Source organism: Henckelia pumila, chromosome 4 (genome assembly GCF_033568475.1).
Source record: "Henckelia pumila isolate YLH828 chromosome 4, ASM3356847v2, whole genome shotgun sequence".
Lineage (NCBI taxonomy): Eukaryota > Viridiplantae > Streptophyta > Magnoliopsida > Lamiales > Gesneriaceae > Henckelia > Henckelia pumila.
In genome coordinates this window covers 200,211,179-200,283,267 of record NC_133123.1, presented here as the reverse complement: position 1 = coordinate 200,283,267, position 72,089 = coordinate 200,211,179, and the positions used below count along the sequence as shown (strand labels likewise).

General features: G+C 33.3%; 2 protein-coding genes and 2 long non-coding RNA genes across 5 annotated transcripts; 2 read left to right on the top strand and 2 right to left on the bottom strand.

Moving 5' to 3' along the window:
* Positions 1 to 12,253: 12,253 nt before the first annotated feature.
* On the top strand, positions 12,254 to 14,911 carry LOC140867115 (uncharacterized). 2 transcript variants are annotated; one of them, XR_012145047.1, is made up of 4 exons: positions 12,254 to 12,441; positions 12,964 to 13,095; positions 13,736 to 13,885; positions 14,270 to 14,911. It is a non-coding gene; the product is annotated as an uncharacterized lncRNA (long non-coding RNA). The 2 variants fall into 2 exon arrangements; XR_012145046.1 differs by having other exon boundaries at positions 12,254 to 13,095.
* A 1,810-nt stretch (positions 14,912 to 16,721) lies between these two features.
* Positions 16,722 to 18,886, bottom strand: LOC140867521 (uncharacterized). Its single transcript, XR_012145167.1, has 3 exons — positions 18,513 to 18,886; positions 17,861 to 17,935; positions 16,722 to 16,947 (listed from the first exon to the last, which is right to left on the bottom strand). It is a non-coding gene; the product is annotated as an uncharacterized lncRNA (long non-coding RNA).
* Positions 18,887 to 39,574: 20,688 nt separating this feature from the next.
* Positions 39,575 to 41,426, top strand: LOC140862597 (uncharacterized). The gene is made up of 3 exons (XM_073265630.1): positions 39,575 to 40,264; positions 40,373 to 41,119; positions 41,304 to 41,426. The coding sequence occupies exons 1-3, from the start codon at positions 39,575 to 39,577 to the stop codon at positions 41,424 to 41,426; spliced, it is 1,560 nt and encodes a 519-aa protein (XP_073121731.1).
* A 16,556-nt stretch (positions 41,427 to 57,982) lies between these two features.
* LOC140862596 (uncharacterized) lies at positions 57,983 to 58,611 on the bottom strand. The gene is made up of 2 exons (XM_073265629.1): positions 58,392 to 58,611; positions 57,983 to 58,320 (listed from the first exon to the last, which is right to left on the bottom strand). The coding sequence occupies exons 1-2, from the start codon at positions 58,609 to 58,611 to the stop codon at positions 57,983 to 57,985; spliced, it is 558 nt and encodes a 185-aa protein (XP_073121730.1).
* Positions 58,612 to 72,089: the final 13,478 nt, after the last annotated feature.

The window sequence follows — 72,089 nt, the reverse complement described above, 5'->3', positions numbered from 1 at the left end:
TCTTGAAAAACCATTTGAAAGCAAGAAAGTAGACAGTTTATCATACCAAGCTCTAGGAGCTTGTTTCAATCCATACAAAGTTTTGTTTAATCTATACACATGATCAGGCAGTAAAGCATCAACAAAGCCATCAGGTTGTTCAATATAAACTTCTTCTTTCAATTCACCATTCAGGAAAGCACTCTTAACATCCATTTGAAATAACTTAAAATTTCTAGAGCAAGCAAAAGCAAGTAGCATGCGAATGGATTCTAGTCTAGCAACAGGCGCATATGTCTCATCATAATCAATGTCTTCTTCTTGACTATAACCTTTCGCTACAAGCCTAGCTTTATTTCTGGTGATAGTACCATGCTCATCAAGTTTATTCCTATAAACCCATTTAGTGTCAATAATAGATCTATCATGCGGCCTAGGAACAAGATTCCAAACATCATTACGTTTAAACTCATTCAATTCATCTTGCATAGCAATAATCCAAGAATCATCTAATAAAGCATCATCAATGCACTTAGGTTCAACATGTGAAACAAAAGCAAGATGATTGCAAATATTATTAAGATAAGAACGAGTGGTTACTCCCTTCGACATCCAATGATAAGATCTATAGGATGATCTTTGTGAAGAGTCCAATCCTTCGGAAGTGGTGTTTCCTCAACAGAAACATCTATTTCATTTAAGCTTGAGGAAGTCATCTCTTCTTTGAGAATTTCTACATCATCGTTAGTAGTATGAGAAACTATAGATTCATCAAAGATAACATGCATAGATTCTTCAACAAGTAAAGTGCGTTTATTAAATACTCAAAAATCCTTACTTGTGGTAGAATATCCGAGAAAAATACCTTTGTCGGATTTGGCATCAAATTTTCCAAGGTTGTCCTTACCGTTATTATGTATGTAGCATTTGGAACCGAAAGCTCGAAAGTAAGAAATGTTAGGCTTTCTCCCTCTCCATAATTCATATGGAGTTTTCTTGAGAATTGGCCTTATTGATACACGATTGATGATGTAACAAGCAGTGTTCATTGCTTCAGCCCAAAAATATTTTGGTAGAGAATGCTCACATATCATGGTCCTCGGAATCTCCACAAGTGTCCTATTTTTCCTCTCAACGACCCTGTTTTGTTGAGGAGTCCTAGAACAAGAAAAATTGTGACCGATGCCTTTCTCTTCACAAAAATTTGTAAAACTCTCATTTTGAAATTCAGTTCCGTGGTCACTACGGATCTGCTTTATTGAAAGATTTTTCTCATTCTCAACTCGTTTGACAAAAGTTTTAAAATAATCAAAGGCATCATTTTTGTGGGCTAAAAACAATGTCCATGTGTAACGTGAAAAATCATCCACAATGACAAATGCATAAAGCTTCCCTCCTAGGCTAGCGTTCCTCGAGGGACCACATAGATCTAGGTGAAGAAGTTCAAGGGGCATGGAAGTAGATACAAAATTTTTGCTTTTAAAAGATTTTCTTGTATGTTTGCCAAGTTGACACGCATCACAAATAGAATCTAATTTTAAATTTAGTTTTGGCATACCAACAACTAAATCAAGTTTAAAAAGTTTTTCTATGGTACTAGGACCAACATGACCTAGTTTTCTATGCCAAAGAATGTTATCATCAACATTCAAGGATACAAGGCTTTTAATATTTGATAAAGATAAATTGTTTAAAAAAACCTTGTATACATTTTCACTTCTATATCCTTTGAAATTTATGGATTTGTCAGTCGTGAATGATATAGTTCAGTGTTGGGGAGTGAACTTGACTTCATAACCTCTATCGCACAATTGACTTATGCTTAGTAAGTTATGCTTAAGCCCTTTCACTAGGAGTACATCATCAATCAAGCAGAATTCAGATATACCTATTGAGCCGATTCCTTCGATAACTCCTTTGCTGTTGTCTCCAAATGTGATAGTTCCTTTCTCCATTGGTTTGATGGATTGGAGTAGCTCTTTGTTTCCCGTCATATGCCTAGAACATCCACTGTCTAGATACCATATGCTAGGGAGAACAGTTTTCCTATTTCCCTGCAAAAATTGGTTTTGGTACCCTTTAGTTCTTTTGGGTCCACAATGTTAGAAAAGAGAGATACAAAATAGACTTCTAAGAGTTCAGTCTCTCATAGCAACATCATCTCCACTTTCTAAGAGTGCTCCCAGTAGTAGGTAGGGCTATGGCCTCTTTAAAAACCTATTTTCTTGGACAGAGCAATGTTCATCAGGAAGACCAGTCGCAAGTCAAGGCAGTTTAAACCGGTCTATGATGAACTCCCTTAGATCATGATCTCATAATGCCAACTGATGAGTTGTTAAGTATTCTTAGGCCTCCATTTCATATAACTCTTTTGATCATATTGAAATCTCAAGGACTACATTTATATCTAGCATGACCAATTTTACAACAATAAGAGCATGTAGGGGGTGATCTCATTTTTGCTTTAGCAATTAGACTAGTAAAGTCTATTGATTTCTTACCGTACCCTATTCCACCCTTATCAAAACTACATTTTTGCATGCTAAGTAAATTATTCAAATTATTACTACTGACATTGAACTTATCAAAAGATTTTTCTAAGTGAGCTATGTCATCCTTTAATCTTAGGTTTTCATGCTCCTTAGTCTCTAATTCATGTTTGAGATTTCTATTTTCTTTTCTAAGAGATTTAGCCGTATCAAACATGTTTTTATATGCATGTAGTAGTTCGTCATAGGAAGGTACCTCGTCATCGTCGTCGGAGACGATGTCATCAGTTTTAGCCATGAGGCAGATGTTTGCTTCCTCCTCGTCATCGTTGCTATCACTCCAAGTGGCTATGAGTGCTTTCTTCTTTCCCTTGTCAACTTTCTTCTTGAGAGGACACTCATTTGCATAGTGGTCTTGTTGTTGACAGTTGTAGCAGGTAACTTCTTTGTCCGTCTTCTTTTTGAAGTTGTTTCTTCGCATAAATCTTTTGAATTTTCTTGCAAAGAGTTTCATATCATCATCTTCATCTTCTTTGGATTGGCTAGATAGAGCAATCCCCTTTGCCTTGATATCTTCTTTCTTTATTTCCTTCCTTGTTGACAGTTCCAACTCATGGGTTTTTAGAGTCCCATGAAGTTGATCAAGGTCATAGGAAGCTGTGTCGCCTTTGTTGGATTCTATGATAGCCATCCTCTTGGCATCCCACTCCTTGGGTAAGGCGCGTAGAGCTCTCCTCCACACTTGTTTGGTTGGATATTGTTCCCCGAGTTGGGCTAGCTCATTGATAATTTGAGTAAGCCTTCGGAACATAGTATCTACATCTTCATTTGATTCCATCTCGAATGTTTCGTATTTGAGTTGGAGTAGATCGATCTTCGTTTCTTTGACTTGATTAGTCCCTTCATGGCATATCTCCAACTTGTCCCATATCTCTTTAGCGGATGAGCACATTGAGATCCGGTTATACTCGTTCATATCTAAGGAACAATGAAGAATATTCATGGTTTTAGCATTTTGAGATATAAGTTTCATATCCTCCTTAGAAAAGTCGTTCATTCCTTTAGGAATTTTGACACCCTCAACCTGTTTAGTAGGTATGTAGGGACCTTTCACAGTAACCTTCCAAAGGTCATAGTCTACGGATTGGATATATAGGGACATTCAATTTTTCCAATATCCGTAGTTTATGCCATTGAAAAGAGGAGGACGATTTGTTGATTGCCCTTGAGCATAGTCGCTCGCTAGATTTGCCATAAGAACCTTTTTGAAAATATTTTGTAAAAAGGTGGCTTTGATACCACTTATTAGAACCTAATTGGGGGGGGGGGGGGGGATTTAGGTTCTATTGGCAACTTTAACAATTTAAAGCAATTATGCAAATACGCAAGCGGAAGACTTAAAGCAATTAATAATAAGTGCGGTAAATAAATGCGTAATGTAAATAAAGCAGTAAAAGGGATAAGAGATGTTTATGGAAGTTCGACGATAAATCGTCTACGTCTCCCCTTCTTGGTTAAGATCGATTAACCAAGGATCCACTAGCACTTCGAACGACTTGGCTTTGATGGCTTCAAGGATAGCCGTACAACTCAACACGATCACCGCGCCGATACAACTCAACACTTGGCTTTAAGGGCTCCAAGGATAGCCTCAACAATCACACAACACTTGGCTTCACACTCAAGTGTTTACACCAACGATTTTCACAACCCCGGATACAACTCGATATATGAATATATTTTGAAAGCTCAAAGGGGCTACAAATTTCTCAACAAATAGCTCAAATAAAGCTTAAGAGGATTGAGAGACTTGAAGATGTTGGGATGCTTGAAATGGTCTCGGAATGCCTCTATTTATAGCTGAAAATTCGGCATCGATCGGAACTTCCGTTCCCAGCATCGGAGCTTCCGAAATTTGAATTCTGAGTCACGCGGTTTGTACAGGATCGGAACTTCCGATCCCACTTCGGAGCTTCCGATCGGCGCATTAAATATGTTTTCGGGCAAAAGTCTTCCGGACAAGATTATCAGGCCGCGTTGCAGATCGAAACTTCCGATCTATGATCGGTTCTTCCGATATCGTCACTTCGTAGCTTCCGTTCTGCTTCCGAACAATATAAAATTCCTTGAAAAAAGATCGGAGCTTCCGAACCTTGATCGGAACGTCCGATCGTTCCTTAGCTTCCGAAGGTCCTTCTGATCCTGATCAGAGCTTCAGAACTCCAATCGGAGCTTTCGAACTCGTAGCAGTATAAGTCTTTGAAATTTGTTTCTGATCTTGAATAAACTTGTACACAATTGAGCCTTGAAAATTTTAACTCTGTAATAAGCTCATTGTAAACATTAGTAACATTTTAACCTAGTTTTGTTAATCATCAAAACATAGACAAAAGGGCCTTGTTAATGCATTAAAAACATTAATCTCACAATCGAGATTTATATGCATTTAAGGCGTAACACCTTCGGATTCACCACTGTATGTGATGGTAAGCTGTTCAAATTTAGTGCCTCCAATCTGTTGACTGTGGTTGCCAACTGCCCAATTTGAGTGTTCAACTGTTGGATACTTGCCCGAGTTTCCTGTTGAAACATTACAGTATTAGTAGCAAGATCCTTAACAATGTTCTCAAGAAACTCACCAGGCGTTGGAACTTTAAGATGATGCTGCTGTTGAGGATACAGTGGCCTATATGCTTGATTTTGCGGTGGTACTTGAGGCCCAGGTTGATTCGCTAGTGGGTTTCCGTATCTCAGATTTGGGGTGTCCTTCCAACCAGGATTGTAAGTGTTGGAGTATGGATCATACTTCCGCTGTGGAGGTCCAGGAAATCCAGCAGTGGCATTCATATGTTCGACCGACTCCTCTTGAAGTGTGGGACACATGTCAGTAGCATGTCCCATCGCATTGCAAATTCCACAACCTTTCACAGTTTGCCCATTCCCTACATCCATTCGACGCACAAGACACGTCAGATCAATCAGTTATTGTTCAAGGGAAGAAACATTTACCTCATTGCTCCGTCTGGGCGCATGATCACTCCTGTTGGTGCCAAATTGCTGAGAATTGGCAGCCATATTCTCTATCAAGTTCCTTGCTTGGATTGGAGTTTTATCCACACAAACTCCTCCACTATCCGCATCTAAAATACTCATGCCATGAGGCAACAAACCTTCATAGAAATACTGGATTAAGAGATTTTCACTTATCTGATGTTGCGGACAGCTAGCACAAAGCTTTTTGAACCGCTCTCAATACTCGTGAAGTGCCTCTCTTGTATACTGCTTGATGCCATAGATATCCTTCCTTATGTTTGCTGCTCTCGAAGCTGGGAAGTACTTCTCTAGAAATATCCTCTTCATCTCTATCCAGCTGGTGATGGATACAGAGGGTAGGCAGTATAGCTAATCCTTAGCAGCATTCTTTAAAGAAAAAGGAAAGGCTCTCAGCTGAATTTGCTCCTCTGTCACTCCATGGGGTTTCATTCTTGTACACACTACATGGAATTTCATTAAATGCTTGTGCAGATCCTCACCTGCGAGACCATGAAATGAAGGTAATAAATGTATTAGCCCAGATTTCAATTCAAAAGTAGCATTAGCTTCTAAAGTAGGGAAAGTAATGCATAAGGGCTGCTGGTTCAGATCGGGGGTGCCCAGTTGTCTCAAACTCAGATTGGCGTTGTCAGCCATTGCTCCTCTAAAATCCTCAAATACGCGCTCGTCTTCTTCTTGTCTCCTACGAGCTTCTCTCCTCTTCCTATGCAACGTTCTTTCTATCTCCGGGTCGTATGGAAATTTTTCTTCTGAAGAGTCACCTAAAAGCATGAACAAACCCGAGAAGCACTGGAAAAAAAATAAAATAAAATAAAAAATAAAAGTAAAACCAAGAACACAAATAAATTAAACACCGTCCCCGGCAACGGCGCCAAAATTTGGCAGCTCTTAGTCGTGTCGCGCCCAAATTACCCGACTCTAATCAGATAAACAAATTATGTAGCAGTGAGAGTAGGGATCGTTCCCATGAGAAAAGTGAAATTTAAATAGTGTTCTTAAAAATACTGAAAATAATAAAAGGGGATTTTTGGATTTTACTATCTACTAAGAAAGAATAAAAATAAGAAAAATCAATAAATTAACGAGACTTGGTATTGGTCGACTACACCCTTAAAATTATTCATTCGATCATCGATTCCTTAAAAATAATTAATTCACATTGAATAATAATCATTAGAATTAATTTCGGTTTCACCTTAATTTTAGTTAATTAGAAACCAGTGTTCTAGATTAACCCTTACCCCATAAATTAATCCGATACCAGCGATTAGATTTAAATCCACGGTAGCATTCAAACGAGTAAAACTGATGAATCTAGACAACACATGCACCAGCGGATGTATTTAGCCTAGTCAATTTTTGTTCCTACAATTTAATAAATTCAACAGCATAAAATATTAATCATAATTGCTTCACAAATTAGATGATTCAAACAATTACGGATTTGAATTTTAATTTAGCAGTAGATTGTATAGCGAAATCCTAAGGTGATCAATCCTAAGATCTCACATACAAGCATAAAATCGATCCAAAACAACTCTTGATACTCAATTGGTATTAAACAATGAAAATCCAAAATCTCACAAATAAAATAACTCAAGGGTTCGTCATCCTCAACCAAGTACTAAAACTTAGCCACAACGATTCATGAATTTTGTATAAAAATTCATGAAAGAAAATTAAATCTAAGAAAATATAAAAAACACCTAGCCGCTAGATGAGTTCTCTAGCCTCCTCTCGTCCAAAAATTATTCAGAATCCTCTCCGACTCTAAAATTCGAGATATATATATATTTTAATTAAGTCTAGAGTCCTAAATAAAAGAGTTTCTAAAATTAAAAATTCTTTCCAGAACCGACATCCGCGCTCAATCCTACGAATTTCTTGGATCGAGCGCATGAAAAGTTGAGAACACGCTGTTTTGAAAATTCCTCGGCCGCGCTCGATCCTATGAATTGCCCGGATCGAGCGCGCCTTTCTACTCGAGCCCACTACCTTGAATCTTCAGATGTCGCGCTCGATCCTATGAATTGCTCGGATCGAGCGCATGAAACTTTTCAAACCTTCTGCCTTACTTCTTCTTGAGTCGCGCTCGATCCTGTGAGTACGTCCGATCGAGCGCATGAAGCAAAAATACGATTTTTTCTTAAAACTTTATAATTCCTACACATTAAACTTGGGAGTATATTATGTAGCTAAATGCATGGCATAAAACGAAACTAAATTAAAACATTAACAAAAACACATGAATGCATGTAAAACACTAACAAAATAACATTAAAATATGCAAATAAAATAACACTATCATTGTTGTAGAAACCAGATGAAATCAAAAATTCTAGATCATTTTATCTCGTTGATATTTTCTGAAGTTGTGTGCGCGCTTTGCTAAAAGTTTTTGAATATATTTAAGTTGAAAACCAAAAATATTTATTTAATTTTCTAGATAAATTTTAGACTATTTTAATTACAAGTACTGAATAATTTTCACATGATTCCTCGTGAGATCAACACTCTACTCACTAATTATTAAAACTTGATATCGTGAACTCGCGGGCACAAAAATACGCAACAGCCTTTGATGAACCCATTCTCACCGTTGAGGAACAAGACTTCTTGGCAACACATGATGAATCTCCACCTACATCTTCAAATGTCTCCATGGAAATCGCAACTCCATCTGAGGTACAAGCAACCGTATTTCATCAGGAAGAATCCCATCAACCTGGCCTCCTCGATTGTAACCACGGATACTACAATTAAAGATCCTCTGTCAGAAATTCCTTTAACATCTGTGACCGAAGTTCTCCAATCCTTATCGAAGTTTGAAGTTGTACAACACACTTTAAAATCTCATGTTGAGTCCTCTACTATTGTGTCTTCTACGAAAATTATTTTTAAAGAAGCTCTACCTACATTTGAAGCGAGAGAACACAATCAAAAGATCAGCAACTTTCCTCCAAGGACTTCTAAAATCTTGGAAGAAATTCATGAAATCTTTCTTGTCTTACCAGAGAATGAAGGGACCACTTTGACTCAGGATTTCATCCAGTACACCTCATCTCGTGTCAGTTCTGCTACTTGCGAAACCATTCCGACTGACCAAAGTAAATCTCTCTTAACTGTCTCCGAAAATATCCTAAAGATAGTTTAGAATACGTCATTGACAATCTGCGACTTACCATTCACACGTTAGGCAATCGAATTCAAGGCCAAGATTCTGAAATCGCTGATGCACGATCCACTCTCAACTCACGTGTAAATGGTTTCTCGTCTGATCTTCAAAATTGCATCACTGAGTTAAAGTAATACAAGGAGAAAAACCTAAAAGCTATGGAGGTTGTCACTGAAAAAGTATCTAAACATGTGCAACACACAAATGATCATACCAAAATTCGTCTCTCTATGCTTCAAGCTGATTTAACTGCTAATATTGACTATCATGTGAACTCTTTTAAAGCCTCATGCGGAGCTCAACTTGGAGAGATCATTGCAGAGCTCAACTTGGAGAGATCATTTCTCATCTAAAATATGGTGATGCCAAAAAAGGGGAAGAATTGAGAAAATCAGCTGATTTAGAATGATAGAAACGTGAACGCGAAGCATTGTAGCACAAGCAAAGAGAATTTGATGTCAAGCAAAGCAGAGGTGGTAGTAGCTGAGGCAGTAGTTGGAACAAAAGGTAAATATTATTTTTCTTAATTTAATAGGTGTAATATGATTTGCATTGCGTTTTGATTTTTCCTGGTAACAGCTATGTATCAATGTAATTCATTTTCGCAATGCATTCATTACTCTATCTTTATAATTCATTTTTGAGGCATAGGATTTGTCATCACCAAAAATGAAGAAATTGTTGAATCTTAACTTTTGGTGATGACAAAACAATACATCATTGTTATAGGTTTGCCGCCAATTCATTGTAAAATAGGTACATGTCAACCGATCGTAGAGAAATCAATCGCTTTATGATAAGATATCAACTGCTCAGGATGTCAACCGACCACCTAAAGATATCTACCGACTTGAATACATCTACCGACTGAAGATATCAACTAATTTAAGTATATCTACCGATTTTTCATGTCTTAGCATTACAGCCAGCACACAAATGTCAACCGCTCTAAAGCCTACCAATGTTAGATATGGCAAGTATTGATGTCAACCAAGTACAAAAATACATCAACCACTTCAGAGATGTCTACCGATCTTCTAAGCCACGAATATTGAATAACGGATCTTTGATAAGATAACAACTGCTCGGGATGTCAACTGAACACTTAAGGATATCTACCAACTTGAAGACATCTACCGACTTGAAGATATCAACTAATTTAAGTATATCTACCGATTTTTCATGCCTTAGCATTATAGCTAGCACTCATATGTCAACCGCTCTAAATCCTACCAATGTCAGATATGGCAAGTATTGATGTTAATCGAGTAAAAAATACATCAACCACTTCAGAGATGTCTACCATTCTTCTAAGCCACAAATATTGACTAACGGATCTTTGACAAGACAACTTAAATGCAAAATGACAAGCATTTAAGGAGCCGTCTGATAAAAGATTACAAGCCGTATATAACATTTATATACATTGAATGTACAAAATAACACCAGTACATATATTCAAATTCTAACAGACTATACTCTACCTAAATAGGAAACTGCTCCACTAAAGTATGTGCCCGATAAGACATCACTAAAATGTTGACAAAACAACTAGGGCAAAATGCAGATATCGATGAAAAAAGACGTTGGAGGTTGAGCTATATATATAGATAACAACAATAAGTGGATCAACACATTATCAAAAAGTTATCAATCTTGATCACTCGAAACGTACTCAACACTCCTCAAACCTACGCAAAACAGAAGCATATCTGATCTTCAAAAGAACTTTCAATGGTTACTCAAATTCAGTGCTGATTAAAAAGCACCAACTGCATTCTAAGGATTTGAGAATCTAAGCTTCCAAAGCTTAGTCACATACAACATCTTCCGAAGAAGTTTGATAAGAACTTATGATCTTATCGGTGCAAATCTAAGAGTTCTATTTTAGACAGTGATAAGACCTAACTTGAAGAGGGTGTATTACAAGATGTCGTAATATCTAAAGTTTTCTAGTGTATCTTTCTAGTGAGAAAGAAGGGGTGACATAGCAGATTAAGCTCCGAATATCCATAAACAAATCCTAGAATATTTATTTTACTGCCTTGCTTTATATTTTTTATTTTGTCACCTAGCTTAGTAATATTTGTTTTCGCACTATCATTTAGTAGCTCTTATTCATCTAGGAAATTGAGAAAAATCGGTTAAGTAGTTTAACATCTACTTAACTACATATATTTAAAGTATAATTTTTTAAGAGTGTATTCACCTTTCCTCTACACACACCGAATCTGCAACAAAAATGTTTTAGATAAATTTTAAAAATAATTACTTATTTTTTTTCTATTTGGAATTTAAATTAAAAAGGATTTGTGTATAAATAAATAATAATATATATTTTCTATATTATAATACATAAACCCCATAAAATCTATATTTTATCATTTTAATGTATTTTCAAATTTATCCATTATCATTCTTATAAAATATTTAATAATGAAGGTCCAAAAACTTAAATTTCATTCAAAAACTTCCAACATTTTGTTCCACTATCCTCATTATCCTAACTGTTATCACGTTATCTTAAAATTTTAACAAAAATTATAATTAAATTCAAGTTTATAAAATAATATTTAATTTTAAATAATATATATTTTATACATATGCAACGCATGGCGGAATGTTATTTTTTTGTATTTATTTTTTAAAAAAAATTATTAAAAAAATTGGGCCCAAATTTTGAAGAGGAATTAAGCATCGTCTTCTTCCCTTCTGCATATCCTCCCCTTCCAAATCTTCAAATCCGCCGCGGCCGCCAACCACTCCAATCCCGCCACCCACCATGATCGACCACCCGATCGCCCAACCACACCCGTCCGACACCCCACCACACTCGATCACCCATCTCATACCCAACCAACCCCGTGTGACTACCCCACCTCATGCCCGATCACCCATCTCATGCCCAACCATCGCCATCTAACGACCATTACCTCCACAAATCACTAAAATTCAACAACAAAAATGCAAAACTAAGACATATACGACTGCCCAGCCTACGACAATATGAGGATTGGAGGGAAGAAGATGAGATCTCGGGTAAGGGATGACCGATCGTGGTGGCAGAGGGTGGGGTGGTGGCGGCCGGTGATATTTTTTAGAGAAGGGAATGGGGAAAGGGTGAGAGGCGTGAAGGTGTAGGATCATTTTAACATATCTTTACAGGCACTACCACCAATATAGATCTAAAGGTGATCATTTATCAATACATGCGGGGTTCACTAAAAAATAATGGACTCCATATTTATTGATAAATATCAACTGTTATATGTATGTCAAGATAGTGTCTGTATAAGTAGGATCTCATTTATCGAAGTCGTGAGTGATGGGTGTGAAGTGATGGGTGTGTGGTCATGTGGGAGATGGGCAGGAAAGCAAAGATAATTTCAAAAAGAATAATAATAATAAACCAAAAAAATATAGACAAATACTTGTATGCAACCCTTGCACGGATAATATTCATGTGACGGATCCTAATTTGGTTCGAAACTAACCCGCTACGCCTACCCTAATTTTGATTTTTTTTCCCCATTGTACACCAGATTTTTTTCCCAATTCACCCATGGGCTGCCGGCTCTCACACATACAAAATCTCGCAACCTTGCTCTGTTCCTCCATGGAAAATCCTTCGGCTTCATCTTAAGCTTACGCCGCCTGTTCTTTTTCTTTCTTTCCCTCCTCTCCGGCGAGACATCGGATAGGCGAGCTAATTTGTTTCTCTCGATTTCTTTGATCGTAGCCTAGGCAAGAATATGGATTCGTTTTCTGCACCTTATAGACTATTTTGTTGTGTGTATGATTGTGTATTGCATTTCATGTTTAATGTTTGAATCGTTAGTGCCCTGTTCGGTTTCTGTCAAAATGGTTCTCTTTTTTTTTGGAACGTATGTTATGGTTATTGTTGGAGTTTGAAAAGGATTCAAATTCTAGAATGGTGATGGTATTGATGCTGTTGGTTTCGAAAATTCCAGGTTCCTGCCTAGCATGTGAATTCGAAAATTTCAGTATTATTGGCTATGCTTATCTATATATTGATCAAATGTGATTTTGTAATGGTGAAAATGATTTGAGTTGGGAATTTGTTTATGCCCCCATTTATGCCCTTGACTTCGAATGTTTCAGAACTTATTTTGAGCATCTCTTGGTTCGGGATCAGTAAATTGGAGGCGACAATTTTGTTGAATTTTTTCTTTTTTCTTGAAAAATATGTCCTTTTTACTTTTTGGCTTGTAATTGTGATGTGAGTTTTATTTTCTTTGGGAAAAGTTGTAGCTTGTTGTATAGGAGTAAGCAAAGGGGGTTTCTGGAGCTTGATCTGGTTTTGGGAAAACGGGTGGAGGATCACATCTACTCCATGGATGAGAGTGAATAAAGCACCTTGTTCATGTCCTTGACCTGGTAAATTTAATTTTTGCAGGACTATTGAATATGTTTGCACGGTAAATTCTTACTAGCGGGATTAAAAGAACAATTATAATCATGTTACAATTATATAAGGTTGAATGAGTTGTCTTATCTTCTTGTTTCGATGCGATTTTTTGGTCATAGAACTGTGCCAGTAAAGTATGAGCTTTGATTGAAGTTTGATATGCCCACTGCAAAAAATTAGCTTCCAAGGATTGATGAATCCAGTGGTAATGGAAGGCGAAAGAGATTTGTGTTTGAGTTTGTGCATGTTCTAACAATATTTGAATTTTTTCTTGGGCTTGTTCTCTGAATCCATGCTTCGTGTCTCTTATCATTACAGACTTCTTATCATTATGACGGATTCATGCTCTTAATCTTAAACTTTGAATATACACCCCATGTTGCTGAGTAAATAGGAATTGTAATGCGTCGTGACCTTAAATTGTCTTAAAGTACTAATGTGTTACTCACAGTAAATATTCATATCAGTTACACAATATGCACACACATTTTCTTGAATCATAAGTGTACATACATCTCAAGGGTTGTTGAAACATAGTGAGCACTTGGTTCTTTATTCTATTATGTTCTTGCTTAATTCTGTCACTTATGGTGAATTAATGTTATGCAGTGGCTACATGGCCCCAGAATATGCAGTACATGGAAGATTCTCAGAAAATCCGATGTCTTTAGCTTCGGAGTCCTGTTGCTAGAGATTATAAGTGGAAGAAGAAATGCTAGCTTTGAAAATGATGAGCAATCCCCGAATCTCATTGGATATGTGAGTTATTCTTTTAATTAGAGGATCTCACCAAATTATGAAATAATTTTTTTTTTCAAATGTGTTACTTATAAATTATAACTAATCTAGGTTAACTAACAATAATTTTATATTTTTAAATGTACTAATATAATAACTTATGTAAAGAGTATATTATATGCCAAATATAAATGTATCATTACTTCATAAAATGAATTTTCAAGCAGTACAAAATGAATATGTTGATCACCTAACTAAATTTAGTATACGTATGAATTTTGTAAAATGATAAGAAATTCTTAAATGAGCCCAAATATTTTGATTCTTAATTTCTTTTCTAAAATATATATCCCTCTGCTGTAATAAAGTCAGAATATGTGATTTTTGCTCTCTGAATGTTTGCAGGCGTGGAAATTGTGGAATGAAGGAAAGATTGTCAATTTGATGAACCCTTTAATATATGATTCATGAATGGAAAAGTAGATACAGAGATATGCAAATGTAGGACTATTGTGTGTTGAAGAGAGAGCTAAAGATAGGCCAAATATTTCCACGGTTCTATAATTAGTAAGGAGATAGTAGACCTTCATCATCCAATGCAACCTGCATTTACTTTGAACCTAAGGTCTCCAGAAGCTTATAGCCTTCATCATCCAATGCAACCTGCATTTACTTTGAACCTAAGTTCTCCAGAATCTTATAAGCCTTCAATCAAATGTTCTTCAAACGATATCACCTTGACTATAATCGAAGGCCGGTAGCATGTAGGAATTGGAACTCCTCAGGTACTACACATTGTAAAGTTTGATGTTTATAGTTTAATATTTTTGTTTACATGCAAGTGACTCAAAGGTCTCCAGAAACTGACAAGACTTCAATCAAATGATATCACCTTGACTATGATTGAAGGTTGGTTGCCGGTGGACATAGGAATTCGAACTTCTCAAATATTATATGTTGTAAAGTTTTATGAGTCATTGTTACTTATTACTTCAATCTTCGTGTTAACATGTTAGTAATAATATTTACCTTTCCATTATTCCTATATTTTGAAGAGCATACTTCTTTACGTTAGATCATCGATGCTGATTTGTATTATTTAAATTTCTATAATATTATGTTATGTCCGATGTTAACAGAAAGTCATTGTAGCGGTCATTATATAAGTAGTAACAAAATTAGAGTTCTATGATTCAAAAGATTTAACACTTTTGTCAAATTAGCATACGTTAGATGTAATAATTTTGATATATAAAGTAATACTTTTAGCATACAAACTAATACTTTTGACCTAAAAAATAATACTTTTAACCCAAAAAAAATATTTATGTCAAATTAACAAACATTATAAAGTAATATTGTTTTACAGAAAAATAATACTTTCAACAGAAAAATTAATGCATTTGATATAAAAAATAATATTTTTTTATGTCAAATTAGCATATGTTAGATATAATATTTTTGACAAAAACACTAATATCTGTAACATAAAAACTAATACTTTTAAAAACAAATATTTTTAACCAAAGAAATAGTTTTACTGATATATATAACTTTTGAGATTCTTCAGATTTGGTTATGAAAATTTAAGTATTTAACTTTTCAATGATAAAATAATTTTTAAAAAGCATACAAATTGAGACAAATAGCTTTGCTCAAATATAAATTAAAAAAAAATGTTCAATTACAATCTCCTCCCTCAGCTAAAAAAAACTTTATATTAAATCTATGTCGGCAAAAAATTATCAATGTGTGTGTAAAAATATATATATATATATATATGTCATGTTTTGAATATATATGTATAAGTATAGATTAATCAAGTCTTATATGATTCATGACGTCCTATATGTGTGATAATTTAACATAAACAGTATTAATTTTTTCTGTAAAACGTATTATTTTTTGTCAAAAAGTATTAATTTTATGTGAAAAATATTACTTTCTAACGCGTGCTAATTTGACACATAAAATATTACTTTTGCTGTGAAAATAATTAGTTTGTATAATAAAAGTATTAGTTTTTATTTGAAAAATATTATTTCAAAAATTTGACATAAAAAGTATTAATTTTTCTGTTAAAATTATTACCTCTTTGGTCAAAATTATTAAATTTATTTTAAAAATATTACTTCTAACGTGTGTAATTTTTATTTAAATAAGCTTAAAATTAATAATTCAGACTGAAAAACTAATATTTTTAACATAAAAAATAATATTTTTTAGCAAAACAATAATATTTTTTATATCAAATAAACATACGTTAGAAATAATATTTTTGACATAGACAATAATACGTTTAAAATAAAAACTAATACTTTTGACCAAATAATAATATTTTATACTATTTATAAAAAACGTAAATGTCAAATGAGCATATATTACAAATTAATACATTTTACATAAACAATAATACTTTTAACATAAAAAATAATACTTTTGACATAAAAACTAATATGTAATATTTTTTACTAAAAAAATAATATTTTTTATTTCAAATAAGCATATATTACAAAGTAATACTTTTGATATAAAAACTAATACCTTTAACATAAATATTAATACTTTTGACAAAAAATTGATATTATTTATTTCAAATTAAGATACGCTAAAAATAATAATTTTGATATAAAAACTAATACTTTTAGAATAAAAACTATTACTTTTGCCAAAAATAATATTTCTCATATTAGTTGCTCACAAGTATTGCTCAGCATACCAAGAGGGAGCAAGTGATTTTGCTCGATCAGACCCTCGAGCTTTTAAAAGAAACAATGTGCTAGTAATGGCAGAAAAGTGCATCCAAGCCCAGGACCACTCAAACCGAAATGTATCACTGAACCAACGGCAATTCTTTTTAAAGCAAAATCTACCGGGAATAACAAATTGGCATCATTACCAACGAAATAAAATGCATCAGCTAACTGTTAATACTTCTGACATTAAGAAATTATTGACATTGAAATTGCAAATACTTCAAGAACACAAGAACCAGCTTTGCACTCGATTGTCCGTGAACAGAAGACATTATCTCTTCATTCCTACTTCCCAACTCCATGGGGCATGTTATAGATCCCTCTTCCCTGCACAACGGAGAAGAATATACGAGTCGTGTGAAGAAAAGAAAAGAGTAGTCACATTCACAATGATAAATAAAGAGGTACCAGCCAAATCCAGAGGTGGCAACTGAGAACAGAATTTTTCCACAATAACAATATGCAGAAGTATAAAATAATTAAATTTGGAAGAAAATTTGTCCATTAGTGCTTCAATCACAGACATGTCACCTACATCATAGCAAAACCTTGAAAGAAAAAAAATAAAAGAAAAAAAATGGTACATCAAAACCTTGTAAGAAGGCAAGACCATAAGAAAAATAAGACAGTGAAACCCAGGCACATAGCAGAAAGAACCAGGAATAATCCACCTAAATACATGCACCATAAGAACACCACGTATGCTACATGTTAGCTTCCAGCGACCCTTCACAATTAAGAAAATAAAAATATTCAGCATTATCATTTTCGGTAACAAAACTAAACTGAAACAATAAGAACACCGCCTAGCATTTTGAAGCTTTTAGTAAGGAGTAATAAACAAAATATTGCCTACTTAATGAATTTGCAATCAATGAAATTAAATTTGACAGATGTATGTCCATGCATTCAGTAGAAGCACTACACAATTATAGCACAATCAAAATTCAAAACCAGAATCAAATTTCTCATCCCAACACACCACAAAATCCTAATTAGCACCCATACTTCTCATGCTACCCAAACACAGAAAAATACTCATACTACACAGATATTTCCAAACCAAACCAAAATTGTGAGCCAAACGAAAAAAAAAAGAGCTCACACAGCAAGCTATGAATACTACATACAACTAAAAACCACCAAAAATAACTGAAAAAAATAACCATCGAAAAAAGAGAAGAAAAAATAAATGATTCCAACATTAGCAAGTATCCAACTCAGTCCAAACTTCAGCTACCTGATTTATTTTTCGATAAAGGGATTGCAAGAGGAAGCAAACCTTGCTTTGCTCCAGGACAAATAATTTGTTCACCTGTCATATGAATAAAAGCACAACTTCTTTGTTCAAAAAAAAAAAAAAAAAAGCACAACTTCTATGGTTACTGAACCGAAACGATATATTCAGATGCAATAAACATACTTAGCACATGGGAATATGGGATACTCGAACGGTAACTTTGGCTCACCATTCTGTCCTTGCCAAAGCAATATACGAGGAAGAAAACATTTCTTTTGTATCACATTTGAAAGCTACGATATAACCTCAAATTTCAATTTACGTAAACCAGAGAAATCTTAATGAGAAGTTCCACTCGGGTTTCAGATTCTCATCTGCTATCGACTAAAAGCATGACACTTTGACTCATTCTTTTAGTCATTGGTCTCCAAAACTCGGAAAGATAGATAATCATGTCCCAGATCCCATTTCCTTCCTAGCTAACTTCTCCGTGGATCATGGATAAATGAAATGACTATAATTATAACGAACATAATTTTGTGAAAAAGTTGGTGAAATTAAGGAAAAGATTTGAAACCAGCAAGTTTAAGTAGGAGAATTAAAAAACTAAAAAAATGAATGGATAACGATTTGCGGAATTGGGCAAGTGTACCTGGAGTAATCGGACGAATCGTTCAAGCAGAGGACACTAGACATGGTGTTTTGCTCGATGGTGAACTGGGCGGTGTTTGATAATTCTCGCATCACAGATTCTAATGTGTTGCCGTTGGGAAGAAAAATATACTTGTCGATGTCGAAATAGAAGGTTCAATTGGCGGCGTGACGATGTCTGTGGAGGCAATCGTTCACCACCAAGAATTGGTTGTAATAGTATCCATCGTACTCCGCTTGAGCCCTGATATGATCCTCGTACGAGGATAATGATCCAAATTGAGCAAACCCAGGTGTAAACCACGGTGAGATACACATATCGCCGCACCTCTGGATCGAAATTGGTTTGGAATTGGTGAGAATTAAAGAAAAATCAAAAAAGAATTTATGTTTTGTTTATGGGGAGAGAGATATGAAAGTGAAAAGTGAGCTGATTTTGACCTAGGATCCGGATGTTGTATTGGGTGGACCCGTTTTGCGATATAAATCCGTGAAACAATTTTATATGAGTTACTCAAAAATATATGGACTCAGCAAGCGTCCCATACAGGATTAGCAACGCATGTACTCCATTAAAAGTGTGAAAACGGGTCCAAGGGGCGGGCTAACCCACAACTTTTCCTAATTTATCATTAGGCGGGGCGAGTCGGCCCACCTTTTAGGTGGGCTGTGAAAACACCCACCTAATCCACCTATTTTTCAATTCGGCGGGCTCACGTGTAAATTGACGGATTTTTGCTGCCAACTCGCAACCTACCACAACTCACCATTAGGCGGGGCGGGGCGGCCTACTTTTTAGACGAATTGAAAAATTGTCAACCCAACATATCAATTTTTTACGGCGGAGCAGACCAATCCGACGAGACTAACTTATTTTGACACCTCTAGTCAAGAACTTAAGGCAATCCATTGGTCACTCCTCGACAAAATTTATAATTTTCCTTCCAAATCAATTTCAGGGAAAAAAAATCGATCTTTCCTTCGGTTTTGATTCATAAATTACTGGATATAGCAGCAAAATTTTGCAATATTTGCCCTTGTATGTTGGGCGGCTTGTGATTCTCAAATTTTAAAATATTCGATCATTATTGACGTAACAATAGATCTCAAGATTTGAAAATTTGAAATTGTAGCAAAAAAAATATTCTTACCCGAAAATTGCTTCCGCAAAATCTCTTATGAGTATCAACATTCACTTGTATGATATAGGTATATAGATTAAGAGAATTTTATGAGTTTGAATCTCTTATCAGCTTTTGTAGATTTCTGAATCTCATTAAAAATATATAATTAATAAATAAGTAATATTGAATCTAATAAATAATTTATGTGTTCTATAATTGAGTGTGAGCACAGTGAATTTTGGGTCGTAACCCATCAAAAATATTTATATATTACTACTGTGTTTGGTTACAAATTAGTATTCTCGCAAGAAAAAGCCGAAAGCGTAAATTGAAAACAAACAAAGATAGTAAACTAATTAGATGGAGATTAAACTACTTAAATAACCTTAGTAGCCAGGACTAATTACATTTTCCCTCTAACACACCAGAGAAAATAATTATATATTTGATCCTATAAATTGGTCTGTATGACTTTTGATAATCTAATTGGTCAAAATCTAGTTTCCATACAATATTTTTTTTTAAAAAAAAATGCTTGATTAGTCTTATTTTCGTTATTGTAATAGTTACTTGACATCTAATATGTCGTAATTAAGGGTAGCAAAAATTCCTGAAATCCCGACCCTTCCCAAATCCCATCTCATTTTCGACCTGAACTTTCGGGATTTTTCCCATCCCGATTAATATCGAGAGCGGGATCGAGAATAAAACCTATCCCGACGGGATTTTCGACCCGTCCCGAAATAATATAATAATATATTTTATTCATAACTTTATTAATATAATAAGCTAAATATTATTAGGTTTCAACTCATATAACACTTAATTGTGGACTTAATTTGCATAATTTTTATTGTTGAGACGATCAAATTGTAAAATCATGAAATGTCATTTCATTTTTGTGTATTTTTTAAAAAAATTAAATTAATAATTTAATTAATTTATATTTATAATTATCTAATTAGAACAAATATGTAGGACAAGACTCAAGAGATTAATTTGACAATCTATTTAACAAAATTTATTTAGTAATTGTATCCGAATATTTTATTAATAGTTATTCGATACATTTTTTCTCTTAACAAAACTTTATAACATTATCCGAAATATTTTAATATTATATGTTTTAAGTTGAATATTTATTTTTATTTATAAATCTAAGTTTCTAAATAGTATATTTAATAAAATTATCACATTTTTTTTTATTTTTTGAAGGAAATCTTGAACATGAAAAAAAAGTTCGGGATTTTCTCTTCCTAGGGATCCCGAATAGTCCGGTCCCGAAATGTTTCGGGTACGAGATCGGGAGAAAAAAAGTTTTCAAATTCTTTTCGGGACGGGAGTTGGGTAGGGGGTTTACGGAACGGGTCCCGACCCTATTCCATCCATATTCGTAATTTCTGGCATCATGTGAACACGTCGGTTTAAAAATTTACAAACAAAAATGTACTAAAACTAAATTTTACCAATTTTTAGAGGATAAAAAAAAACCCAATCTTAAGAAAAAAAAACGTATATATGCCAACTTACACGATAGTTTGTAAAACTTTTCAAGTTATTAGAGAAACGTTTTGTTTAATATTTAATCAGATTAATCAATAATATTAAAAATAATGATAGAAGGCAAATTAATTGGACCAGAATATTAATTATTGTCAAAATTACTAAAAATAAAATAATATTATGAACATTGATGCCCCTAAAAATACAAGGTTCTGGTCCAATTGAAACCCATTAACTCGTGCCCGAAAAGCCCCAAACAATATGCAGATCTCAAAAGATAAGTTTATGGTTGAGCCCATGCTGCTGAGCACAAGTGGCCGACCTGACTCCTGTCTGGGTAGGGAGAAAGTCCGACCCGAACCCGACATCCCATTTTTTGGAAAAGTGTCTCAAAATCTATTAAGTCCTTTCATATGAAAAGCCTAAGCTGGATAAAAGTCCAATAAATTTTTGAATTTATCCAAAGGATTTACATATTAGGATGGAAGGATATGATACATTTAGATTTCAGGTATTTAATCTGAATGTATTTAGGTAGTGTATGGAAGAGCTTTCAGGAAGCACTTCTCAACTTATCGCTAATAAAATTTCATAAAATTCCAAAATTTTGTTAATGAAAAGTTGAGAAATATTTCCTAGAAGTTCTTCCAAATACTACCTTAATGAACTTGCACAAAATTTTGTAGCATTCCATATGAAATTTTACAATATAGATGATCAACATTAAAAATAAATATATATTGGAATAAATTTAAATTTTTACAAATTTATACCATTATGCATGTTATTATTATGGGCCACCGCGCTATGTTTTGATGTGAAACTTTTTTACATTGGAATTCTAAAAGAGAGATTAAACGATTTGTGCTACTGTGATCATTTATATACAGAATCAATGTACAATGTATATGGACAAACTATTTATGAATCAATATATCAGACTGCAGATAATTTCATCACATGTAAGTACATGGAACTCCAGAGTTTTGATATTGACTAAGTCTAATTTACGTAAGAAATCAATTGATTAGGTCAAAGCCGAACTCGAAAGACATAAACTGACCAGAAGTTCTCAAGGCAAAATAAAGAGGTCGACTGAACTGGCCATCAATTTTGACATTCCCAAGGAAAATAAACCAACTGAACATATCTGGTAAAGAATCAAGTATTACTCAATCATGGAATCAGTTCAGCAAAGATCAATTGGAACTAGAAAGATCAAATAGATTCAGTTTAGGGAGCAAAACTAAATCAGACTTTATCATCTTGACTGGTTGAAGGACAAGCAAGATCAACAGAACTCTTATGGATAAATTTTTTCGTACTAGACAAAAGTTCCAAAATAAGAAATACAATCTGGGTATGATATTGTCAGAGAATATTGCGAAAAGGACAAGCTAATGGCCAATGATTTGAATTCAAATAGAGCTGTTTTTTGTTGGGATATACATACCCGTCTTTGAGACACTTCTAATGATCAGACTCCTTAAGAAGTCCTCGCTATACACTTAATCTACAAAAATGATAAACTGATCTCATTCAGTTTACATATCAAGTTGAGAGAAGGGAGAAAAGATCATTTAAGATTACATTCAAGAGTTGAAGGACACAATAAATCCAACACGGAATCACTAAATAATTAGAGATTAAACATGAAAATAAATCTTAAAACGAAATTAAAATAAATCCAGAAAAAACTTAAAGTCCAAATACAACATACACCGGAAGAACAATCAATCCAATTAAAATATTACAATCCCATCGAAAAGTACTTAAAAATTCCTTCCTAAGCACCTACACAGAGGAAAGCTCGTCACGCAACCACTGCAGCTCAACGACGTCTGCCTCCGAGTCCGTCCAATCTCAGTCCAGCCCCAAGAAATAAGCTATCCAACACAAAAGACTTGGACGTGAGCATAACGCTCAGTATAGAAGTACGAATATACATATATCATGCATACACATGCAGTATGAAGGGGACTGGAAAACCTATCCAGAAAACTGCTCAGTCAAGGCGTCATGGTATGTAGCACGCTGGGTCGTCGCATCAGGAGGTATATCCCATATCATAAATCCATGGATATAACCGGTTCCAAGTCCATGTAAAACCAACCACTAAAATACGGGGTCGAGCGACCCCAACTACAGGCTATGCAAAACAAGACATAAAGCTCAACGTGTACATGCATGCCGCATAATATCAATGCACATAATAATGTCACATAAAACATGCAAACACAATACATGTATATTCAACATGGTATCTCGGAAAATATGTCTGTACCTCTAAGAAAAAACCCCGAGCACCCTAGCAGTACAGGTACTCACAGTCCAAGCCTACTGATAAGTGTAATTTATACACTTAATTTATAAATGATTTTAATTGTTAAATAATTATTTTGAGCGGATTTATGTCTGGGTTTTGTTATTTTTGTGCTTGCAGAGAATTATTGAATTATTGTGGAAAAGAGAAGAAAAATGATAAGTTGAGAAGAGAAAAGAAAATAAAAAGGAAAAAAGAAGAAGCAGTAAAGAAAAGAAGAAAGAAAAGGAGAAAAGAACGAACATACAAAGAGAAGAGAAGCAATTGGGCTTCTTTATTGGGCCCAAAGATTGTTAGCGCTTGACTTTAGCGCTAAAGAGTGAGAAACAGGTGCAATCGCGCAACATTCTTTGAGAGTGAAGATTTGAGCCAAAGCCTTATGCGCGCCCGCGTTAGTCTTGGAGCGGGCGCGCGTCGCGGGATTTTATCGGGAAGGAAATATTTTATTGGGCTTTTGAGTGGGTTTTTTCTTGAGCGATATAAAAAGGGATTTTTATCAGATTTGGAAAAAAAAGCCGCCACAAACACTACACATCAGAGAAAGGTTTTGATCGTGAGAATTTCTGGAGGATTTCTGGAGCTTAACGTGAAGAAAAAGGACGGATATCGATAAACCGGACACGGCATCGCATCGACGGATTTGATTTCTTACTTTTATTTTATTCTGAATATGTTTGGATTTTTGAACATGTTTTGTTTTATTCAGAATTTTATTATGAACTAAATTTGTATAGTCTAGAGGTCGGATGGAACCTGGTGTAGACACTTTCATGAATGTTTGATTTTATTGAATTGAGTTTCTTCTAGATTAATTGTTTTTCTAGATGTGATTGTCTTTTCAATTATCTGATCAATAATTGAGTTGTTATATTTATTTGAAATCTGGCACTCGGGAGAGGAGATTTTGAATAGGATCAATAGAAAATACACTGTTAATTATTTATATAACTCGGAAGAGTGTATAATTTTAACAGAGCTTTTAAAGAGAACATAGTTTTGAATTGATCACTTCAAGTAGATTCTTAATAGGGATATTGAAATTGAATTGTAGTTGATATATTTTATTCGGTACTCGGGAGAGGGAATAATACACTTAAGTGTTCTTGGCTATTAATTACTTGGAATTCATGAAGATTAATTAATTAGGATTGATTGTTGTTGAAACCAGGTGAAATCTATACCTCTAGACCATTATTCTCTGATTGATATTTTTCTGAAAGTTGTGGGCGTGCTATCAAAACTTCATTGCTATTTTATTTTTCTGCAAAATTCTCAAAGTTTGATTTTCTAGATAAAGTTTAGACTATTTTAATTACAAGTACTGAATATTTTCACTTTACTCCATGTGGGATCGATATCTGATTTTATCACTATATTAAAACTTGACACTCGTACGCTTGCGAGCAATTTTCACAACAAGTTTTTGGCGCCGTTGCCGGGGAGTAAATTTTTATTATTTTTTAGTCTTGTTACCAATTAGTCTAGATTTTAATTTAGAGTTTTATTTATTTTATTTTTAGTTACTAATTAATTTCTTCTTATTTTTAATTGCAGTTTATGTGACGATCTCAAAATGCGAATTCTCTACTTTTTGATCCGGAGATCGAGTGCACTGCACGTGCTTTGAGAAGAGCGAGAAGAGAAAAAATTAATAACATGGCTGAAGAAGAAGCACAACAAGCTCCTCTGGTGTCAATTAGAGATCACTTCAGGCCGACGATCCAGGCTCACTATTCTGGAATCGTTCGAGGAACTATCAATGCCAACAATTTTGAACTGAAGCCGGCTTTGATCAACATGGTTCAACAGAACCAATTTAATGGGAGTGTCACTTCTGATCCTCACCTACACCTACGCACTTTCTTGGAGATAACTGATACGGTAAAAATTAATGGTGTGTCTGAGGATATTATTCGTTTACGCTTGTTTCCGTTTTCTCTCAGGGATCAAGCAAGAAGTTGGTTGTAGTCACTGCCTTTAGGGAGCATCACTACTTGGGAGGGGATGGCAGAAAAATTTCTTGCGAAATATTTTCCACCTGCCAAAACCACCCAACTGAAGATCGAAATCAGCACCTTCAGGCAGATGGATTCTGAACAGCTCTATGAGGCGTGATAAAGGTATAAAGAATTATTAAGACATTGTCCTAACCACAATTTTGCAGATTGGGAACAGATCGAGTGGTTTTACAACGGACTGAATGCGCCTACAAGGATGAATGTTGAATCTGCTGCTGGAGGCACCATTTTTGCTAAGGACCATGTGCAGGCCTATGATATGCTGGAGCAGATGACGGTCAATAGTTTCCAATGGCCATCTGAGTGTATGGGAGTCAAGAAGCCAGCTGGAGTGTATGCAGTGGATCCTCTCACATCCATCACTGCTCAATTATCTGCACTGACTACACAGGTAGCTTCCTTGAATAAGATTTATGTTACAGATTCAACTGGATTTGAAGGATCACATGCCCCAGAGGAAGTTAATTATATCAATCCTAATGGCTACCGAGGTTATGGAGCTTACAGAGGTAATACGGTTCCTAATGCTTATCACCCTAGTTTGCGGAATAATGAAAATTTTTCATATTCTAACAATACTAATAAGGGTGATGGTAAGTTGTCTTTGGAGGATGTGGTTAGTACCTTTGTGCAGGAATCAGGTAAGAGGATGGCGAGAACTGAGTCTCGCCTCGACAGCTTGGAGACGCACATGGCCAACATGGGCGCGGTGTTGCAATCCATGGAGACTAGCATCGGGCAGTTGGCGAACGCACTGAAGGATAATAATAGAGGCCAGTTTCCGAGCAACACTGAGGTAAATCCCAAGGAGCAGTGCAATGCCATAGAGTTGAGGAGTGGAAAAGAAGTTGGAGTCCAAGAACCTGTTGTTGAAGAGAAGAAATTTGAGGAAAAAGTCGAGGAGAAGGAGTCTGAAACTGAGCCGAAACCGATGTACAAGCCTCCACTCCCCTACCCGCAAATGTTCAAGAAGAAATCTTTAGATGAGCAGTTCTCCAAATTTTTGGAGATTTTCAAGAAATTCACATCAACATCCCCTTTTCTGATGTTTTGGAGCAAATGCCGAACTATGCGAAGTTCATCAAGGAGATGATGTCCAAGAAGTGGAGAATGCTAGAGAACGAGGTGGTGAATTTAACGGAAGAGTGCAGTGTTGTGCTACAAAATAAGATGCCACAAAAGCTTAAGGATCCAGGGAGTTTTACTATTCCTTGCACAATTGGTTCTTCTTATTTTAATAATGCACTCTGCGATTTAGGAGCTAGCATTAATCTAATGCCTTTATCTGTGTTCATGAGTTTAGGACTTGGTGAAGTGAAGCCCACAATGATCGCGTTGCAGTTGGCTGATAGATCTATCACATATCCGCTTGGAATCATTAAAGATGTTCTGGTAAAAGTAGATAAATTTATTTTTTCTGCGGATTTTGTTGTGTTAGATATGGAGGAGGATGCAAATATGCCCCTGATATTGGGGAGACCTTTCTTGACCACTGCCGATGCCAAGATAGAGGTGAAGAAGGGTGCGTTGTCGATGGGTGTGGAAGGCGAGAGAGTGATTTTCAACTTATTCATGAAGACATCTAATTCACCCGTCGAAGACTTATACTCAATTGAACCGGTTATGAAGTTGGAGAGCTGTCAAAGAGCTAATTTTGCGGTTGATTTATTAAAGGAGAGAGCGCCAAAATTACCAAAGAATAAGTCCACGAAAAAAAAAGAGAAATTTAAAAGGCGGTTCGTGGAATTTATTTGGCGTGTGAAAGAAAAAGGAAAGACTTAACACCGGTGAAAGTCGGGCTGACGACTCTAAACCAAGCGCTTTTTGGGAGGCAACCCAAAATTTTTGTTTTATTTTATTTTTATTTCTTTTTGTTTTTTTTATTCAATTTCTGCTTTAATTTTATTTTTTTCAGTAGTTAATTTATGATTTTTGAATTTTTATTGGGAATTTTGGAGGCCTGATTTGATAAATTTGTTGAAATTTTATTTTAATTTTTTTTTCAGGATTTTAGACGTTTGGGCAGAACCTTGTGCGCGCGCTCTCGTGACTCTCCCGCGCCCGCCTCGCCTCTACGCTTCCTTAAGTGCACAACCATGCGCTAACGCGCTGCTCATCTGTGCTACTCCTTGCGCTATCGCGCTCACCACTTGTGCAGCACCAAGCGCTAACGAGCCTCCTCAACAGCGCTAAATCAAGCGCAAACGCACTACTCAGCAGCGCAGCCCCAAAGCGCAATCGCGCCAAACAAGTACGCGACTTCCTGCGCAATCGCGCGATCAAAAAAAGCGCAAGTCATGCGCTAACAGCAAAACTACCTGCGCGATAGCGCATCCCACACCAGCAAAACGTGCAGCTCAAGTGCGCTACTTCCTATGCGCTATCGCGCAACACCACAGAGCAATCCAAGAGAAATCGCACCATTGCAGCAGCCCTCGCATGACAGCAACACTCACACGAGCTTACAAACATGCAACATCCTTGCGCCTTTGAGCATACAAATGACAATACAATTCGAGATAACATGCTTCTCGATTGTTTTGGGTTTCACTTTTGTGCCTTAACCATGTGCATGTTCTCTTTTCAGAATAGAATGGCTGTGGTTGTTGCTTATCACCTCCTTCACAATGGTGTTCCTGATGCTAGTTATTTTCATGGCGATGATGATGATGACGCCGAGTCCTGATGCTCGGTGTCGAAGGTATGAGTCCCTTGTTTGTTTTCTTGTTTTTAATCATTAGGGACAATGATTATATTAAGTTTGGGGGGGTGAATCAGTGTCTGCTCTTGTTGTTAGTTGAATTAGTTGGTTGGTTGATAATTGAGTAGTTGAGTTTTATTTTGTGCTTCATAGATAAAATTTTTGTTTGAGTTTAGGAGTGAGTTTAGGAGTGTTAGTTGAATTGAATTGAGTCAAGAAATAAATGGAATGCATGGCCAATGATGAAAAATTTTTGTTTTGTGCTATAACTGAAATCCATGACTGTTTACCTATCTGACAAATATTTTGAAAAAATGGAACCAATTAGATGAACAATTTCCTATATACTCTGTGATTAAAACTTGAATCTGAATTTTGAAACATACAGACATAGATATGATTGAGGCATTGTTTGGAATTTTTGGGCCTGAATTTTATTGATGAAAAAATTTATCCTTAGTTGCTCATTTGAGCTTACACGTATATTAGTACTTTGAGGTATAGAAAAATCTAAATTTCTTGTTGAAAATCATCGTTAACTGCTGATGATTATCTTTTCTGCACTGATTAAAATTTGTATGATTTGATTGTGGATTGAGACTTGTCTAGAACTAGTTCGGACACTTTTCGAGGCAAAATACGGACATAACTGTGATTAGGGATGATTTAGGCATTTTTTCTGAATGTGTTTGAGCCTTTCAAGCTATCTATTAATACATTATATCCCTAGTACCTTGTTTGAGTTTTATTGAAAATCGAATGGCATGCGTGTAAACGTGTGATAAACCCCCATTCGTCATTATTTCAAGGTCCTACATTGACTACCTGAATAGCCTAAACACTATTTTCTACCTTTAAGGGAGTAATTTGAATGCTAAAATACTTTATGCTCCCAGTTGATATTTGTGAAAATGGAATGGTGTGGTGGATGAATTGAAGAGAAAAAAAAAAAAAAAAGGTAGTAGTGAAAAAAAAATGAAAGAATAGAAAAAAAGAGTTGTGAAAGAAGTTGTGAAAAAGTTGAAAAAATCAATGAAGTGAAAAAAAAAGAGTGTGATGAATGAAAAAGGAGTCGTAATTAGAGTTTGATAAATATGAATTACTCCTTAGTTTGAATTCTTATCCTTCATTTGTAGCCGTGAGCTAGGCCTTACATTATAAGCTGATTAAGTCCTATTGACCGAGTCTCAGTTGCCCAATATACTAGTGGAGAAGAGTTGCGAGAATTTAGCCTATGGACTGTTGATTGATACTTTTAATGATTATAAATTTTGATCTAAACACGCACACACTTTTATTCGTTGCATTTACCTAATTATTAGTGTTTTTGATTTAATATCCTATATTTGATCCTATGCTACCTTGAAAATTCCTTATGATCTATGAATGTGTGAATTGAACTTGGATAAGGGTGTTTTGAAACGTGAGTTGCGGAGATTGTGAGTTTATGCGGTTATTTGGTTATGACTAAAACTTTCACCTACAAGCAATAATTACCATATCACTTAAAAAGCCTTAACTAAGTTATCTCATACTCCCTAATCTTTACAGGGATCTAAAGTTATACATGCATCCGTAGTAAGCCCTTTGATGACAATTACCTCAAAACTTAGGCACAGCTCCGCGAAAGCCTCCGAAGAACTCCGCCACTTCCGTCTTTCCAATATGACGCCTATAAACCATTAGGACATGATTGATATGCAGTAATGAGGTAAGAATGGAATGAGCAATCCCAAGATCATTCCATTTTATGTGTTTGGTATGCCCATGGGAATAAGAATGTTCATTCCCATGGGAATGCTCATTCCAATTTCATGGGAATAGTGATTCCTTTTCCTACAAGGTGGGAATCACCATTCCATTCCTTCTAATTTCCATTTATTTTTATGTGACAAGATTGTCCTAAATTAACCTCACTAATTAATCTCACGATTAAAAAAATTAATTTTGTTAATTTTGTTATTATTGAAGATTTTAACTTTAATTAAATAAGGGGGTTATTATTTACAATTAAGTATAATTTATTCATATGTTTTAGAAAATATCTCTGATTACGTATTTATTAAAAAATTAAAAAAATGGAAATCAAGTTAATGAATTTATTTTGACAAGAAGTTAATGAATTTATTGATGTAATTGTACTTTATTTTATAAACAAAGGGTAATTGTTTCGTTACAAAAAATTTCATTCAATTCCTACCATTTATTTTGCATTGCCAATCATAAGAATGGAATCAAATTAATGCTAGTCATTCCATTCCATTTTCAATTCCCTAAGATACCGATCATAGATATGGAATATGAAATATCATTCCATTCACATCTTTATTCCATTTCAATATTGATTCCATTCATATCTTATTTCATTCATTCATATCAATCATGCCCTTAAAAGGATCTAAGAACGAGAGAGAGGATTTTGGAAGGTGCACTTGAAATGAAGCCCTCGGCCCTCTATTTATAGACAAAGTTTGGACCGTCTGAATCCTGGGATCGGACCGTCCGAACTCCCCCAGCAACCACGTCCAAACACGTGTCTTGGCTTGTGATGTCATTGCTGATGAAATATGATCGGACCATCCAATCTAACCTTCGGAGCGTCCAATCTGAGCTCCTGTCAAATCAAATCCTCATCCACTTATCCGGATGAGATTGGACCGTCTGATCCCCCTTCGGAGCGTCCGATCCTCACAGAGCCTCCGAACTAGCCTCCAAAATTATTTGGAGCATCCGAACTTCTCGAGACCAGAACCTTTTCCGAGCCCTACTTTGATCCTTAAATCCTGTTTTAGCCCGTTAATCATCATTATATGCTTGATTAACTTATATTGGAGACGGATTACTATATTTTGCCCCACTTAAGAGATTCGTCCTCAAAATCAGGACTAAGGCATCGAAAACACAAAGCTGAACACATCTTATTGCAATACTGCAGTTACAATACAACTTAAATACGAAAATAATATATAATCAAAACAACTTCGGATGTTCAGAACGCATACGACTCTCGAGCTCTCAAGTCTCCTCCTCGGTGTCTCGTCGCTACCATTGAACCATGACCAGAGGAATGCATTTATTCTGAAGCACTTTGTCCTTCATGTCAAGAATTCTGAGTGGTTTCTCCATGACTTAGAAGTACCGGGATTATACTTGATCTCACAATCATAATCCTTGAGAAGATCTAACCATAGATGATGTCTCATGTTCAGCTCCGACTGAGTGAATAGATATTTCAAACTTTTGTGGTCCGAAAAGATCTCGAACCTCTCACCATACAAATAATGACGTCAAATCTTCAGTGTAAACATGATTGCTGCAAGCTACAAATCGTGCAATGGGTAATTCCCTTCGTGGGTCTTCAATTGACTATAAGCATAGGCAATCACATGCCCATTCTGTGTCAACACACAGCCTAACCCTTGAATAGATGCATCAGTAAAAACCGCATAACCCCCGGATCCTGACGGCAATGCAAGAACAGGTGCAATAGCCAGTCGGCCCTTCAACATGTCAAAGTTCTGCTTGCACTCGCTTGACCAGACAAAAGGAACATCTTTCCTTGTCAGTTGTGTCAATGATCTAGCAATTCGCGAGAAATTCTAGATAAATTTCCGATAATATATTGTCAATCCCAAAAAACTATGAAGTTCTGAAGCTGTCATCGGAAGTGACTAATTCAAGATATCTTCAGTCTTACTTGGATCAACAGACACTCCTTTTCGAGAGATAACATGACCAAGAAATACCACTCTGTCAATCCAAAATTTGTGCTTGCTAAATTTGACATATAACTGCCCCTCACGGAAAATCTGCAGTACAATTCTAAAGTGTTGCGCATGTTCTAACACTCCGCAAATAGACTAAAATGTCGTCAATGAAGACAATGAAAAACTTGTCTAGGTAATCGCCGAATACCCTGTTCATCAAATCCATGAACACCGCAGGCGCATTCGTTAACCCAAAAGACATCACTAAAAACTCATAGTGACCATAACGAGTACAAAATGTTGTCTTTGAGATATCCGTATCTCAAATACGCAACTGATGATACCCTGAACGCAAATCAATCTTGGAGTACACGGCGATACCCTGAAGGTGATCAAACAAATCATCAGTCCTTGGCAAATGATATTTGTTCTTAACTATCGCACGATTTAATTGTTTGTATTCGATGCAGAGACGCATGGAACCATTTTCTTATTGACGAACACAACTGGTGCTCCCCAAGGTGATAATGCGCTCGAGAAATTGGTATCGTCCCTGGTACAAGTTCAATCCCGAACTCAACCTCTCGGATAGGAGTAAATCCTGGAATCTTGTTTGAAAATACATCCAGATACTCACAAACTATGGGTAACTCCTCTATAAGTCTGCTATCTACAGACATATCAATCACATGGATAAGGTACTCTTCCCCACCTGCCTCTAAAGCCTGACCGTCCCTCAATTTTGAGACTAGAGGAATAAGAGGTCGCGCTCCCTTACCATAGAGGAACCAACTATCGCCACCAACCAGACAAAACTGTACAATCTTCTGATAACAATCCACCATAGATCTATAAGATGTCAGAAGATCAATACCCAAAATACAGTCAAAACCCTACATCTCTAATATCATAAGGTTGGCTAATATCTCAGAACCCTTAAACTCTAACGTACACCCCAAGACTAAATGCATGGCCAAATCCTAATGACCAGTCGGAGTAGACACAGATAACACTAAGTTTAGAGTTATGTACGGAAACCTATATCTCTTAGGAAATCTTGCTGATATGAAAGAATGCGATGTGCCCGTGTCGATGAGAACAAATGTAGGAATTCCACATAAAATAAATTTACCTGCTATAACGTCCTCATTCTCCTGCTGAATCTGATCCTGACTCAGCGGAAACACCTATTCAGGTACACGTGGTCTCTGATGGGTGCTCCCAATAGACTTCCCTTGTGTCCTCTGCAGAATGAAAGGATGAGAACTAGATCCAGACGCTGATCCTACGATCACCTGTGGACAATCTCTCTTCATATGACCAATCTCGCCACATCGGAAACAAGCTTCTGACTTGCGGCATTTCTCCGTCAGATGATGACCTCCACAATAAGAACACGGTCCCTGTCCCTTCTTCTCAAAGTGATGAACACCCCTTGAACCGGATCAAAAATAAAAAGAAGATACACCTTTATTCTTGAAGCATTGTGCCTTGGATCCTAAATAATTTCCTGGTCGGAAAGAGGAAAAAAGCTACGGTTCCTCTTGAGAGTATTATTCGCCTGGCGGCAATGGTTCACCAACACTTCATACGACGTTGGATCATCGTTGTGAACACCAGCAAATAGATCTCCGGATTGAGCCCTTGCAGAAAAAGATCTTACTTGGCCTCCGAGATGTTGGCAACATAAGGACAGTAAGGTAAAAGTTCAAAGACCTTCAGTTGATACTCTTCAATCAACATACTACCCTGCCTCAGATTCATCAACTCATTAGTATTTGTCTGGCATAGAGCGACAGGAAATTATAATTCCTGGAATGTTGCACGGAATTCTGCCCAAGAAACAAGGCCTCTTGTTGTGATGATCGGTGTGGAAGTAGTTTTCCACCACTTACGGGCATTCCCATGCAAAAGGTATTTCACAGCCTTCATCTTTTGCTCATCGATGCAATGGTACACTTCAAAGCAAGTTTCCATTTCTTCCAACCAGTTTTTAGCCACGTTCAGAGTCTCCCCTCCCTTCAAAGGTTTTCGAGCCGTCTACACGAACATGAGAAAAAATATATATATATATATATATATATATATATATATATATATATATATATATATATATATCTCTTCTCTATGACGATGATGTATCCGCCGTGGTTCTCGACCCTCGTTATCTCCCCAGCGACCACCGACGCTTCCATGACTTTCATTGTCTCGCCCATCCATCTGTCAAAATTGTCAGAACTTATAAACCTCAAAAAATCGATTTACTATATTCCCAAATTCAATGCATTCTCTAATATCAATAAATGTAGTGACCCAACCCGGAGTCACTAATTAATCATAGATTAAGCATGCAAATAAATCTTAAAACGGAATTAAAATAAATCCAGCAAAAACTTAAAGTCCAAATACAACATACACCGGCAGAACAACCGGGTCAATTAAAATATTATACAACCCATCGAAAAGAACTTAAAAAGTCCTTTATAAGAACCTGCACAGAGGAAGGCTCGTCACGCAACCACTGCAGCTCAACGACCGCTGCCTTCGGGTCCGTCCAACCTCAATCTTGCCCCAAGGAATAGGGTGTCCAACACAAAACACTTGGACATGAGCATAACGCTCAGAAAAAAAGTATGAATATACATATATCATGCATGCACATGCAATATGAATGGTACTAAAAAACCTATCAAGAAAAATGCTCACTCAAGGTGCCTTGGTATGTAGCGCGCTGAACCGTCGCATCAGGAGGTGGCTCCCATACCATAAATCAGTGGATATAATCGGTTCCAAGTCCATGAAAAACCATCCACTAAAATATGGGGCTGAGCAACCCCAACTACAGGCTATGCAAAACAAGACATAAAGCTCAACTTGTACATGCATGCCGCATAATATCAATGCACACAATAATGTCACATAAAACATGCAAACACAATACATGTATATTCGACTTGGTATCTCGGATAATACGTATGAATCTCTAAGAAGAAACCCTGAGCACCCTAGCAGTCCAGGTACTCACAGTCCAATCCTATAAGCAATAATTACCATATCTCTTAAAAAGCCTTAACTAAGCTATCTCATACTCCCTAATATCTATAAGAATCCAAATTTATATTTGCGTCCGTAGTCAGCCTTTTGATGACGATTACCTCAAAACTTAGGCACAGCTCCGCAAAAGCCTTCGAAGCGCTCCTCCACTTCCGGCTTTCTAATACGACACCTATAAACCCTTAAAAAGAGCTAAGAACGAGAGAGAGGATTTTGGAAGGTGCACTTGAAATGAAGCCCTCGGCCCTCTATTTATAGATAGAGTTTGGACCGTCCGAACCCTGAGATCGGACCGTCTGAACTCTCCCAACAACCACGTCCGAACATGTGTTTTGGCTTGTGACGTCACTGCTGTCGAAATATGATCGGACCGTCCAATCTAACGATGAGATCGGACCGTCCGATCCCCCTTCGGAGCATCTGATCCTCACAGAGCTTTCGAACTTGTTCGGAGCGTCCGAACTTCCCGAGACCAAAACCTTTTCAAGCCCTAATTTGATCTTTAAATCATGTTTTAGCCGGTTAGTCATCATTATACGCTTGATTAACTTATATTGGAGACGGGCTAATACAAGTTCTGGGATAAGCTAGTGTGTGTAAGTCATAGTCTTGGAGTGGGCTGTTGTAAACTGATTTTAATAGTTCAAGTTTTTTAGAATGAATAGTTTCAAAGTGGAAGAAAGATTGATGTATGAGTCTTTAAAATCTTCGAACATCCATAAACAATTACATGTGTCAATTACTTTTAGTTTATCACACACACACTACAAAAAAAAACTTTTAGAAACAATTTTTTCTACTTTTAAGAGCGATTTTCAACCGCTCTTAAGTTTTTACCATCGGTTATCAAATCATTCTACTTATCATCGTCCCTATATCTAGAGCCGTCAAAACGGGTCAGGCCCGTCGGGCCAGCCCTCCCCATCAGTAAAACTTTTCGGGTTGGGCTAGGCTTTTACTGGCCAGTTTGGAGGCGGGCCTAAACGGGCCAACCCAAACGGGCCGCGGGTTGAGGCAGGGCGGGACGAGACGGCCCGCCTATTTTTAAAAAAAATAAAAATTTTAATTTTTTTTAAAAATTATGTGTATAAAAACATTTTTTTAATAATTTGATTTTAAAATTTTAAAACTAGTATTTGACATATTTTTAAATATATATTTATATTATTTTAAAAAGTGATTTTTTATCTAAAATATAATAGTGAACACATTTTATATGATTGTTTGATTGTTATATTTATTATTTTTTATTGTGTAACATTGTTAATATTTTTTTTTTCAATTTCAAACACTAATTTTGTTTTTTGAATTTTTTATTTATTTTTATTTATTTTAAAATTTTGGCGGGTTGACTCACCTAACCCACAACCCGTGGCGGGGCGGGTTAGGATTTTTATGGCCCGTTTGGAGGCAGGCCTAAACGGACCAACCCAATTGGGCCACGGGCCGCGGGCCGGCCGGCCCGTCCCATCTAACAGTACTACCTATATCTTATAAAAGCGTTTTTTTTAACCGATGGTGAAAATTAGAAAACCGCTCATATTTTTCTTTATAGACATGGTTTGAAGCCGATCTTACACATTGTGCAAATGCAACGGATTTAAACCGCGTCTGTAAGTATGAATATAAGAGCGGTTCAAACCGCTTGGAAAGTTGTTAGCTAGGTTTAAGAACGATTGTAAACTGTCCTAAACTTCATGGATATAAAAGCGATTTTAAAATGATATTGATGTCAAAAAATTAAGAACGGTTTTAAACTATGCTTATATTTTACGGATAAAGAAGCGTTTTAAAAAAACTTATAAGAAGAAATGTAGGAGTGGTTTCAAACCACTCTCGAGCGTGTACGGTGCTAAAACGATTTTCAATTTCTCCTACATGTCTTGATATGGGAGTGTTTTCTGGCCACTTCTAAAGCTATGGATTTAAGAACGATTTTAAACTACGTTTGATACGATTTTTCAGATCAATTTATAACAAAAATGGAAATTAAAATTGAGCTTTTTTAAATTATTAAAATCCAATTTATATTCATTAATGTTTTTATTTTTTTTGTCACTCACACTGTTCCCCAATAAAATTATCAGAAATATAAATTCTCATACATTAAACAATAAAAATTATTCATATTAATATTTCAATTCATAAAACAATATATATCGTTAATAAATAATTATTCAATTGCTAATTAATATAAAATAAATGAATTTTTCCTAATTCAATATGCAACTATAAAGTAAATAAAATTATTTCTCAAAATTATATCTAATCACGACCGACTCTGATAGTATGGTCGGATATCAGCGATCAATTTCATCTGCATTTGATTGAGAACTTGTGTGATGCGGTATATTATCTGCATGCCAAGGTAACCGTCAATGTATATAATAAATATAATTTAACTTCATGAATTCATAATCCTAATATTTTTGAATTGATTGATTAGTATTCAGTTTGTGATTACCAGTATAGGCAATACCTCATGTTTGGAGATGAAGCATCATGATCTTGTTTTCACTTGAAAAATATTTACAAACCAATAAAAAAAGGGGAAAGTCTCGATAAATCCCCATTAGCAAACTCAAATGATTTTTCAGTCCCTGTGTAAGAGAATTTGTGTTCTAGTTCCCTGACAAATGCCTGCAATATGTTTGAGCTCCCTATTTGTAACCAATTGACCAAACTACCCTCAATTTCTTTGATAACCCCACAATACCCACTACTCTTATTTGAAAATAAAAGAAAAAAAATAAACAAAAAGGTAAAGAAGAACGATCAGAGTAAGAACGATCGGTAATTTCCCTCCTTTTTCTTTGTAGATCGGATTAATGAACGATCTGTACTTTCCTTTCATCGCCTTGGGTTTCTTTGTAGATCTGCGTTGACTGAAAAAAACCGTCAATCTTTGTGCTTAGTGCTCATAGTCAATTTTTCCTAGATTTGAAGGTTTTAATTTCGATTTGAAATATTATAAATCGTGGGCGAACATTAGATTGTCCCAAATTGATGTATTGTGTTCGTATTTAAAATGTTGAATCGATGAAATTGTTTGAGATTTTATTATGATTTTAGAGGTTGCGTTTAATTTGTGGCATTGCGATAATTTTACAGATTTGCTTACAATATCAATTTTACACGTCTGTTACTGGGAATGCAGTTCATTTTGTGAAATTTTGTGATAGATTAGCTGGTATTTGTTATTGTTCTCGATTATAATATTTTAATTCCTAATATAATGATGTTAGTTTTAAAACGTACTGTAATTGTTCTTGAAGTTGTTATCGTGTAGTATTTGTCTGTGTGTAATGTGTTATGAATGAGTGTATCATGTTTTGATTTTTTAGCCTGTTTTATGTAGTTTGAGAATGGAATATGAAAATGATTAAGCAATGTTACGTTTTTAGGTTGCTGTAAATAAAAAAAGAAATTTGTCATCTAAATTTTTAGAGGTTGTAGCTTGATGGATGTTTTTGTGAGTCTGGGCAAAAAATGTGCAGAAATATCTCCGAAATCCATGATTTATGGAATTGTTTGAGATTTTGTCATGATTTTAGAGGTTGCGTTTAATTTGGGGCATTGCGATAATTTTACAAATTTGCTTACAATATCCATTTTATATGTCTGTTACTGGGAATGCAGATCATTTTATAGAATTTTGTGATAGATTAGCTGGTATTTCTCATTGTTCTTTATTGTAATGTCTTAATTCCTAATATAATGGTTTTAGTTTTAAATCCTACTGTAATTGTTATTGAATTTGTTATTGTGTGCCTGATTTTTGTAGTTTGATAATGGAATCTAGAAGTGGTCCTTGCAATCTTTCGTTTTTGGGTTGCTGCAAATACAAGAATTAATTGTTTGTCATCTCAATCTTCAGTGGTTGTAGCTTGATGGATATTTTTATGAGTCTAGGCAAAAAATGTGCAGAAATATCTCCGGAATCCATTATTTTTCACTACGTAGCTCCATTGCATAAGATGTTTATGTCTTTGAACGATGATGATGATGTCCTTAATATGATTCATCTTCATATGTGTGTAAAGCTTACGACAATTGAATTGAGGGCAGAGAAAAAAACCGAACACCTCGGCAACTTGAATGATGGGAGGTAAAATATTATATTTATTTATTATTAAACACAATTTCGTACTTCTGTTTTGACAATATTTTAGTACCATGTTTAAGAAATTAAAAACTAAAGGTTAAATATTGTAGATTGGTTCTTACATATTATCAATTCGTTATTTATTTGAAACAAATAAAAATCTGGCAGATATTTTATATTTTTTCTTGTAGTTGTTGTTCTTTTTCATATTCTTAATTGTATATTAAACTGGTAAGGGTTGATGAGGAAGACACGCAGTCGAGGAGTGATAACGAGGTTGAAAAGGCCCCTTGCTCCAATACCATAGATGCCTAGGTTAATTGCATTCGTGGTGTAGGATAAACATTCGAGGGTGCTGCTGAATTTAGGAAATGTTTGAAAAACTATTCTGTTGCTACCAGACGTTCATTTGTGTATGTTAAAAATGACAGTGAGAAGGTTATTGTCATTTTTACTGAGAAGAGCTGTCAATGGAGAATTTATGGTTCGAAACATAAATCAGACAATATTTTTGGCATCAGAAAATGTATGTCGAAGCATAGTTGTGGTGAGAACAATCTACGTAGTAGAGGGCATCCTAGAGCTGATGCGTATTGGATAGCAAATGTCGTGAAAGAAAAATTGATAGGAGAGCCCTCTTATTGTCCTTGTACAATGCAGCAGGACTTGCAAAGAGAATTTGGGGTAGAGTTAGAATACCGCAAAGTTTGGAAGGGTAAAGAGTTGGCGATGCATGATATTCATGGCACAGATGAAGGATGTTATGATAGATTACGATGGTACTGTAGTGCTGTTAAAAAGACTAATCTCGATAGTATTGTTGAGTGTGAGATTGATCCTTTGAACAAAAAATTCAGAAGGTTGTTCATTTGTTTTCATGCATGTGCTGTTGGTTTTGTTAGTGGTTGTAGGCCATTGATTTTTTTGGATGGTACTCATATAAAGAATAAGTATAAAGGATGTATCTTAGTTGCTGTGTCAAAAGATGCAAACGATGATCTTTTCACAATTGCATATGACGTAGTAGATGCTGAGAATGATGTGAACTGGGATTGGTTTTGTTATCATTTGAGAAGTGTGCTCCTTTTCCATCAATGCATTGCATTCGACGAGTTCACATTTTTTTCGGACAGACATCCTAGTATTATCAAGGCAGTGAATCAACTATTTCATGGGAGTGGCCATGCTTATTGTTTGAGACATTTAGTGGATAATTTTGTGAAATAGGTAAATTCTAAATTACGTATCCTTGACCAATTGTACTGTAAAATTTTCATACTATTTTATTATTTTAAGCTGAATGTAAATTGTTTTTCTTCATTTTAGGTGTTGAGAAGTTATCCCAGACATAACAAAAAATATTGGTCTTCGGTATTCAAGAAAGCTGCGTATGCTTCGTCCTTCCAAGAATATGAACAACATATAAACAGTATATTCGAGTCAATGCCACTTGCTAGAGGGTTTATTCTAAATTCTGATCCACAGAGTTGGGCGAATGCGTTGTTTGTTGGTAACAAATGGGGTGTTATAAATAATAATATTACCGAGTGTTGGAATAGTTGGGTTAGGCCAGCTCGTCATCTGCCTATTGTTGGTATGGTGGATCACATACGCGTGCAGATAATGAGCATGATGCACCTAAGGCTTGAATCAACTTTATCCATGAATAAGGAATTAAGTCCAAGAAAAGAAAAGTTTGTTGCAAGCGTATATATCGAATCAAGAACATTAAGAGTGCATCGTTTGTGTAATTGGAAGTTTGAGGTTGTTGATGGTGAAAAGTCATTTGCCGTAGATTTAGCGGATAGAACTTGTTCATGTAGATCTTGGCAGATCAATAAGCTTCCATGCAAGCATGCCTGCTCTGCCATTGAGTTGAAATCGTTGTCATTATATGATTTTTGTGACAGGTATTTCAAAATCGAGATGTATCGTGTGGCTTACAAAGGAATTATTAACCAAATCCCAACCTTTGACACGAGTGAGTCATGTGTTGATGAATCCGATATAATCCAAGCTCCTTGTATGCATAGTCAGCCCGGCCGTAGGAAGACGAAGAGGATACCATCTCAAGTTAATACACGTATGTCAACATGTGGTCTTTGTCATATGAGAGGACACAACAGACGCAGTTGCAAAGAACCTATATAGTAGCTGTAATTGCTTCAAAAATTTGTGTTTCCATTTTTTTGTTATTAGTAAAATTTTGTAATAGACTTTATTAAAAAATTAATCTATTTGCGCTACACATATGCAGGAGAAAGCGATTATTGGAAGGGGGTTCGAGCATGGAATTGCCCTCAAGACAACATACACGTTCGAGCGGAAGCATTGCTGGATTGAACTTGGTTTGAGGCATTTGTGGAACCAACAGTTGTGATATTTGAACTTGATATGTGGTTCTAGTGTACTCTAGGCATTTTGTGTTGTCTTATGTTCTTCCAAAACCAACTGCTTTTGTGGTAAACAATTATGCCACATATTTGACTACAATGTAATGTTCGAATTTGAGAAATGCTCTTTTTCATGGATGTTTCAGTGAAATATGTTTCCCCAATTACGAACTAATCAAATTAGTTGTTCTTTTTAAATTTTCAAATGGAAGGTACTAATTGCTATGTAGTTCGTACAACTTGTAATTAATTTGGAATAAAACTGAATAAATTTAGGACGTATTGTCTGATTATTACAATAAACAGAGCTAGAAGTAAAATTAGCACAAAAACAAAACACGTGCAACCAAAACAACAACATATTTCTACGATATGGTCGGGCCCGGGTGTTGTAGTAGACTGGTTGTCTAGAACATCAGAGGACGAATGCTCCTTCTTCTTATAAATGAACTTTTCTGTTGAATCATGGATGGACGATGATGCAGATTGTTGATTCATTGAATATGCGCAGCTCTCTACACCTTGCTTACTTGGGTCTTGCTTGAAATTTGATGATTTTTGAAGAGATTCACCGTGATAATCATCGTACCAAAAAAATCAATTTTTATGTTGCAGCTCATGAGGACAAATATAATACAACTCTCCCGGGCGGGTCGAACGTGGTCCCGCTCTTCGTAAAATCATTTCTCCGAAACCACATAAACATTGTGGTGCAATCTTCATTTCCATTGTGCTCGATCTTGAAGAATGAAATTTTATTTTGAAAAGAAAAACCATAACCAAACGAGAAAGAAGAAGTGAATGGATAAATTGTACCGACAAAGCTTAATAATGAGGGGTAGGTGGGAGTCAAAGTCTATTTTAATTTTTTTTTATTGTGAGGGTCAAAAGAGTAATTTTAATACATGTGACATGTCATCTTGTTCCATAAATCAAACAGATAATTCCGCATAATTTAAGGATTGTTCTATATATGTGACATTTTGAGCCGATACACCTTAGTCATCTTGGTGCATTTGCAGACGATAAATATCAAGTTCACAATGACATGTCATCTTGTGCCTTAAATCGAACAGATTATTTTGAATATGTCTTGGGTTATTCCAAACATCTGCAGTGTTTTATATGATTTTGGTGCATTCCTTATTGTTCCCCATATCAAAAAAATTATTCTAAATAATTATGAGATTGTTCCTAATAAATGAAATTTTGATACGAAGCCACTTTTACTAGGAGAGTGTGATCCACATGGCCCACAATGTTTGTCCTACAATTGGAACACATTGTTCTCGATTAAATAATATTTATCTCATTTATGCGTACTAGTTGTTCTCGATATCTAATCGAATTGTTCTTAAATATGAGAGGAATTAGAGTAAATGATAGTCCTTGAAGACAAGGAAAAATCATATTAAACAAGTTATAAGTTTGGATTTCGGACAATATACCCCTATTATGTACATTGGATGGCAATGGGCATCCACAAATGGTGCTCTCATTGGGTCAGGATCAATGTTTTTTTCCTACACCTTAGACAATGTAGAGCACAATACATTACTAGACAAACACTTGGAACGCATTGGTTCCTATCAATCTCTAAGGATTGAAAACTCATCTCCACTTATGTCATGCAGTGTATTATATGATTTTGGTTCATATTAACATGGACATGCCTTATTGTTCCCCATATCAAATAAATAATTCTACATAATTATGAGATTGTTCCTAATAAATAAAATTTTGATCCGAAGCCACTTTTACTAGGAGAGTGTGATCCACATGGCCCACGATGTTTGTCCTACAATTGGAACACATTGTTCTCGATTAAATAATATTTATCCCATTTATGCGTACTAGTTGTTCTCGATATCTAATCGAATTGTTCTTAAAGATGAGAGGAATTAGAGTAAATGATAGTCCTTGAAGACAAGGAAACATCATATTAAACAAGTTATAAGTTTGGATTTCGGACAATATACCCCTATTATGTACATTGGATGGCAATGGACATCCACAAATAGTGCTCTCATTGGGTCATGATCAATGTCTTTCTCCTACACCTTAGACAATGTAGAGCACAATACATTACTAGACAAACACTTGGAACGCATTGGTTCCTATCAATCTCTAAGGATTGAAAACTCATCTCCACTTGTGTCATGCAGTGTATTATATGATTTTGGTTCATGTTAACATGGACATGCCTTATTGTTCCTCATATCGAAAAAATTATTCTACATAATTATGAAATTGTTCCTAATAAATGAAATTTTGATCCGAAGCCACTTTTACTAGGAGAGTGTGATCCACATGGCCCACAATGTTTGTCCTACAATTGGAACACATTGTTCTCGATTAAATAATATTTATCACATTTATGCGTACTAGTTGTTCTCGATATCTAATCGAATTGTTCTTAAAGATGAGAGGAATTAGAGTAAATGATAGTCCTTGAAGACAAGGAAACATCATATTAAACAAGTTATAAGTTTGGATTTCGGACAATAAATCCCTATTATGTACATTGGATGGCAATGGGCATCCACAAATGGTGCTCTCATTGGGTCATGATCAATGTCTTTCTCCTACACCTTAGACAATGTAGAGCACAATACATTACTAGACAAACACTTGGAACGCATTGGTTCCTATCAATCTCTAAGGATTGAAAACGCATCTCCACTTGTGTCATGCAGTGTATTATATGATTTTGGTTCATGTTAACATGGGCATGCCTTATTGTTCCCCATATCGAATAAATTATTCTACATAATTATGAGATTGTTCCTAATAAATGAAATTTTGATCTGAAGCCACTTTTACTAGGAGAATGTGATCCACATGGCCCACAATGTTTAATCCCAAATAGAGTTTTACAAAATAATTTAAACATACTTACGTACTGTATCTCCATAAACCATAAAAGCATAGAAAGATTATACATGTTAATCAAAGTTATTTTTCAGCATTCCCCTTTCGTGACATAAAATACTTGCAGCTACTCTTGCACGGTAGGTGTCCATCTTCACAGTCTTTTGATATGTCCACATTTCATCTGAGTCACGGGCTAGAAACTCTACCCACATACATGCATAAACACCACAGTCAAGTGTTTCGTCTTGATGGCGCATACGCTCCCTCAACACATCATAGTCGGGTATGATGAAATTTGAATGATGACGAACCCAACCAACCAAAAAACGTGCCTTCAAATATAAATATTATCAAAATACATTTATATAATTCACATAACATGACACAATGAAGACTCACCAAAGTTCTACATGCCCCTAGGCTAAACGAATCGGAAAGTGAATTCCACATTTTGAATATCCCTTCCTTTGCGTGAAACACTAGCAGAAACCAATCCACTCTGCTATTGATTGGAAAAATGAGGTATTTGCATCTCTTAAACAAATCACCATTCATTTTCTGCAAAAATAACTTCGAGGCAGAAGAGAGTCACGAAAAAAATGAGTCATAATCATTGTTTTGATCCTTCATTTTTTTTCCAAATTTTTTGAAGTGCTCAAACAATTCTGCCTGCAAAAAAAAGAACAAGAAAATTGAAAAACTAACTCAAGTGTATAGTATATCAAACGTAAAACATTTAAATTTTACTAACCTGCACCAAAGTGTCCATGCAAAATATTTCATTTCCATTGTCCACACTGTATTTTTCCATCATGCGCATTTGAACATTTATAATCTCATGACTAACAAGTTTACCAAACAAGAAATCACAGAAAATGGACCCTGGTAAATGGACAATTTCGTCTTGCCAAACATCAACACTACAAGAAAATATGAATTATTTTGTATTCAAAAAAGATCCCAAAAAAAGATTACAAAAAGATTAAAAAAATACACGATCTTTCAGATAGAAAGTCATACGCTATGTCATTACTCGAAAGATATTCTGTCAGCAACTTTTTCTCATCGTCAGTGGCTTTTTCATGTCCACAGAAATATGTTCTACCTTGATATTCACCAGTCCAAGCCTTACTCAAGTCGTTATCAGGTAGCTCCTCAACATCAATTACTTTATTTGCCTACGCCAGAATACACAAAGATGATAAAAAACAATAAAAATTTCCACGAATTAAAATATAGGATTTCAATATCAAATAATCAAGGTTAAAGTAGGTTCCTATCAAAGTCACACCTTTTTTCTGCCCTTTCTCTTTGGCGTGGTATTGGGTGGAGTCACGAACATTGACGATTTTCTTTTCTTTACCCGATCACCCCTCGTTCTGACATTATCGACAATAGAAGATTGGAAATTAATGACTTTCTCAACCTTCTCAGAATTATCATCAATCTCGTCCATCCCACCACTTTTTTCAGAAGTATCCTCGTCAATATGACTTTCAACCACATTGGTTGAAATATCACCTGCAGAAACATTGTTCTCTTTAACCACTTTTGTTACAATATTATCCAACAACTTATCAATCTCATTCAGATCTTCACTGCTACCGTCACATGATCCGTTAAGAGAATTCTCTCCATCGGATTTGCTTTTTTTCATTTCCATGTCACCACTTTCTTCATTTTTATCCTTCTCAAACTCCGCACCAACAACACCTTTTTCATCCCCCAAGTCATCAACACCTATACTTTCTTTCATCTCAAATTCGACACAAGACACACCCTTTCCCTTATCCAATCCGTTAGCACGTACATCTTCACCCTTCTTAAATTCACAAATATCAGGAATTTTGGTCTCAACCAATTTCTGAACAACCTTACCTTCTGCATTCAAATTTTCAGATAAACCAACACTTTTACTCGTAACCATTTGGTCATCATCTGCCCTTTTTTCCTTCAACGAGTAATCAACAGAATTATGGACAGGCACATCAAAAAAATCAAAAAAATTACCACCTTGGTCATGTCTCAAAATCAACTCTTCTTCTTCAATTGTCTTATCGGCCCCATCAACACCGTCATCAGAAATCGGATCATTGTCAACTACAACATCCTTTCCTTTGCGATTTCGAGCAACTTCCTTCTCCAACACTACATTTTCTTTCACATCAAATAGCTTCTTCTTCGCTCCAACTCTCTCAGGTTTCAACTGTGCACAAATGCGTTTCAACATTTTTATCTCAGTCATTTGTTTCTTCACCGTTTTGTCGAGTTCACAATTATCTGGACTGCCTCCTTGTTCCTTCAAAACCAGCAGCACCAACTACAATAATAAACAAATTAATACATAATGATTTTTTATTTCTAAAAATATCAAATAAAGGATGCTACTAGAATTACCTTGTTGTCCAATAACATTTCCTCCTCTGAAAAGGGATATATTGACAAAACCTGATCCACAAATAAATATATATATTAATGCTCCTACATTCAAAATAGGTAAGTAATATGAAAGATACCTTGGTCGAGGATATGGAATCGAAAACCGATTCAGCTTTGACAGCATCCAAATGGATCTTGCTTTTTCCAAAACGAAACAAACGAGAAAAGATATGAACACCACGTGGTACACCTAATGATGGCACTCTCTCGTAAAACCAAGCCTAAGCCAAAAATTATATATTTAAACAAATTTAAAAAATTAATAACATAATAACTGATAGAACTTAATACTCACCATCAATCCAACTGTGCAACCATCCAAGTAAAGTTTGCTTCCTTGATTATCTAATTCTCGGTAAAGAAACCGAAACGCAGCATCTCCCCAAGCAAACTTAAAAAATGTACTCAGATCATCCATATAAGGAAAAATAAAACCAGGAGTAATATAATTACCGGTGGAGAATATTACACAATTGAATACAAAAATAAACATCCGAACAAAATCATCAATGTCAGCTTCGACATTACTACTCACAAGTGAAATAAGCTTTTTTTTAATAACAATCATGTGAGTGTTGCTTATTTTTCCTCCGAAGTGTCGAGACAGGAAGCTTGATTCAAGCTTGAGGTCCAAATCAACTTGTTGACCTCTCTGATGCAAACCAAGCACGATGGAGAAGTCTCTTGACGTGAAAGGAATGGAAATATCACCTCCAACAATGAAAGAGCACGAAGGGCTATCAAATCTTTTAAAGAGATAGTCTACTCTGCCACTACTCACAGGAAGAACTGGCATGTCTATCCATTTACCAACTGGAGTATCCTTTATCCTACTGAGTTGTTTGTTCCCTACAATCGGCTTCAACTCTTCCATGATTTTTTTTACAATAAGCAGGGGAACATCGTGTAAATATTATCTTTCCACTATTTATCAACTCAACATCATCATTTATTTCCTCTTCATCGGCCATTTCTAATATTTAAAAATTTGTACAAAATATTATCATTATCAATTCAAATAATAAAATATGGAATGGTCAAGAACAACCCAATCATATTTGGGAACAATTTATAATATATTTTCAAAAACTGGTCATTTGTCGAATTAGCTATATAAAACTATCCAATATAAATTCACAACAACAAAACCGTCAAATTTCATAACAAAATGTCATTCATTGACAAAGATTGATGTTCTAAGCCAAGATATACTTTAACAAACATCTTCAAGAACAAAACCCTAACAATTATGGATAAAATATATATCATGAAGAACTGTAACAAATAAATACGAAATTCAGAATAATCATTCGAATTTTTCGACTAAAATATCAATCAAAACATAACAAATTATGTAAAAAATAAAAGTACCAACACATTTGACAACAAAACCCTAAAAAATTGGGACAAAACGAAACTAAAAAAGATTTTAAAAATTAAATGAGACCAAAATTATTCATCAAAATGCTAAAGTTGTGGGTTACTCGCGAAAAATAATATATTGTGGTCGACTTCAATAATAGAATACATGTTTAACCTGTTTCTAATTTCTTCTTCTTCATCATCATATTCGGCGCTTTTTTTTCCTTCTTCACTTTACCAGTGCCTGAACCTGACTTCTCTTTCGAATGTTTGCCTCTCCTCGTCATCGGTGCCATCATCAAGACTAAGAAGATTGTCGTTAAAGATCAGTGTTTTCTGTCGTCGAAGAAGAATCGGTTGATGAAGGAGGGAAATAAACGTCTGTGTCTGATAATATTAAGTATTTTAAAAATGAAAAAAGGGTATTGTGGGGTTATCAAAGAAATTGGGGGTAGTTTGGTCAATTGATCACAAATAGGGAGCTTAAACATATTGCAGACATTTGTCAGGGAGCTAGAATACATAAACTCTTACACAGGGACTGACAAATCATTTGAGTTTGCTAATGGGGATTTATCGAGACTTTTCCCATAAAACAATACAATTTAACATGTTTATGTAAACTTTAAGATGAAAAACATACCTCCAAAAATGGAAAGAAAAAAGCGACATGGGATGGAGGAGTGACGGAGAAATTAGAGAGGGAATATATATGAAACCAAGGCACGCCACTTTAAGAGTTTAAATAGAATATTTATCTTTGAAGATTTTTGTAATCTTAAATCTTAATTGGCCGTGGATCATGGATGAATTGGAATAATTTGATTTCCAAAAAAAATTTAGTTTTAAAGATTTTGCGGTGGATGAAATATTGAGTGAATTTTTTAGCGGTGTTTTTTTTAACCACCTGCCAAATCTTTGCCAATTTAATTAACTGATATTCATATATTTACCCTTTATTATTATATATATAAAAAATGATATACTATTGTATATATAAAAAAATTGGTTGTATAATTTTAAGCGATTAAGCATAACAATATTAAATATAGTAAGAATCTAGAATGAATATTAATAATCGGTTTAAATTTGTATAAAATTAATTAATAAGGAATTATTTGAATATATTTGACTAATATTAATATACGATAAATACTTGAAAATTTGATATTTTAAGTAATTATATTTCTATGTGATTTATATTTATATTTTTAATTTAAGCATTATAATTTTGTTTATTCTATTTAAGAATTACATTTTGATAAATTTAAGGAACTAAGTATAACAAAAGCCATAAAAGGTTGATTGGTAATAATTTTTTATATTTACAATATGAATTTTATCGCGGGATAAAAATTAGTTAACACATCAATAAAATAGTTTAAGTAATAGATTTATAGAAAAAACTGCAAATTTGGTTATGTATGTTTGTCACTTTGTGATTTTGGTCATCTATGTTTTCATATTTTAGTTTTAGTCTTGCACGTTTCGATTTTTGGTAATTTCGGTCCTTTTTATTCAAAAATGCTTACGTGACATTGTACACGTCAGCTCCACATCAGCACTGAATTGGTGTCACGTCAGTGCACGTTGTAAAAATGACTAAAATTGCTAAAAGAATAAAGATAGCGGACTAAAATGGAAAATCTAAAACTATAAAAGACTTAAATCGCAAAGTGACTAACATACATGACCAAAAATGAAATTTTCCCTAAATTTATATATTAATAATCATAATAATTTTGTACTTTTAAATTTGTATGTGACTTATTTAAGATTTTAAAAATTAGTGTAATTATACTTTGTCTTATAACCTCAAATTTCTTGTGATTTGGAAGGGGTTTTTAGGTACTTCAAATCGAGAAAAATAATAAGTTGCAATTTCAAATCCAATCTCCAAAAAAAATAGAGAAAAAAATGCGAATTGCAACGACATTTATCACAAATCGTTGTTAAAAGTATTTAATAGGAGTGGTTTGTAAACGACTCTTAGAATGTACACTTACAGGAGCACTTTATGCATGTATTGTTTACAAAAAAATCATTGCTAAAAATATTTAGTATAAGCAGTACCAAAGTTGTTCCTGATAGTTATATTATTAGGAGATGCTTATAGAAGCAGTTTCAACGAATCAACATTGAAGCTATTGGATCGACATTGCTTCAAAAACAATCTTAAAAGAATAGAACAATAGAAATGGTTTGTAACAACTTTGTATTTAGAGGGTGATTGATAGAATTTATAAGCTCTTGAAAAAAAAACTTATTATAAGTTGTTTCAAAACTTATAAAATCTTTAAATTTGTTTGACAAATCAAACAACTTATAAGTTGTCAAAAAAAAAAATTTACAGCTTATAAGATACTTTTAAAAAAGTTTTATCACCCTTAATTTTTTAGAAAATATATTATTTTGCTATTTGACTTTTACATATTATCTTTATAAAGTTTATTAAATTCTCATCATACCCTTTATCATTTTTGTACATAATTTATCAAAAAAATTTCTAATTTAAAAATAATTTTAATTTTTTTAATATATGTTTAAAATTTAAGATAAATTTAAAACTAGTTTTATATATATATATATATATATATATAGAGTTCTTTTATGGTTTCCAACACTATATGCCCACTTCATGCCCACCATGTACAATAGATGAGTTGACTTGTACATGATGGGCATAAAGTGAGCATTTTTTTAAAAAAAAATTCGTATCACTAAAACCCGGTACGAATTTTTTTAAAAAAAACAATTAAAACCCGGTAGTGGGTTTTAGTGGTCGGGGACGAGTTGGACAGGAATGTTTGGGCAGCTGAAAATTACTCTTTCTCTCTATATATATATATATATATATATATATATATATATATATATATATATATATATATATATGTGTATATGTATATATATGTATGTATATTACTATTTACATTAATTTCATAATATTATACCATTTTTGATAATTTTGACAATAAAAGATTTTATAATACCAAACACACCAACATATTTAAATTATTTAAAATAAGTTCATCCAAATACTTTAAAAACTTTTTTTTTTTAATTAAGATCTAGCCGCTAATAATTAAGCTGATCATAAAACAGTTTATAAGTTCTTAGAGCTTATAAGCTGTTTTTAATAAGTTTATTCAATCACCCTCTCAAAACCATTACTAAAAATATCTATATGAGCAAATTCAAAACTATTTCTAAGTGTTATATACATTATAAGAGGGATTTATATAATTATGAGGTAAAGGTATGTTGTATGCAATGCAATAGGTGTGGAATGCAAAACTATCATTAAAAATCTAGGCAATAAAAACTTTTTATTATCATAAATTTAGACAAAATCACATTTAGAAATATTCAATACGAGAGGTTTGACAACTGTTCCTAAAAGCTAAAGTAATATAAGCGGTATGTGATAACCGTAACTAAATTTACGATATAATAAATAAAAATATCTTTGTAAATAATTTAGTTTATCTACAATTGATATAAAAGTATGATTTGTTAATTTTAAATTTATTTCTAAATTTCAGTTCTCGTCTTCAAATATAGTAATACTTTTTAAATGAATTCTACATGTAAAGAAAACTTATTATTTTTATTCACTAATCCTATTTTCAAAATAATGATTTATCTTAATTATCATTTGATGTGGAATTATTAATGTTTAAAAATTTAAGAATGACATTATATCTAATTATTTTATATAATTATTGTTTGATTATTAATTAGGTATAATGCCTCAATTGGTTGTATTTTAACATTCTCAACCATGAAAATTCATATTCAAGTATATATCTTTATCAAATAAAATTACATTATAAAGTTCATAAAATCCATTTTTGTGTCCAAATTTTCAATATAGATAATTTATTTGTCGCATGTTAAAAATTATTGACTAGTCTTTAAATCAAACATTACACCATAATTACTATTTGTGATAGACTACCATGACCTATCAAATTCCTACACACTAACCCATGTTTTCTCCTCTTAATTACTACACTAGTCACATTCTGTTAGGATCGATTTAGAGTGTAGAGAGGAAAGGGTGAATACGTTCTATAATAATTGCGATGTGAAGGGACTGGATTCGATCGGTTTCATGATTGAATTATATTTTTATCTTGGTGTCTAATTTAATTTGACAAACAATGTAAGTGCGAAAAAATTTCAAGTTACAGATTCTGAGCACTTGAGAAAATCGTGTATGCAAGATAACTAATAAGTGTGTAAACTAATAAAAAAACACAATGAGATGTTTATGGATGTTCGAAGATTTCAATTATTCCTACGTTACCCATTTTTCCTCCTTGGAAGGATATCACTAGAAGACTTTGAATTTTACAAATAATTTGCAAAACCCCAATTCAGTTTAGGACTTATACACTACCTAAACAAGAACTCTTAGTTACAACTCGGTTTCAGTCCTAGACTGATAAAATAAAGATGTTTACAACTCGATGGACTTGGCACAAATATGATCCTTCAATTATCAGAATATCAATTTAAGTGTTTGTGCTTCAAGTTCTTTGATCGATTTCCAAGCTTTGAAAAATTCTCACTGTAAGCGTTGTTGACCAAAAGTTCAAAAAAAAATTTCTTCAATCGATCCAGATCCTTATCTATACTCTTCGGATATTAACGGTAATAATTTCAAAATGGCCTCTTCATATAGAATTTGAAATATTCCCGTTGCATTTGTCACTTTCACGAACAATCTCTGAAGCCGACAATTCCCTTTGGATCGTGGCAGTAACTTCTATAGAATGTGTGTGTGGACCTCGATTCTAATTATCTAATACAATCATCCATAAATAAATGAGCCAAAGCAATCAACACATTTTTTTAAAATGAAGAACAGTGCCTCTCTCGAGCGTTAGAAAATATTTGGCTCGAGCGAGATCATCTTTGGCTCACTAAAGAAACAATTTTAAACTCGGTCTTAGACATATATCAATTCTAAAAATAATCGGGGTTTAAAATACATGCAATACAATAAATTCGACAATAAAATCATGCTTCAAAAAATTGACCAAGTTCTAAAAGTTATTCGACTTATAAATCGACGCCTCGCATCTATCATTCGATCCCGAGCTAACCATGCCTACTCTAACTAGCTCCTGTCCCACCTGTTGTGAAGTACACATACAAAACAAGACAATAGCCGGATAACTCCGGTGAGAAATAAAATCCCAGTAAAAGGGACGTAACATGTAATATCAAGTAAGTATATTAAAATCATAATATACATTCATGTTATTCAATGAAAATGAAAATGCAAATGAAATGCATGTGTTTAAAAATTGAGATTATCAAATCAGATAATCAAAGGAATCTCGGACAATCGATTGGGATCCCGAGGTCAAGATCACACAGCTAACCCACCTACGCTCCCGCTCGGGGTGGTGCTAATCGTCTCAAACCTCTAGACATTGGCGCAACTATAGGAGTATTCTAACACTGGGGGAACTCAACATCTCAGGCCACTCGATATAGCTCCCAAACGTCTAATTCGAATATGTGCAACTTAGCCCTCTAAAAATCAAGAAATTTGGCTCAAGATGAATGCATATGAATCAAATGCAATTTAATCGAATCGAAAATAATAAATTTGTGTATTCATACATCAATGTATCGAAGATGTCAACACATTCAACTCGTATATTCAAACTCATGAATATAAAATCGAAAATCATTGAAGTAATTCAAATAAGCAATCTCATGCTTTTCAAATCGAATATATACATCACTTACTTCAAACAATTTCATACATACAAACTCATGTTTTTCAAGTAATATCGAATATCAATTAAATCATTCAAATTCTCATTCAATATCAAATAATCATGTAAGTATGTGATTTTAATCGGGAACTCGAGAATCTCAAACTCGCCCGAGTATTCATTCTCTTCAAAATCAACATCAGCTCATACCTCAATTTTCCAAGTCCGGAAAGTTCAAACCCCTAAAATGCTGATCTCTGTCATTAAATATCCTCGACTGACTTTCAATCTGCGAAAAATCACATAATATACAAAAGTCAACATCGGTCAACTCTAGTCAAACTTTGACCGATAAATTTGCAAACTTTATCGCGTTCTCACCACTTCACTGTTTTGAATATCGACTCGAAACTTGGATATTTGGATCTATCACGTCGAGACGATAAAAAAGGTTAACACGTCGGAGGTCGCCAGAAAATCGGGGAAGACAGCGGCGAAGCAGCGGCGATCCAAACTTCATCCAACAATTTTGAAATTTTTCAAAATTGTTGCTCTCTTCAAGACAAACACAACCATACCAAAATCAGTCGGAACGGAGCTCCGGTGCGATGGCAATCGACGAATTTCATCCGGCAGCGATGGAGTTTTAAAGCTTCGATCTACGTGATTTCTATACCAAAATGCTACCATGAGCTAGGAAAATGCTCTACACAACTCAAAGAATCGTTTACTAGCTTTAAAACCAACAAAACAAGCTAGAATCGCGAATTTTCGTCGAAGAAGACGATGAATAGTACCTGTGCAGATCCAGTCCATTCTTTCTCATTTTCCCGGTGATCCAATCGTCCGATCGTCGATTTCTTTATACCAATAGATTTATCTTGATCTTAGCTAAAACTTTAATGTTTGGATTTTTTTTATCAAAGTTCCAATTAACGTCCAAAAAAATCAAAAACTTTGACTGTTACAGAGGCCAACGAGAATTTAGTAAACAAATCGGATTTTTGGGTTTCTTCTCGATAATATCTGAACATCCATACAATACATACACTATAAAATTTTGTATATTTATTTGACTAATTTAAAGTCAAAATTTCACTTTAGCCCCTACACTCTTGAGTAATTAAAATTCAGTCCCTGAACTTTTCAATAATTGCAATTCAGTCCCTGATCAATTAACCATTTAGTCCTTTAATTTTTGAAACTCGGAATTTAAATCTTGAATTCCATAAATATTCAATTTGCATATTTTAATTCTTTTAATTCAAGAATTCTGGAATTAAAATCTTAATATCCAAAACTTCTTAAATTAAATATTTTTGGGGTCTTACAATGTGTCAGAGTACGGAAAACTTTATCCAAACTTCGCGAGGGTAAACTGATCATGGGTCAGTTTTTGTGTCTTCAGTTTGGTTGACTTGAATACTATCAGTTGATCTCATACTAGAGACGTGTTCGTCATTTTAGCGCTTCTTTCTTTGTGCGACAGTTTGGGCTTAGCTCTTTAGTTTAGCCTTATATAAGTTTCTCATATCGGTTTAGTACTATATCTTGTAAACACCAAAACTTAATTTCTCAACACATTCTCATTTCAATCCATAAAAAAGAAAGAGAGAGAGAAATTATATGGAAGACATGTATATTTCCTTCAAACACTCATATTATAGTTAAGTTCTTGTGTCATCAAAGAGTTGAGCTCTTATGGCAAAGAGTAGATGAAGTTTTTAGAAGAATTTTATATCAGTTCTTGATTCAACAAGATCTTTCAAGTAAGTGGGCTTATATATATGTTTTAAAATAATGATGTTTTTTATTTCGAAAACTTGATCGTATATTACTCGTTTCATATCCTTTGATTTCGTCTCACGTTTCGTTCTGCACGATTTCTTGTTATGCACTGTTAGAATTCAACTTAAAAAATAGTAAGAAAATTCCGAAAACATGATATGATATAAAGATCCTGATGCGGTGAGTTATAATAACCGTTTAAGGCCTCGTCCCCTTTGAAAAATAACAATTAGAGATTGATAAGTAGCCATGATTAACGAGATGAATAACAATGCTAAGTCTAAGTACATGCTTCAGTGATGATATATTTTGCTGCCTTGTTTTCGAACTTTGATTGTTTTTTTGTCTTAAATTTTGTTGCGATATGCACTGGAACATGCCTCCTTTGAATTCGTAGCATGTATATATATTCGATATTTGAGTGTACGATCGGCTTTCACTTGCTGAGTGTTTTCCAAAATACTCACTCCTTACTCCCCTTCCCAGATAAAAATGAAGAAGAACTTGAAGATGAAGAGCATAGCAAATACTGGACTGGTGAAAAAGGAGAAACTTAGAAGTGTTGCTATTATTTGAGTTTCTTTGTCCCTGTGATGATAAGTTTTAGCTTTCGCTGATGTATTTGGTTTATGATTTTCTTTATGGGATATAAGAACAAATTTTGTCATGAAATAATATACTGTTTTTTGGTTAAATTAACTCTGTACTATGAGACTTGTTGTTTTTATTGTTATTTGAAAACAACGCCGATATCAATCAACTTCGATTTCAGGGCGTGACACGGTAGACAACAATGTTTTACACAAAATCACTGCTAAAGATATCCAATATGAGCAGTTTTACGATTGATTCTTACATATATATATATATATATATATATATATATATCATTAGGAGCAATTTGTAGCAGCGATTTTTGTAAATTGGTGCTAAAAGTATTCTTAAATGGCGGTGCAATAGAAACAATTTAGTTAAACCGATTCTATTGTTAGATTTTCAGGGTCGGTGTTGAAACCGTTCCTAATAATTTCGCTTCTAAAAATGATTTTTTTTGTTTTTTTGTTTTGTTTTGTAGTCGTACACATGGTCTATCGAAGAAGTTTAATTTGTTAGTTTGCATTATTATGCAAAATTGACTTGTTTGAAAATTAACATTGACGCACGAAAAGAATAAAGATCAGTCGACTAACTTCAATTGGCTCAATTAAAGAAGTTTGAGGGATAACTATTAACTGGTACTGTAACTCGGAGCACCAGTTATAGGATAATTAATTAGTTTATACAGTACCCCTCAACCGATCCCCAATGCAAGTTTCAATTTACAATATGTATGATCAATGTAACATTAATAATTAGCTACATATAATGACGTTCTCCATGTATTTGTCCAATTTCCATGACCCAAAAAATGGTTTGTTTAAACAAATCCTTGATTTTTAAATAAGTCACGAGTTTGCCAAAACCACATCGGTTCACTCTTAAACAAATTCTTGATTTTTAAATATTAGTTTATTTATATATTTAAAAAAATCACAAATTTCTTTTTAAAAATGCTTTATTTATTTAAATATTTCCGGCTTAAGTTTAATTACGTGCTTAAATCTCTATTAGAAAGTGATTCCGGAGCTGGTTACTACACTAAAAGTAATACTTTTGAAGTAAAAATAATAATATTTTGTTATGAGTTGGATCTAATATCTGTATCACAAAATTAACTTTCAAGACAGTCTCATAAGAAGAAGTTTTTTTAAAAAATAAAATAAAGCTATTATTTTCATTATTTTATTATATGTTGATTAATATACAATAATTATTAAAAATTAATCAACCTAAGCTCGTTTTTAAAGAATATTCTTACAAAAATATTTAGATAATAATAATAATTTTTTAAACATATAAAGATTATTAGTCTCCATATTTCGTTTCATTAATCAACCTAAGACATCACTTGATGAACAAAAATTATAATTATAAATAAAATAGCAATTATTTAATTAGTATATGGATTTAACCTATAATTTCGTAGTTAAGCAAGCTGTATTGAAAATGCGAGTATATATAATGTTTAGTACCGAGTCACAAAATAAAATTATTATTAATATTTACAATGTTTCATATAGTATATAATTATTCTAATATGTAACTGTGATCTAAGACACGAAATTTAATATAAATAAAAAATAAATTAGGACAAATTATAAGCAAGAATGCTAGAAAGTTCCTGATACTCAATCAGTAACAAATAGCTAGTAGTACTCAATCCCAAAATGCAACAACAAAAAATAAAACATTAATAATATTTGGTCGGCGAAGTATCAGGAACCAAAGAACTAAGACACGTACTATTCCCTCCCCTTGCTGGACTCTCCTTTCTCACGCCATTGCAACTTTCCTCTAGCACGTACGTTGCGTAAGATAATATCGTTTGAAACAAATGGTGGCCTCCCTTCTGCTAGGCGTGTCCACTTCCACATGGCACTACAGAACTTTAAATGAAAGGAACTAGAATAAACTTCTGGTAATCCTAACAGGACATTGTATCCTCTGGATTTCAGATTGTTCAACGTATCTGTGAAATCCCCATCACCGGTGATGATCATCATATTGGCTGGAGGTTCATGGTTATCAGCCCATAGGGACATATCGACAATCATTTTCTTATCGCTAGAATCTTTAGTACCTAATAAAAGAGAAACAATTACTTATAAGCATGTTATTTCAACAAAAACAAAACTCGGTGCATGTACTTGCCACCCGGTATATGTATCAATCTAACTCCAGTGTTGCTTAGTGCTTGCTGGTCATTCTGATTGACGTGTTTAGTGTCTCCGTAGCCGTAGATTGAGACAATACTACCACTATAATTCATCTGCTCCAGCGCTATATTTATATTTTTTGATAAATGTAAAGCTTTGGTACGTTTGGGAATCCCGCAATTCTCCATATCCCACCACACTGTAGTCTGAGCCATGTAGTATTTATTCGTTAATTCTTCATGCGAATAATCTATGGTCAGATTTCGGAGCTCCTTAATCACGGAGAGATCCATTTGAATATGGCTTGAAATAATAAGAAGAAAGAAGAAGAAGAAGAAATGAGGATTGATTGTGCTTCGGAAGTGTATTTGTTTTCGTTGAAGTCTCTCAGACCTCAGTCCCTCTCCGCTAGTTTTCAAAGGGATGATCCAATAAAAACACGTTGATAGGGTATTAATTAATGTGTGCAGTGCTAGCTGTGATATGATCCTCTGATCATCAGATCCTCTGCGCTAGTTTAATTACACAAAAAGCGATACCTAGGAAGGGGAGAGTCCTGAATGGTTGAGTAAAGTTAAATCTGCTTTCATTAAAACTCTGCCTATTTGTTGCACTAGAAGAGGAGGAAAAAAACAAACAGGGCTGGTGGTGGCAGAAAGAGCTGGCATTTTGTTTACATTCAAATTTTTAAGTTAAAAAAAAAAAAAACATATATGAGAGAAACATTGAAGAATATCTGCACAACTGTTGCTCTATTTATGGTGTTTTAGATTTTAGAATATATATATATATATATATATATATATATTCTCGATATTCTGCAAGTCAAGAGATGGATCTTGGTGCCATGCTGCTTTTTTTTTTTTCATGATATTTAGTCTAAGTAATAATAGTTTACGAAATATTTTCTATACTATAATTATAGAACAATACACAGTCAAAATTTGTTCTTTAATTCGATATTTTATATTAGTTTTTTGTTATTTTTTTCTAAATATTATTAAGTTTCACTTTTCGTAAACTATATATATTTGTGTTTGATTGTTTGGCATTTTCATATTGTTTTATAACACTTCCATAGAAAAAATAATAACGACTAAAATTATAAAATAAATTACCGAAATTCTCAAAAGTGTAAGGTGTATGACTAATAACTAATTTTGGCAGTAGATTGAAATCACAAAGATGCATGGTAATAACATAATTATATCCATTATTTATTTGCCGATGTTTTTTTTGTCTTGTTTAACATTCATTTGTATAATTTGTTCTTTTATTCGCTTTTCTGAACTATGCATGCATTCCCATATTTTCTCTTTTACATGAATGATATATAATCTTGGGTTTGACTTGAGCCTGCCAATTCATTGGGCAAATTCAGAATGGTGGATTGTAACTTTTCTTTAAAAAATAATTTATGAAGTTTATTGTTGTGTGAATTAGATTAAACTTAAAAATAATAGTTAATCAAAAGTACAAGCTAAGTTCGACAATAATATCAGACATACTGTGAGATTGGATTTATAAAATCTATTTTTTTAAAAAAAAAATTACATAAACAAGTCCAGTTTTTAAAAAGTGATTTTATTAATTAAAAAATAAGAAGGAGTTTTAACATGAAAAATGCTTTTATTTTATTTTTGAATAAATGTAGAACCAGATTTTTTTTTTTTAAAAAAAAAAACAAAACTAAAATTCTACTTTTAAAAAACACTTATATGTTTTTTAAAACAGTTTTTGTTGCCAAACACTATATTTTTTTATTAAAAAAATTTATTTTCTTTAATATTATAATAGTGTTGTAGTTCATTGGCTTCTAACCAATGCACTGAGAGTGATCTTCTTGCAAGATTATTTTCCCCGAATGTTTATGTTATATTATTGTATACCAATTGAATGTATAACGTCACACGATGAAATGGATTGGGCATGCCAGTTGATCATCATGGCTTCGGTTTTCCTTTGTGTGAAAGATTGTAAATGAAAATATGTTGAAATATTGATATATAACCATTTATATAGAATTAATAATATTATTAATTAATATTCAATTAATTGGTTTCGCCTGCCTCATGCATGCCACAAGTCTAATCAACCATTATTTTGAAAATTATAAGATTTTGAATTCATAATTATAGATCGATACACATATATTTAATTTTAATAAAATGGTTTGTTTTAGCTAATTAATAATTATTTCATTATTCATAATTTTTTTCAAACATCGTGGGAATTTAATAGTTAAAAAAATAAAATAAAATAAAATAGGATGTACTACTTAAAGTTGAATTTTAATTTTAATAAAATGGTTTGTTTTAGCTAATTAATAATTATTTCATTATTCATAACTTTTTTCAAACATCGTGGGAATTTAATAGTTAAATAAAATAAAATAAAATAGGATGTACTACTTAAAGTTGAATGAAGTTGGATGGTGTACGTACAAGGATCACATTATTAATTTAATTACCTAAAATCCAAGGATAAAAACATAAAATCATACACCAAGTGTATCCGTAGCAGTAACCATCCATTGGGAGAGTTTGAAAAATGACTTTGGTCAACCAAATTTTTTTATTTATGACCTTCTTTCAAAAAAAATTTGCAAAATAACCTTCAAATACAAAAAAAATGCAAAAAACAAAACAAAGGAAAAAATTGAGGAGGTTATATTTCCAAATCATGGTCAAACGGAGGTTATTTAGTTAAATAAATCCTCATTCCATCGATCATCGAGAAACTTACTTGTACATCATCCCTTCTGAAAAATTACAAATTCAAAAATCAAATAACATTGCATGCATGCGTTTAAGATAGTGTATTAATTAAAGTAGTAGTGTTTGACATTGCTTTCATGAAATATTTCTGAGATTTAATTTTTCTTCACAAAATTAATTAGTGTTTCGTAGAAATAATCTCAAACATTACCTAAATGATTAGAAGTTGGTTAATTTGAGTGATGTTATAAGTAATACATAGATAATTAATATAATGTAATAAAAAAATAAATAAAAAATTGATAGTTAATATAGTATTTGATTAGATTGATATAGATTATAGTTTATTTGATTTGATTGATTAAATTTTATATAGAAATGTTAAATGATCATTTTTTTATTTTAACATTAAATAAAATATAAATAATATTATTTATAAGTGATAATATAGTAATTTAAATTCTTTTATTTGATTGATATATGTAAGATAAATTATTAATGATTTGATTGATGTCAAATTAATAACTAATAGATGGATAAATAATATGACGAAAAAAACATGAGAGGAGATGAAATAAATTTTTTGTTGTTTTTTTTTTTTTTCAATATTCCGTTAACTTAATTTCAAAACAATAAATTTAAAAGCCCAAAACAACATTTAAAAATATAATGAGTTTGAAAAATATTATGCGAGCACAGTACTTGAAAATGACCGACTAGACTACTTCTGAATCAACAATAATATATTTAATTTGTATCAGGTTAGACTTCCCATACATTGGTTGCAGTGGAATTTTCTTACACAAAAAAGATATACCCCTACGGCCTACCCCAACACAATACAACACAAAAAAGGAATCATTCGTACTAGTATCATTAATCATCTATATACGTGACAGTGGGTTAATTATCTAAAATCCATAATTTACTTGTACATCATCCCTTCTGAAAAATTACAAATTCAAAAATCAAATAACATTGCATGCATTCGTTTTTCGGGTTTAGTGTTTGACACTGCTTTTAGGAAAAATGATATTTATACAGATATATATTTTGTAACGTAACGTAACGTAACTAGCTAGCTAATATGATCAATCAATTATAAAAATAGATTATGGTTAATTAAAATAGATGTTTGTTAATGGGCGATGTAACTTTCAATTAAGGTACGTGTTGTGTATTTGCACCGAAAAGAATTCAATCAGTATGATATATTTGTGATCTTGGTCTAGGAGCAATTATTACATAAATTAAGTCAAAATATATAGTATATATACTTGTCTTTACGTTACCTTTATTAGCTAATGAAATGGCGAAATAATGTCAGTCGACATCTGCAGCAAGCAATATCTGATGTTGCTGCAATATTGCAACTCTCAGTAAAATTGTGTGTAATCAAATGAAAGAAACACCCCCGACCTCGGGATCTGAACTAGTATATATTGCTGCATGCCCAACACAAGTAGTCTTTTCTTTATATTTAGATAGCTGAAATAAAAATTAAAAAACAAAAGTACTCTACTCTCTCTTACATTTTGGTGTAATTTTGTAAATAAATGATTTTTAAAATTAGAAAACATAAGCTAGGCTGGAGAGGGGAAATATGTCTTTCTATCTATCGGATCCTTAATATTCATCAAATAAATTAAATAAATATAAATTGATTTTTTTAACAATTTTTTTTTTCTAAAGATGATCTTAATTTGTGTGAAAAATCAAACAATGGTATATATTTGGTACATAGGAGTAATAATTTTATTCTTGAAAACAAAAGCATATAACAAAAAATTATTCAGCTCTGTCTGATTATAAATTTTTCTACCATATTATGTACCGAAGATAAATTCTAGATAACGGAAATGAAAAAGGGTATAATCCCATTTATTGTTAGTATTTGTTAAATTAAATTAAATTAATATTCTTAAAAATAATATTATTGAGTAGGTATTTGGTGAAATTGTCATACGGATTTATATCAATGGGACGTATTGACCCGACCAATATTTAGAATGGAAAGTAATATTTTTAGGGTAATGCTACGTGTACACAGAATTTTAAACGTTGGGTTACACATGAGACTTAAAATTACATGATTATCCTACATGCATTTTTGAAAGATTTTTTCCAAATAAAGTGCAAGGATAATCATGTAATTTTAAGTTTCATGTGTAACCCAACGTGTAAGACTCTGTGTATATATAGCATTACCTATATTTTTAACATAAAATGTAATATTTTTTTGTGGGTCGGTTCGAGTAGAAGATCTATACTACATAATTGATGCGTGACCATCATGTTTATGTTATATTATTATTATTATTATTATTATTAACCTCTAAATATGCATATCTTCAGTCTGTATATCATATAATAGACAATATAGAAACGTTTTCAACAAAACAAAAATAACCCCCCCAAAAGAGCGCACACATTATTAATTTTAATTCCTTAATAATTCTAGTCTAAAAATTCCTTAATAATTCTCATGCAGAATTAAATTAAGGTGACATATTACGAAAGAGTTTATATATATATATATATAATATAAATGCTTGTTTTTAATTTTTTTTTTCATTTTTTAAAAATAAATTCTATCTCTCTAATTAGTTAATAATTAATGACTTTATTGGGAGACAAAATGATCACAACAGTGATTTGCTTGCATAAAGAAAACAAGCAAGCAGGATGTAGACCTTTCTATTGAAAGAGTGGGTGCCTGGTGAGCCAACTTATGGCTAAGGGCTTTGATGACTCTTTGTATAAATAATCTTTTGTTTTATATAATTTACACTTTTATTAATGACAATGACTTTATCTTTCTTCATATTGTTATATTGTGATATACTATTGTTGTTTTGATAAAGACCTTGAATATACTATAGTGTATGTAAGATGTGGTAGCACATGGGGATGGCTATCATGAAACACATCTTATAGTCACTGTATATTCTAAACTGTTCCTAGTCGATTGAGCCGTCCGATAATAAGGATAAGGAACGCTCGAGTTTGAGACTAGCATTTGCGATGCAGAGTACCACGTTTCATTGGTAAGGAACATAGAGATGTTCGAAGCATGCAAATGGATATTCATACGATGAATGATCGAACTACCCTATCCGGACTTTCCAAGTGGTTATCACTTATCGAGTGGATAAAGTCCGCGGTTTTGGTTGTACACCATTAGTCCTTACTACTTGAAACATCATTGAGACTCTATATGCTAGTACTGTGCTTTGACTCGTTTACCGACTCTATTGGGGTCATCAGGTGTCGGGATTGGGTACAGTTACAACACATATAGGAGTCGATGCTTTGTTGTCAAGGATTCACCACATACTTGCGAGTGTGGATATCCTATGCGATCTGAGGAGATATTAGTGTGACGAATCTCTGGCCAGAGTACATGATGTGATTTAAGAAATGGTTTCTTAGTAGCACATGCGATGTCACTATTTGATCTTCAAGATGTATTGCATAGTTATCGAATCTTGAACAACTCTCGATATACCAATGGTTGTTGATTCGATCGGGATATTTGGATGAAGGGACCGTACTGTACGCTAACCAAAATCTATTGATTTTTGCAGGCACTATCAGTGATACCTAGGGAATCATGGGGCGATGTTGCTAGGCGCTCTTACCATGATTCGATGGGCAAGTCGGAAATTGTTGTTCCGAGTCACAAGGAGTTGTGAGCCCACGACTAGTTGTATCCCTGAACCATTGAGGGTCACACAGAGTAATGGATTTTTAATCCCCGTTGAGATAGTTAAATTTAAAGAGTTAAATTTAATGAACAAAGAAGTTGGACTTCTTATTTAAGAGTAGAGGAGTAAGATTTCCTAAAATGACATAGGGATGGGCATTTTTGGAAATCACTGAATTCGGATTCAGAAAAATTTATCTTGACTTTAAAAGGTGCAGAAATGGTTTCTGTGCACATTGGTGAAAACGGTTTATCAATCGGAGTCATGATGAATTTTATATTAATTTCTGAACATGCGGGCTTTGCTTGTCGGGCTTGAACTTATGACTAATGGGCCCTAAGCTGTTAGCGGCCTACATTATAAATAAGTTATTGCAGTACAGAAATTATACACAACAGGTCACAATTTTCGAAAACCCTAAGTATTTTCTCTAACAGTGGCCGCCCCCCCTCCACTCTGCTCAGGAAAATTCAGCCTGTGAATTTTGAATTACAGTCTGGTTTAACGGATCAAATTCGTTAATTTTCTTCGTAGAAACTTCTGATAGATTTTCTAGTGCAATCTATCAGAGGGATTAATTATCCGTTCGTGGACCTGATTGAAGAACAGTTCGTCCATCAGTTCCAGGGATATACAACGAGAGCAGAGCAATCTGTTGGTGTCCATAATCTCGATTCGAGATTGGAGGTAAAAATTTATAATTGTTATTTAATTTTTACACACACAAAATTTAATCGTAAAAGTTTTGATACCCATTATGGAATCGTTCCATATAAAATTTTTAAACTTCCGCTGCACCGGGTATCAATTCTGATTGATCTGATCGTCGCGTTCTCATACATCTATAACTGTATATTTGCTTGCTTGTAGACCTTTCTATAACTGTATCTTCAATTATTATTATTATTATTATTATTATTATTATTATTATGAAAGAGTGGGTGCCCAGTGAGCCAACTTGTGGCTATGGGCTTTGATGACTCTTTGTACAAACGATCTTTTGTTTAATACAATTTACACTTTTATTAATGGCAATGACTTTATCTTTCTTCATATTGTTATATTGTGATATACTATTGTTGTTTTGATAAAGACCTTGAATATACTATAGTGTATGTAAGATGTGGTAGAACATGGGGATGTCTATCATGAAATACATCTTATAGTCACTGTATATTCTAAACTGTTCCAAGTCGATTGAGCCGTCCGAGAATAAGGATAAGGATCGCTCGAGTTTGAGACTAGCATTTGCGATGCGGAGTACCACGTTTCATTGGTAGGGAACATGGAGATGTTCGAAGCATGCAAATGGATATTCATAAGGATGAATAATCGAACTACCCTATCCGGACTTTCCAAGTGGTTATCACTTATCGAGTGGATAAAGTCCGCGGTTTTGGTTGTACACCATTAGTCCTTACTACTTGAAACATCATGGAGACTCTATATGCTAGTACTGTACTTTGACTCGTTTACCGACTCTATGGGGGTCATCAGGTGTCGGGATTGGGTACAGTTGCAACACATATAGGAGTCGATGCATTGTTGTCAAGGATTCACCACATACTTGCGAGTGTGGATATCCTATACGATCTGAGGAGATATTAGTGTGACAAATCTCTGGCCTGAGTACTTGATGTGATTAAAGAAATGGTTTCTTAGTAGCACATGCGATGTCACTAATTGGATCTTCAAGATGTATTGTATAGTTATCGAATCTTGAGCGACTCTCGATATACCAATGGTTGTTGATTCGATCGGGATATATGGATGAAGGGACCGTACTGTACGCTAACCAAAATCTACTGGTTCTTGTAGGCACTATCAGTGATACCTAGGGAATCATGGGGCGATGTTGCTAGGCGCTTTACCATGATTCGTTGGGCAAGTCGGAAATCGTTGTTCCGAGTCACAAGGAGTTGTGAGCCCACGGCTAGCTGTATCCCTGAACCATTGAGGGTCACACAGTGTAATGGAGTTTTAATCCCCGTTGAGATAGTTAAATTTAAAGAGTTAAATTTAATGAATAAAGAAGTTGGACTTCTTAAATAAGAGTAAGGGAGTAGGATTTCCTAAAATGACATAGGGATGTACATTTTTGGAAACCACTGAATTCGGATTCAGGAAAATTTATCTTGACTTTAAAATGTGCAGAAATGGTTTCTGTGCACATTGGTAAAATCGGTTTATCAATCGGAGTCACGATGAATTTTATATTAATTTCTGAACATGCGGGCTTTGCTTGTCGGGCCTCAACTTATGACTAATGGGCCCTAAGGTGTTAGTGGCCTGCATTATAAATAAGTTATTACAGTACAGAAATTACACACAACAGGTCATAATTTGAGAGAGAAAAATCGAAAACCCTAGTCTCCCTCTCTTAGAAATTCGGCCGTCCCCCTCCTGCTCTGCCCGAGAAAATTTCGGCCTGTGATTTTGAATCGCAGTCAGGAATAACGAATCAGATTCGTTTAATCTCTTCGCAGAAAACTTCTGACAGATTTTCTAGTGCAATCTGTCAGAGGGATTTAAACCTCATTCGTGGACCTGATTGAAGGAGTTCATCAGTTCCTGGGAGATACAAGAAGCGCAGAGAAATCTGTGTGGTGTCCATTAATCTCGCTTCGAGATTGAAGGTAAAATTTAATTAATTGTTATTTGAATTTTACACACACAATAATTTAATCGTTGAACGGTTGATACCCACACCATGGAATTGTTCCATGATAAAATTTTTAAACTTCCGCTGCACCGGGTATCAATTGTGATTGATCTGAACGCCAGTTTTCCAACATATTATTATTATTATTTCCCTTTTAATTTATTCATTTTCTCTATGATAAAAGTATTAAGGTTTCAGACTTATATCACACACATTATATATGCTGGTTTTTCTTTTTACAAAATTACTATAATAAAACTATAAATGTTGATTACCCCAATAAAAACAAATCACTTATATTCGGACATTGAAATATTATTTATTTATATATAAATATTTACTCTATAAAAAAACTCCGAATACACATCCACTACACTAATAATAGCTTCATTTAGCCTAGAGTTTTCTATAATTCAAAGATTTAATATATTCTCTTGAAACCATTAAATTAATCAAATCTCTATGTTGCACTTGGACTTTGGATGATAAAATTATTATTGAAAAAAATGAAATATGAATTATGATATTGATCGATTATTCAATTTTCTAATTTTATCTAGCCTTCAATAGGAGGACAATTCCATGTTCTAATTTAAAATAATTAAAGAAAATACGTGGTTTAAATTTTTTCTTCAAAGCTACAAATTAATATTATATCTGCTTAATTTTGTTGTTTATCAAGTAAATAATACATGTAGAATTTGGAATTTATTAAAGGGCATATCATTTTCTTCGTCATTTTTTTTTTTTCTAGTTCCTTTCAGGAGAACAACATATATCATTATGAAAGTAACTTAGTTTTTTTCTTCTCTCAAAATTTTGATTTAGATTTATTTATATCTTTAATGTTATATCTTACTATCTTATTAAAGTAGAAACCCTCTAATTAAAAAATTTTCAATTAGTTGGTGAAGCTTGATTTAAAATTATCATTATCTCCTAACTTAATTTTCAATAAAACCAAAATTATTAGGCAAAATAGTCATTTTTTACGATTTCTTCTTTTCTAGCCATTAGATTCTCACTTTGTGCCCTTTGATATTTTTTTATTTACAAAAATGATACTCATTTTATAAGATATATATATTTTTTGAATATTTGTTTAGGAAAACATTATTTTTTATTATTTTTTAATTTTACAATTTATTATTTAATGTCTTCGTTAAAAAAACGAAATGTACGAGCACGCAACGCGTGCAACGGAATATTAGTATAACAATAAAAATAATCGCCCCCAAATCTCTCTAGCATCGGATTTTATCATTAATTTTTACACATATAACTTATGTGCATCGACCCTTTATATATATATATATATATATATATATATGAAAGACATATAACAGATCTAAGCACGGTTCTAAAGCCACGATTTTGATTCCGGAACCAATGGTTCAGATTCGAATTGAAATAAAACCACTTTTTAAGAAAAATGAAAAAAAATATTCATAGACGAACAATATATATATATATATATGGTGACAAAAATTTGAGGGAGGACAAATATTAGACCAATTCTTGTAGCTCGAATGATGATATTACCAATGCCTTCCTAAAAAGTCTAAGCAGTAATTTATTTTATGATGAAAAGTAAAAGTAAAAGTAAAACCCCTTGCATGGAATTTTTTACCTTTTCTTTTTCAACTTCTTTAGTTTTTTATTTTTATTTTTTTATTTTTTGGGCAATGCCCACAGCTGTAAAGCTGCATTGGACAGAAAAATTAGGCTTTTTTATTAAATTAATATAAAATAAATATTTTTTTTAAAATATTACATTTTTAAAAAATTTATCAATTTATGCTAATCCGGAACTATTTTTCCCGAATTCAGCAGAGATGTAAGTGATATTTCTGACATTTCTGCTGAATCCGGGACATATTGTCCCGGATTCAGTTAATAATAATAATAATAAAGACGAAAGAGGGGTAAAGACATTGCTCAGAAAAAGTATTGAAAGTTATTGCATGTTGCAGAGAGAGAAAATATTGCACAATAAACATAGAAGCCTAATTAATCTCACGCCTCACATCATTCAATCCAATTAATCACACTAACTACTTTTTTATATTCATATTTCCAAGACCATGATATGCTCTTTATAACTAAAAATGTAGTTTTTTTCTCCACCTAAAACATATTACTAAAAGTAGAAAAACGATATTATAAAAAAACGAATACTCGAAGTGTGAAAAATATAATTATTCATTAATACATAAAATATTATGAGATAACAACAAATTCAAAATTTGGTTTTTAGAGATTAAAAACCGTTCCGAAATAACAATAAATTCAAATGTTGGCTTCAAAAAGATGAAAAATATTATTCATTTATTAAATTTAAATTATTACGATGATACACAATGACAAAAAAAAAATTCAACAGCTGATTTAAAAAAATGTTACACAAAAAAACTAAAAATATATAACATCATATTTTAAATTCAACAAAATCATTTTACGAGATAATGCTAAATTTAAATTTCATACTATTCTTTAGATTATATATTCAACGACATATTTAATAATTATGAAAGATAATGTAAAATTTAAATTTTATAATCGGTATAATTTTTTTATATGATATATCTAACATCAGATTTTTAAAAAAAGTTACACAAATAAGACAAAAAAAATATATAACATAATTAAAAAACAGAAGAATTCAATCTCTTTTTAGATGCCCATATAAAAAAGTTACGTAATAAGACCCCAAAAAATATAACATAATATTTTAATAAACAAAATTCTTTTAGGAGATAACTTTGAATTAATTTTTTTAGCAATGTATGCCTTTTTTAGATTATATATTCAACCGCAGATTTAAAACAATCTCATTCAATAAGACAAAAAAAATTAAAATATTTAAAAAATAGCAGAATTTTTTTACAAGATAATCTTAAGTTCACATTTTTTAAATACTATAATCTATTTTTAGATAATATTACGAGATATTTTTCTTTTATATTTTTATATAAAAATAGTTTTAGAATTTTATCACAAATTATTTGGATAAGATGAATGAAAAAAATGTGTGACTGTTAATGTTTTAGTTAATTTTGACAATATATATATATATATATATATATATATATATATATATATATATATATCTTATCTTATTTTAAAAAATCTATCAATTAGACATTATTTTTTGTTTACCAAAATTATACTTATGTGAATTTTGACATTTTTTTATTGTAGTTTAATTTCTCGATAATTTTTACAATTATGATATTACTCTTATTTGAATAAATATATTTTCTTCTAATATAATTAATATTAGTATTTCAAATAATTAATTAATATTTCATATATTTGTTTTATTAAATATTAATTAATTAATTATTTGAATATAAGAATAATTACTTAATTAGTTAAATGGTATTGCGTTATATTTATTATGATAATATTTTGTCATCAAGTTAAAATAATTTAAAAAAACACTACTTTTTTAGTTGTAAAGACAAAATTTTAAATCAGGTACTTTATAAAATGTTTATTATGATCTTGGAAATATGAAACAGTAACGCAGTGTTTGGTTCAATTGATAGGATTATTGAATGATTATTAAATGAATGATAAAAGAAATGATAAATAAAGATTGATAATTTGTGTTAAAAATAGTATTGTGTTTGGTTTGATTTTTAGGAATAAGATTAAATAATGGTTTAAATTTTTTTGCCAAAAATACCATTTATATTTTATTAGATGGGTGAATTTTAGATTGGAGGGAAAAGATAATTATGGAATTTATGAGTAAGATAAAAACAAGAATAAATAATACTAGGGTGAGAGGAGGGTTTAGTTAACCTACTATAAAACAACTTTATCCTTTCTAGGTTAGATTATCTTGTTTTAATAAAAATCCTACAATGGATTAAATAAAAAATTACACACAAACTTACCTAATCCTTTGTACCAAACACTGCGTAATTAGTGTGACTAATTGGATTGAAAGACGTGAGGTGTGAGATTAGATTAATTAGGATTTTATTGTTATTGTGCAATATATTTTCTTCTCTCAACCTACTTTTCTTTTACATCTTTTCCGTCTTTTTTTACCCGAAATATATATTTTTTAATTATTAACTCAATGTTAGATATGGTCTGACATCTTTGCTGAATCCGGGACAGATTGTCCCGGATTAGCATAGATTGATAAATTTTTTAAAAATGTAATATTTTAATAAATTTTTATTTATTTTATATTAGTTTAATAAAAAAGCCGAAAAATTATGTCTCACCCTTTTAAAAATGTAAAAATATATATATATAATCTAGGTTTTGGTCCCTCAATTATGTCATCACTTGACCAAAATTTGTTTGGAAGTACTTCGTAAGTCAATACCTTTCATGCCCTTCATCGAGTACTGTGAACAACATATTATTGTTTCTTTTGACTTTCCAATGGAAGAATTAACAACCCTTTTGCTTTTATTATCATGAAGAATTTTTTTTCCCACTATTTTATATCTATAAAAAAGTTTCTTACCACGTGATATGAAATAAGTTTTATTTTCAATTTTTTTTCTAAGGATTATTTGAGAGGGTTAAATACAAATTTTGATTGTTTAACTCATAATAATATGGACATTATTCACACAGAA

What these genes read in the sequence shown, in the direction of transcription:
- LOC140862597 (XM_073265630.1), top strand. Translation starts at nt 39,575, where the DNA reads ATGTCGAAGCATAGTTGTGGTGAGAACAATCTACGTAGTAGAGGGCAT. An exon ending in GACATTTAGTGGATAATTTT is followed by an intron (nt 40,265 to 40,372) that starts GTGAAATAGGTA and finishes TCTTCATTTTAG; the next exon opens with GTGTTGAGAAGTTATCCCAG. An exon ending in CGAAGAGGATACCATCTCAA is followed by an intron (nt 41,120 to 41,303) that starts GTTAATACACGT and finishes ACACATATGCAG; the next exon opens with GAGAAAGCGATTATTGGAAG.
- LOC140862596 (XM_073265629.1), bottom strand. Translation starts at nt 58,611, where the DNA reads ATGGCTCAGACTACAGTGTGGTGGGATATGGAGAATTGCGGGATTCCC. An exon ending in ATTGATACATATACCGGGTG is followed by an intron (nt 58,321 to 58,391) that starts GCAAGTACATGC and finishes CTCTTTTATTAG; the next exon opens with GTACTAAAGATTCTAGCGAT.